The sequence below is a fragment of the Carcharodon carcharias genome, chromosome 12 (genome assembly GCF_017639515.1).
Source record: "Carcharodon carcharias isolate sCarCar2 chromosome 12, sCarCar2.pri, whole genome shotgun sequence".
NCBI lineage: Eukaryota > Metazoa > Chordata > Chondrichthyes > Lamniformes > Lamnidae > Carcharodon > Carcharodon carcharias.
Genome location: NC_054478.1, coordinates 112,208,970 through 112,280,518, shown reverse-complemented (window position 1 = coordinate 112,280,518; position 71,549 = coordinate 112,208,970). Strand labels below are relative to the sequence as shown.

The 71,549-nt window shown below is 45.7% G+C and overlaps 2 protein-coding genes across 5 annotated transcripts; both read left to right on the top strand.

Annotated features, from left to right (window-relative positions):
- The first annotated feature begins 11,649 nt into the window (after window positions 1-11,649).
- LOC121284902 (gamma-crystallin S-1-like) lies at window positions 11,650-21,043 on the top strand. 3 transcript variants are annotated; one of them, XM_041200783.1, is made up of 3 exons: window positions 11,650-11,658; window positions 17,918-18,160; window positions 20,768-21,043. In XM_041200783.1, the coding sequence occupies exons 1-3, from the start codon at window positions 11,650-11,652 to the stop codon at window positions 21,041-21,043; spliced, it is 528 nt and encodes a 175-aa protein (XP_041056717.1). The 3 variants fall into 3 exon arrangements, with proteins under 3 accessions (XP_041056717.1, XP_041056716.1, XP_041056718.1); XM_041200782.1 differs by lacking the exon at window positions 11,650-11,658 and adding an exon at window positions 17,824-17,832; XM_041200784.1 differs by lacking the exon at window positions 11,650-11,658 and adding an exon at window positions 17,824-17,832 and having other exon boundaries at window positions 17,918-18,164; window positions 20,775-21,043.
- A 38,934-nt stretch (window positions 21,044-59,977) lies between these two features.
- LOC121284918 (gamma-crystallin S-1-like) lies at window positions 59,978-69,842 on the top strand. 2 transcript variants are annotated; one of them, XM_041200823.1, is made up of 3 exons: window positions 59,978-59,989; window positions 67,057-67,299; window positions 69,567-69,842. In XM_041200823.1, the coding sequence occupies exons 1-3, from the start codon at window positions 59,978-59,980 to the stop codon at window positions 69,840-69,842; spliced, it is 531 nt and encodes a 176-aa protein (XP_041056757.1). The 2 variants fall into 2 exon arrangements, with proteins under 2 accessions (XP_041056757.1, XP_041056756.1); XM_041200822.1 differs by lacking the exon at window positions 59,978-59,989 and adding an exon at window positions 66,207-66,245 and having other exon boundaries at window positions 67,057-67,303; window positions 69,574-69,842.
- The last annotated feature ends 1,707 nt before the right edge of the window (window positions 69,843-71,549 follow it).

Sequence of the window (71,549 nt, the reverse complement as noted above, 5' to 3'; positions counted from 1 at the left end):
AAAGAACTCCAATAAATTGGTTAAGCATGATTTGCCTTTCACAAAACCCTGCTGACTGTCTGATTACCTTGAATTTTTCCAAATGCCCTACTGTAACATCCTTGATAATAACTCCTAACATTTTCCCTTTGATAGGTATTAAGCTAACTGGTCTGTAGTTTCCTACTTTCTCTCTCCTTCCCTTTTTAAGTAAAGGATTTACATTCACTATTTTCCAATCTAATGGAACCTTCCCTGAATCTAAGAAATTTTGGAAAATTAAAACCAATGCGCCAACTATCTCACTAGCCACTTCTTTCAAGACCTGAGGATGAAGTCCATCAGGACCTGGGGACTTGTCAGCAATTTATTCAGTACCATTTCCCTGATGATTGTAATTTTTCTGCATCACTCCCGCCCTTCCATTTCTAGATTTACAGCTATTTCTGGGATGTTACTTGTATCCTCTATAGTGAAGACTGATACATAATACTGGTTCAATTTATCTGCCATCTCTATTTTCTCTCATTAATTTCCCAGATTCACTTTCTATAGGACCAATGTTCACTTTGTTAATTCTTTTCCTTTTAAAATATTTATAAAAGCCCTTACTATCCATTTTTATATTTCTAGCTAGCTTTTGCTTGTACTCTAATTTTTCCCTCCCTATCAATCTTTTAGTCATCCTTTGCTGTTTTTCAGGTTCTGTCCAATCTTCTGGCTGCCACCCATCTTTGCACAATTATTTGCTTTTTCTTTAAGCCTGATACTATCTTTAACTTCTTTCGTTAACCATGGATGGTGGGTCTTGCCCTTCGATTTTTTCTTTCTTGTTGGAATGTATCTATTCTGTGTATTCTGAAATAACCCCTTAAATGTCTGCCACTGCATTTCTATTGACCTATCCCTTAACCTAATTTACCAGTTTAGTTTAGCAAGCTCTGCTTTCATGGCCTTTGAATTGCCTTATCTAAGTTTAAAATACCAGTCTTGGAGCTGCTCTTGTCTCTCTCAAACTGAATGTAAAATTCAATCATATTATGGCTGCTAATCCCTAGGGGTGCCTTCACTATGAGGTCATCAATTAATCTTATCTCATTGCACAATACCAGAGCTTGTATACCTTGCTCTCTGGTTGGCTCCAGAACATGCTGTTCTAAGAAACTATCCCGGAAATATTCTTTGAACTCTTCATCTAGACAGCCTTTGCCAATCTGATTTTTCCAGTCTCTATGTAGATTAAAATCCTCCATGATTATCACCGTAAATTTCTGACAGGCACCCATTATTTTTTTCCTTTATATCCTGTCCTAACTTGTGGTTACTGTTAGGGGGCCTGTACACCTCTCCCACACATGACTTCTTGCCTCTCTACTGTGCTAATACAATCATTAATTATGAGAGCTACCCTTCCACTTTTTCCCAGCTTCCTGTCCTTCCTAAATATCATGTACCCTTCAATATTCAGGTCCCAACCTATGCCATCCTGCAACCATGTCTCTGTAATAGCTATCAGATCGTACTTATTTATTTCTATTTGTACTATCAGTTCATCTGTTTTGCTTCAAATGTTACACACATTCAGGTACAGAGCCTTTAGTTTTGTCCTTTTATTATTTTTGTAATCTCTAGCCTTATCTGCTGGTTTACACTTAGATTGTACTCTCTAACCCTTCCTGTTATGTTTTGTTCATCATTTCCCACATTTGTGTCTATCCTTTGATTTACCACATCTTCTAAAATTTGATCCCTTGCCCCATTGTTTAGTTTAAAAGCTTCTCTACTTCCCTATTTATGTGGTTCACTAGAACACCAGCCTCAACATGGATCAGGTGTAGACCATCCCAAAGATACAGTCTTAGTTTCTCCAGTACTGGCGCCAGTGCCCCACAAACTGGAACCCACTTCTCCCACACCAGTCTTTGAGCCACACATTCATTTTCCTAATCTTATTTTTCCTATGCCAATTTGCACATGGCTCAGGTAATAATCCAGCGATGATTATCTTTGGGGTTCTGCTTCTTATTTTGGCGCCTAGCTCCTCATACTGACTATACAGAACCCCCTTCCTCGTCCTGCCTACGTCATTGGTACCTATATGGACTGCAACAACTGGATACTCCCCCTCCCACTGCAAGTTCCTCTCCAGCCCTGAGCAGATGTCCTGGACCCTGGCACCAAGCATGCAACATTGCCTTCTGGACTCTTGCTCTTTGCTGCAGAGAACAGTGTCAATCCCCCTCACTATACTGTCCCCTACTAACACTACATTCCCTTTTGCTCTGCTCACTTGAATGGCTTTCTGTACCATGGTGCCACGGTCAGTTTGCTTGTTGATCTTGCAGCCTCAACTCCCATCCAAACAAGCTGAAAGAACCTCAAACCTATCGGACTATTGCAATTGCAAAGGCTGAGTCTCCTGCACTCCTGCCCTTTGGGTCCCCTCACCTGCCTCAGCTGCAGTCATACCCTCATGTCCCTGACCACTTTCCAAATCAGAAGATCCTATCCTAAGTGGTGTGACCACCTCCTGATACAAAATGTCCAGGTAACTTTCCCCCTTCCTGATGTGTTGCCCAAGTACATCACCTGTCCTGCCACCCTTAATGTGTTTTAATTATCTACTTAATTATATTATTTGATTTTTTTCCTTTTATGTTTAATTCATTAATTTACCACAAGCTCTTGTACTATCTTAAAGCTTCAGGATAAAATAGACCTTAATCACTTACCAAATCCTCATCAAACAGGTAGCTTCTTCTGTGCAGTATACTAAGGACCAATTCCTACAGGTGAAAAAGTTAGAAAAAGCAGAGGAGCATCTCCTTCCCCAACTCCCTCAACTCACTAAACTCCCAACACCCCATTGAGGCTGCACTCCAATACTAGGTCATACTAAGGTGCCTGTATTTAAACATTCTGAACTAAAGACACTAGCTGAGCCCCAGGTACAGAAAAACCAGTTCAAGCTGGTTTCCTTAATTAATTAACCACAGCTACACCCCAATGGATAGCTTCTATCTCCCTGCTTAGGCCCCTGGATGGGATTTAGAATTTAAACAGTATTTCCCGTTAAATGTTAAAATCAAACAATGTTAGATTTTTAGAAAGAGATTTAAAATTCCCTCAACTCAGCAAACTAACAGCACTCTGATGAGGTTGTACTCCAGTCTCACTCCTTATCTAATCTGACGATTCTGCAAATCTGGTGTGAGTACTCTGGATGCATCAAGCCCCTTGCTCATTCACTGCCATAAGTTGAAGTCTAAGATTATTTCTAAGTAACTTTCCCAGTTACATTTAAATGAGAGAAGGAAATTATTGTTTCTTATGTAAATAGGATTACTTACCCTGTTGTGCTGGAAATGTTTCCAATTCCAGGTCCATTGTTTTATCTAACCCTTTAATAATCACCTACTCTATCTGGTCAAACACACGGGGCAGAATTTTACGGCCCCGTTTCGGCGGGGACGGGGCTGTAAATTGCGGTGGGCCGTTATAAATCCCATTGATGACAGGGGAACGTAAAATCCTGCTGTCGTAAAATTTTACCCATGATTTCAAGGAACTAATGAATGTTGGGTTGGAAGTTAATATTTCTTTGCCTTGAAGGGAACCACTCTATTATGCAAATCTCATCATCTACAGTGGTTATAAGTTCAGCTTTCCATTCCCTTCACTGCTCAGTATTCCTTTGATTTAAATGTGAACTTCATCTAATACATACATAAGTCATACACTAATCCACAAACTGCACATATCAAATTTATTATGTTATGACCAGATGAGAAGAGGTGAACTGGCTCCCCTCTATTCAACCTCTTCGGTTGGTCACAACAAAGGTTTAAGTTTCTTTTTCACAGGATATGCCTTTTCCAAATCAGAATGTATTTCATCTGTGATAAGGAACCGATCAAACAACATTTTCTTGAGTCAAAGAAAGAGCAAATTAACCACAAAGCCAAGAAAAATATTAAGAATGCGACATCAAGCATTCGGTACTCATGCACTTATTCGGGTACACACACCAGAAATAAGGGGAATTAAAGTCCAAAAAAGGTCAAAAATATACTATTATGTGTCTTTTGATTGTCCTTGAGGTGTGGATTTTTTAAATGCTGTGGCTGATTTGGTTGGCTGGTTTCTCAGATGTGGTCAGATGTAGAAGATGTTGTAATTATTCTGGTAGAGTTGCTTTCTTGGACTAGCAATGTGCTTATTCCGAAAGAGAGAGAAGGAGAGAGAGCAGCCTTCAACCTGTTTCCTCTGCTGAAGACTTTCTTGACAGAACCTGTGTCACTTGCAATCTCTCTCTGGTGGCTGGCAGCCACTTTTTCAATATCCAGTACTCTGTATTTTTAATGTCTCTTCCTAAGACAGTTACAGGTTTCATGGATTTCTGGGTTAAAGTGTCTTTCTCTTCACACTCTCCTGAGGGTGATTTGTGTGTTCCTCATCTTCATCTTGGAATGTGACCTTGTATTTTTAAACAGTTTGTTCTGTCTCTGTTCAAATTACAAAACTTCCAGTCAGTTGAAAATTGAAAAGTTATATTTTCAAAAATTTAAGGGACATAGCCTTGTCACAAAAAAATGAAATGATATTCACTCTCATTTCATTATAAAGTATAAAAACACAAAACAAAAAAAGCACACTCACTTCCATTCATTCTCTCAGCCTTGTTCTGGATTATCCCATCAGCCCTAACTGGGTCTCTTTAAGTATGGGACAGGGCATCTGCAATCACATTCGATTTCCCTGATATGTGGGTACTTTTTAGGAGATATGGTTGGAGAAACAAACTCCAATTGAGTAACCTTGCATTTTGAGTTTTGAATTTCTCCACAAAGGTCAAAGTGGTCTCTCTGTATCTATTTTGGACATAAGTCTCAAAATGTTAGAGAACCAGTAATAAGCCTAGAGTTTTTTTTTTCTACTAGTGGAATATCATTTCTTATATTGTTCAGCTTTTTGGATAAGTACCTGATTGGTCTCTCTATTCCTCATTCATCATCCTGGAGGAGAACAGCCACTAGCCCAAGTTCACTAGCATCAATGGTTACTTTAGATGCTTGATTAAATGCTCGGAGCTGACGGCACTGGTTCATTTATTAAAATGGCTTTCAGCTTCTTGAAAGCTGTCTGGCATCCCTCAGTCCATACTACTTTTGCTTTCTTCTGTAGGAGGTCTGTCAGCAGGGTAGCTACAGTACTCAAATTTGGGAAGAACTTGCGGTAGAACCCACACATTCCTAAAAATCTCATGATTTTCCTCTTCACTGTGAGAATGGGAAACTATATTACTGCTTGTAGCTTTGCAGTGCTGGGCAGTACTTATCCTTGACACACCACATGTCCCAGGTGGGTCAGCTGAGCCTTAGTGGACTTGCTCATAGCAACATTGACTATTTGGTTGCTGACTGAAATTTCTGGAAGAGGGATTCCAGTTGCTCTAAGTGAGTTTCCCAGGTGCCACTGTACACTAGGAGGTCATCGAGGTACACCATGCAACTAACTAAGCCTTTGAAAGGTGGCTGGGGCATTTCAGAGTCCAAATGGCATGACTTGACACTGGTATGACACATACAGGGTTATGAAGGTAGAGATTTCCTTTGCACGGCCAGTCGAGGGAACCTGCCAGCATCCCTTAAGTAAATCTATCTTTGTAATGTAGGCTGCATTCCCCATCCTATCAATGCAGTCTTCCAGGTGGGGGATCAGGTGGAGATTGACTCTGATCGCTGCATTAACCTTTTAGTAGTCAATGCAGAGCCTTGTGGAGCCATCTGGCTTGGGCACGAGCACAACGAGGGTAATCCAGCATGTAGTTAATCTCTTCCCTAATCTAGGCCAGTTTCTCAGGACCTAGACAGTTGGGATGTTGCCTCTCCCACATCCACATCACGTAGAGCTGCTTGGCCTAAATAGCCAAGTGGTTATGGCACTGGGTTTGTAACCCCAAGATCAAGAGTTCAAATCTCACAATGGCAAACTATGGAACAATGTGACTTCATCTGAAACAGATGGAAACAGGTTTGTACTTGAAAGGGTATCACGTAGAGCTAAAGTGGTGCAACCTGGCTTGTGTCTACAGATTCTTTTAAATGTGGTGTGCAGGTTTGTCAGGTCTCCTTGCTGTTCTGCATTTAAGTGGGGAAATATGGTGTCCAATTTTGCTAGAATTTCTGTGTTTGCTAGCTGTCTCGCTCCAATTCACCTGCACTGTTCCTCTCGTCCTCCATTTCTGTTGTTATTGGACAGATAGTTACCTGCTTTTCCCCTTCTCGGCTGTATTATTGTGTTATCATGTTGACATGACATAGCCTTTGCTTTTTCCTGTGGTCTGGGGGGGCCAATTAGGTAGTTTAGCTCCCCAAACTTCTTTGCTCCTATGTCTAGGCCACTGAACCGGGGTTTTTGGGGGTTCACCCAGTATTGGTAGGAGCACTAGCACGTCGTCTCCTGACCGAAAGGTTCGGGTCCTGACATGTTTGTCTGCCTGTCTTTTCATAACTGTCTGAGGGACATCTAAGTGTTCTTGAGCCATATTACAGGCTCTCATAAATCACTCACGAAACATGGTTACGTAGTCTAACATGGGGACTTCCTCCTTCTGTTCAGCTTCAGAGGACCTTAGGTGTCCGTAACCACTTCAAACGGAGTAAAACCAGTGGACTCATTGGGTGAGCCTGGTAGTGAACAGAAGGAAACCTAACCCTGTATTACAGTCATGGGGATACTTGTGGCAGTATGTCCAAATCATTGTTGTTAGAGTATGATGGTACCATTCTAGCCGCCCCACCCCCCTCCGTGCATTTGCAGGTGATACGCTGAAGACTTCAGCTGGGTCATGCTCAGGTTACCCATGACTTCATGGAATATTTTGGACATGAACTTTGAGCTCTGATCTGACTGGATCTTGGTGGGTAGTCCATACTGGGTAAAGAATTGTGTTAATTCACCCATTACTTTTGGCAGATATGGTTCACAGGGGAACCATCTCTGGGAAATGGGTAGCCACGTCTTTGATGGTGAGGGTATACTGGTAGTTCCCTTTTGTTTCTGGCAGGGGCCCGACATTGTTCACTAGCACCTTGCTGAATGGTTCCCCAAAAGCAGGCATGGTGCAGGTTTTATTGCAGGCTGGGGTTTTCCCACAACCTGGCAGATGTTGAAGGTTCTCAAAAACCTTCCTGCATCCCTGTGGAGTTGAGGCCAGTAAAAATGCTGGCTGATGTGGGCTTGGGTTTATCGTATACCAACATTCCCAGCCATTGGGATTTTGTGTGCTAGCCTTAATAATTCCCACTCAGGCGGCATTACTACCTGGTGGATCACTGTCCACTCCTCATTTGCAGGTCTGTGAGGGGATCTCCACTTCCTCATCAGCACCTCATTTTAATTGTAGTAGCGTTCAGGCATTGCCTCGGCCGCAGCTTCAGTTTGGGCAGAATGAAGGTTGCTGAGCTGCAACCAAAAAAGGCCTATTTATTACCTCCTTAGAGTTCTCTAGACTCCCGAAAAAGGTCTCAGATATCCAGACAGTAGGGTCATCTGTTTGCAGTGCCACTTCAGCCTCCTCTGATATAGTTTGTATGACCATAGACTGTGTTACCACACCATCAGGGAAAATGCTAGGCATTTTCTCCTGCAGGTGTTCCGTCTCCCTGACCTTGGTCGGCTTCTCTGAGACCACTGGAGATGTTATCACTTCTGACTCCAGCAGGTCATTGCCGAGGAGCAGGTTGACCCCATCCACATGTAAACTGGGGATGACCACGGTCCACGGTCACTGGTCCTGACACAAGTTCACACTCCAGGTACTCCAGGTAAAAGGGGATGGGCATGTACCCTCCTTCAATACCTTTTACCATCACCTTGGCACTTACTGCATTCTCTTGTGGAAAAGTCATGTTTTTTCTCAGCAGTGGAGTTTGGCTAACCCCTGTATCATTCAGCGTCAATATAGGCTTACTTGCCTTGCTCTGGGGAAATGTGGCCACTCTTCTGATACAAAATCCTTGTAACACTCAGGGATTTTTTAAAACTCACCCACACTCACATAATGCATCTATAGGGATTTACTGCTGCAGTCAGAGCCACTGCCTGGTCTGCTATGCTGTCTGTCTGCCAGCCACTTCCTGCTCAGGGCTTGTGTGCCTCAACAAATCTCATGGATTCTTCCCATAACCTCCAGCAATCAGCACAGAGGTGTCCTACCTTGAGGCAGTTAAACCACACAGGCTTCTTGGCCTCACACCTTCAATTTTAATTCCTCTGTCACTAATTTATCAGTTTCAGTGTCCTCAATTTCCACCTCTAAATGATCTGCCACCCATTTTAAAATGTACGTTTTATTAGCTTTCGGGCAGATCTCCACCTCTAAGTGGTAAGCTATACCTTCTAATTCTTCCAATGACAATGCCCTTAACTTCTCGCCAGTTATCTCATCCTGTTCTATGAAAGCATTGAATGTGGACATTTTAGCACTTTGGTGTAACAGACCCAAGAAAACCTTTTGCAGCTTTATAAATTGCCATTGAAGGAACAATTTACTTTCTCCACTCAAATTCTTTCATCAGTCTGAGGGAACAAATTCCAGACATGAGCCCCCAATTTTGTTATGACCAGGTGAGAAGGGGGTGAACTGGCTCCCTTCTATTCAGCCTCCTCAGTTGGTCACAACAAAGGTTTAAGTTTCTTTTTTACAAGGATATGCCTTTCCCGAATCAGAATGTATTTAACTTTTTAAGCTGTGAGTAATAAAGAGCCAATCAAACAATGTTTTTGTGAGTCAAAGAAGGAGCATATTTATTAGCCACTAAACCTGAGAAAAATAATTTCCCCCGTTCTATGAAAGCATTAACATTAAATGTGGACATTTTAGCATTTTAGTATAACAGTCCCAAGGTAAATGCGATGTCAAGCATTGGTCCATTATGCAAACATTCAGGCACACATACACACAGACGTGTCAGAAATAAAGGGAGTTAGAGTCCAATAAAAAATGTATTAGAATATATGGTTAAGTGTCCTTTGATTGTTCTTGAGGCATTGATTTTAAACGCTGCAGAAGATTTAGGTTAGCTGGCTTCGGTCAGATGTAGAAGATGTTGCAATTATTACGAGATCTCAGTTTGCTGATAAGTTTCTGATAGAGCTGGCTTCTCAAACCGGGCAATACTTTTATTCCAAAAGAGAGAGAGGGAAAAAGAGCAGCTTTCAGCCTGTTTCTTCTGCTGAAGACATTCTTGACACAGCCTGTGTCACTTGCAATCTCTCTTTAGCGGCTGGGCAGCCATTGTTTCAGTATCTAGTGCTTTGCATTTTTAATGTCTCTTCCTTAAACAGTTATGAGTTTTGACGGGTGCCTGGGTTATAGGAAATGTCTCTCCCTTCACATTCTCCTGAGGGCGATTTGTCTGTTTCCCATCATTACCTTAGAATGTGGCCTTGCATCTTTGAGCAGTTTGCTCTGTCTCAATCCAAATTGCAAAATTTCCAGTCAGTTGAAAGTTGAAAAATCATATTTTCAAAAAAAATGGCGACCATATCGGGGACAGTGATCACAATCCAATTAGATTTAGCATTACCATGGAAAAGGACAGAGATAAGGCAGGAGTAAAAGTCTTGAACTGGGGGAAGGCAAATTTTGCAGAAATGAGAAGGGACTTGGTGAGGTAGACTGGACAGCACTGCTGGAGGATAAAACAGTGGAAAACTGGTGGGAAGCACTAAAAAGCGAGATACTAATTGTACAAAGTAGACATGTCTCCTACAAAAATAATAGTGGTACTGCCAAATGCAGACTCCTCTGGTTGTCTAGAGGCATACAGGGGAAGATCAAACAGAAAAAGAAAGCGTACGATAGGCACAAAGAACTAAGCACTGCAAATAGCCTAGACGAATATAGGAAGTGCAGGGATGAAGTAAAAAAGGAAATAAGGAAATCAAAGAGAGGGCATGAAAAAAGATTAGCAAGTAAAGTTAAAGATAACCCAAAGATGTTTTACCAATACATTAATGCTAAAAGGTTAGTTAAGGAAAAAGTGGGACCTATCAGAGTGTGCAGATGCAGAAGCTGTGGGAGGGGTTTTGAATGAATATTTTATCTCCCTGTTTACAAAGGAAAGGGAGGATGTAGATATAGTAGTCCAGGAGGAACACTGAGAGATATTGAATGGGATAGTCATAGAGAGAGAGGAAGTTCTTGAAGGGTTGAAATCCTTGAAAGTTGATAAGTCACCAGGGCCAGATGGATTGTTTCCGAGGCTGCTGAAGGAAGTCAGGGAGGAAATAGCAGGATGATGATTTTCCAATCTTCACTAGATACAGGGGAGGTACCGGAGGAGTGGAGAAATGCGAATGTAGTTCCATTGCTTAAAAAGGGATCAAAGGAAATGCCAAACAATTATAGGCCGGTTAGTCTCACATTGGCAGAATCAATCCTGAGAGATAGGATTAATTGTCATGTGGAAAGGCAGGGACTAGTCAGGGATGGTCAACATGGATTTGTTAAAGAAAGGTCTTGCCTCACAAATTTGATTGAATTCTTTGAGGAAGTGACAAGAAGGGTTGATGAAGGTGGTGCAGTGGATGTTGTGTACATGAATTTTAGCAAGGTATTTGACAAGGTCCCACATGGCAGATTGGTCAGGAAAGTAAAAGCCCATGGGATTCAGGGTAATGTGGCAAACTGGTTGGCTTTGTAACAGGAAACAAAGGGCAATGGTTGATGGATGCCCTTGCGAATGGAAGGTTGTCTCAAGTGGTGTTCCACAGGGCTCGGTGTTGGGACCCTTGCAGTTTGTGTTATATATTAACGATTTGGACGTGAACGTGGGGGGCGCGATTGGGAAATTTGCAGATGACACAAAGATTGGCCGAGTAGTGGATAGTGTAGAGGATAGCCGTAATCTCCAAAACGATATAGATGGGTTGGTGGAGTGGGTGGTAAAGTGGCAGATGGATTTTAACATAGAGAAGTGTGAGGTCATACATTTAGGGAGGTCAAACAGTTACAGAGATTACACAATAAATGGGAATATACTAAGAGGGGTAGGTGAAGTGAGAGATCTTGGCGAACAAATACACAGATCCCTGAAGGCAGTAGGTCAAGTAGACAAGGTTGTAAAGGCGGCATTTGGAATGCTCTCCTTCATTGGCAGAGGTATAGAATATAAAAGTAAGGATATAATGTTGGAATTGTATAAATTCTTGGTGAGGCCACAACTGGAGTATTGTGTGCAGCTCTGGTCACCACATTACAGGAAGGATGTAATAGCTCTGGACAGAGTGCAGAGGAGGTTTACAAGAATGTTGCCAGGGTTAGAAAAATGTATCTATGAGGAGAGATTGGATAGGTTGGGTTATTTTCCTTGGAACCAAGAAGGCTGAGAGGTGACTTGATTAAGGTGTACAAAATTATGAGGGGAATAGATAGAGTGGACAAGATAAAATTGTTTCCCTTGATGGAGAATTCTAGAACCAGGGGACATAGATTCAAGATAAGTGGCAGAAGGCGTAGGGGGGACATGAGGAAGAACTTTTTTACGCAGAGGGTAGTGGGTTTCTGGAATTTGCTGCCCAAGTTGATGGTAGAGGCAGAAACTTTAAACTCTTTTAAAAAGTACCTGGATCTGCACTTAAAGTTCTGTAAGCTGCAGGGTTATGGGCCGGGTGCAGGAAGGTGGGATTAGAAAGGGCACCTGGGTGTCCTTGGACTGGCATGACAAGATGGGCTGAATGGCCTCCTTCTGTGCTGTAACTTTTCTATGGTTCTATAGTTTTGTGACTTTATGTTCCAGTTAATTTTAATGGCAGCAAGATTGCAGAAGCTCCATGAGTCTCCTTTCCAATTCAGCACACTTAGACTATTCTAAATTCAATGTGATCAAATACCATGTCAGTAAAACCACTGTTATTTTTCAGCCCATAATTAATTCTGCCGCATGTAAAGACTGACCCCTTGGTGTTAACTGTGTAGATGGTCTTCGCCAAATAAATGTATAATCAAAAATAATTCACTGCACCTCTAGTCAGTGAAGCACAAGTATAAGACCCCACCATTAAAAAGTGGTGAAATCCCTTTCAAATCTGTTTTCAAATATTTAGGATTGATTTTTGGGAAACCTGTCACACTTAATCCTCAACCTTAATATGAGGTGAGGGCGTTTTCCTCAGGGTTCTTAACATTTCAGTTTGATGATTTTTCATCAGATCCTGTCATCCACCTGAAATGTTAATGATGTTTCTCTCTCCAAAGATGCTGCCAGACTGGCTGAGTGTTTTCGGTTTTTCTGTTTTTGCTTTTATTTTCAGATTTCCAGCGTCTGCTGTATTTTGTTTTAGTTCTCAGCATTTGATTGTGGAATTATATACATTATAGACAGACTATTAGGTAAGATTGCCTGGTTGTAAGTAAATCGTAATGATGTTGCCTAAAACAAATAAAAGTAATCAGGTTTCCAGCATAGGTACAAAATAAAATGCTAATATTTAGTTTGGGTTGTCCGCAATTCTTTTTGATCCTGATATATAACACCAATAACCTGCATTTATATCGTGCTTTTAGCATGGTAACATTCCAAAGTACTTCACAGCAATGTTATCAAACAAAATTTGACATCAAGAAACATAAGATATATTCCAACAGATGACTAAAATCTTGGTCCAAGAAACAACTTTTACAGAACCTCTTAAAATGGGAGAGGAAAGTAGAGAGGAGGAATGGTTTAAGGAGGGAATTCCACAGCAGCTGAAGGCACAGCTCCCAATGGTGGAACGATTAAAATTGGATATGTGCAAGAAGCCAACATTGGAAGCTCACAGAGAGATCTCAGATAATTGTAGAGCTTCATGGCTTTACAGAGATATGTGGTGGTTGTATATTAATTGGATGTTTAATTGCATTCACGTGATGGAGAGTAATTGAGGACCCACCTTTGCTCATATTCATACGAGCAGACTGAAACTGTGATTGTTGGTTTGCAGCTGCATGATATGCAGTGTCTGTAAATAAAATAATAAGTGTATAAAAACTAGACTCCTATTCTGTGCTTCACCAAGTGGCTCTCTGAGTTGTAACATATGGAGGGGCAAAGACAGGATTTTACAGCCTCTCCATCTCACGGGATATTAGGGTCCTGCTGAACTGAATGGAGATTTAACTGGCTCGCCGCGTCCGCTGGAGGGTGTCATGCCACAGCAGGGCCGGAAAATCCTGGCCATGGAATAATTTAAAAACAAAGCTGCGAATTTTGAAACTGAGTTGTTGCTGGCCCTGGAGCCAATGCAGGTGATTGAACATAGGACTAATGGGTGAATGGGACTTGGTGCGAATTAGGAATCAGGAAGCAGGGCTTTAGATGAGTTGAAGTTTACCAAGCATGGAAGGTGTGATGCTGGCCGTAAGTGCATTGGAATAGTCAAGTTGTGTGAAACACCCATGGCAATGGAAGGATTGATGGTGAATTACAATCTAATAGTCTGCTGTTTCCGTAGCCAAACACATAGGCCAGGATTTTCCATTTGTGGGGGGGGGCCAGCGGGAGTGGGCGGGGGGGGGCACGGCCCTGATCACCGCCCACAATCAGGTCTGTTCCGCCATTTTATGCGGGCGGGCAAATTAAGACCTGCTCAGCGTATTTCCTGACTCCGGAGGATAGCGGGAGTGTCCGAGCGGTGGCGAGCGTGCACATACCGCCAGGACCAATGGCGACCCGACAGTCTGTTTAAAAGAAGGCCTGGCAGCCTTTTGTAAGCTGCTCACAATGGCTAGTTCCAGGCCGCAGCAGAGTGGTTGGGGTGAATAGGCCAGGCTGCTGGGTAGGGCAGGGAGCAGGGCAGGCTGCAGGGTAGGGCAGCAGGGGGCCAATGCGCCCCTTGTTTTTCTGATGACCATGTTGGTTTTGGGCATTTAACCCAGCAGGTAGCCTTACCTTCTGAGTCCCTCCCCGTCCTGACTGCATTGAATCATTGAGGGCATTTTTCTTTTGCTGGGTGGGCAAGGGGATAGTGCCCATGCTGAGGTCAGCCTGAGTGGGTCATGAGGAGATGAGTTTTCCCCCGTACCATGTGTTGATCTTAGTCCCACATGACTGGTTTGGGGGCAACCTGGAGGAGCTGCACCTAGGTGCATACTCAGAACTCGAGGACATGTCCTAGTCAGGTTGATGAGAATGGTGGAAGGGAAGCTTCAAGGTGGCGTGGCAACGAACCATTTGCTGCCCTCGTTGCTGCACGTGCTTGCGCCTCCTTGCTATAGGAGGAAATACCGTGTGGTTCCTAATGTGCTGTAGGCAGCATGTGTCCAAGGGGGCAGTGGGGGGGTGGGGAGCAGGCCTAGCATCTTTGTCTGAGTGATCAGCAGCAGCAGGGAGAAGAGGCACTGGAGGCTTGATATGTCCCATTCTGGTTGGGGTATGGCATGTGCGAACAGAGTCCGTGTGCAATTTGCCCTAATCAATGCTCTTCTCTTTTTCAGGAGAAGAATGCCCATAATGCAGCTGAGCACAGCTCTCCATATTAAGCCGCTTCGAGCAGGAGGCCCTTGAGCTGGAGAGGCGCCATGCAATCAGGTCTACTGGTGTCGGTGAGGCTGGGGTGGCATGGCCAGGTGTTTGAGGCCAATAGTGCAGTCTGCATTGCCCTCCCAACGGCCATAGCACTGATGATTGTTAAATTAGTTATTGTTGCAACATTGCTGGGCCATTGGTTATGGAAGGTTGAGCCGGGTGTGTGGGAGCATCTGGGGGAGATACATGAGGCTATGCTTGGCTTGGTCTCCATGGTGGAGGAGTTTACGCGGACTATCGCTGAAGCAATGAGCCACATGTCTGAGCGCCATGTGTCCTCCATGAAGAGAGTGGCGACCCTCGTGGAGAGGCTCCTCCAGGAGACCCGCCAGGGCTTCCTAGGGATGTGCCTTGACCAGCAAACCCTCACATTGGCAATGACCTCAGCTGGACACTGCCAGTGTGGGAGATGATCTGGGCATCAAGCTTCCCAGCTTGTTGCCCATCCATCCACGATGAGCAGGGAGGTCCGAAGCAACCTCACATCGGCGCAGCAGCTGCCTGTCATCTTTGTGGGCTCCTCTCAGGGTGCTCCAGATGAGGGCACCAGCTCCTCCACCTCTCTCCCAGTGACCATATCATCCGGCGAAGCTGCAATGACTGGGGAGATGCCAGCTGCGGAACAGGCATCTCCCTCCCAGGTGGGGCCAGCACAGGCTCCTCAGGCCAGAGCTCAACCGCCAAGGTCATCAAGGCCAACAGGACAGCAGAGTCAGCAGGCTGCCACTCTGAGCGATGGGGCAACACCAAGATGTAGCACCTGGAAACAAAATCATAAGGCACATTAGGCACACCATGGGCTTATCACTAGTGCTTTTGTGTTGGCCCAAGATTAGTTCCTTATGATTTCCTTTTGATTGTTTACACTATTGTTTAATATATGTGATAACTTCTAACTCACACATTAAATGCCAGATGTGTCATTATGACTGAGGTTGCCTCGTTTCTTCTGCATGTGTATGTTTCAGAAAAGTGTTGAGTGTTTTTTTGGACTTTCACCTTTATGTACAAGGCCCTTAGTTAGTGCTGATGACCCGGCAGATTTTGCACTTAGGTGTCGAGTATCGAGGCACCAGCCCAGGCTTGTCCTGGTGATTCATCTGTGGTGTGCTAGCTGAAGGTTCATTGGATTAAAGCCTCCCAGGTGTCCCTGCCTCCTTGGTGTAGTCCCAGGTTAGCATCTACCCCCTCAGCATTTCCTTGTGCTTCCTCATCCTCAGAATCAGTGCTGGACTCATTGTGTGCAGCCGCATCCATTGCATCAACATCTTCATTGTCCACTGTTTCCCCCCTTTCCAGCGCAAGATTGTGGAGAGCACAGCATACAACCATTATCACCAAGACACGATCTGGGAGGTACTGGAGTGCGCCCCCTGAGCGGTCCAGGCATTGGAAGCACATCTTGAGAAGACCAATGGTTCTCTCCACCACAGCCCTTGTGGAGGCATGGCTCCTATTGTAGCGCTGCTCAGCTTCTGTTCTTGGATGGCGGAGAGGCATCATGAGCCACCTTCTGAGGGGATAGACATTGTCACCCTGCAGCCATCCATCCAGCCGGGCTGGAGCACTGAAGAGGCCCACCTGGGAGTATCTGAGGATGTAGGCATCATGGGAGCTGCCTGGGTACCTTGCAGAGGCTTGTAGAATCAGCATCCTGTGATCACACACTATCTGCATGTTCATGGAGTGGAAGCCTTTCCTGTTGACGAAGGCACTGGGCTCACCTGCTGGCGCCTTGATGGCCACGTGTGCAGTCTAATGCACCCTGGATGCAGGGGAAGACAGCAATGGCCACAAAGCCTCTGGCTCGCTCTGCCTAGCTGGCCTTGTCCCAGCAGAAATGGATGAAGGTCTATGCCCGTCTGAACAGAGCATCTGTGACCTGCTTGACACAAGTGTGGACATCTGATTGGGAGATGCCGCAAAGATCACCCACCGAGCCCTGGAAGTGGCCAGAGGCATAGAAGTTGAGGGCAGCTGTGCTCTTCAGAGCCGCTGGCATGTGGTGTCCACCCACCTAGTTCGTGGAGATCTCAAGCCCAATCATCTGACAGATGTAGTTCACTGTCTCCCTTGACAGTCGGAGCCTCCTTCAGCACTGCACCTCAGACATATTGAGGTAACTGCTTCGCTGCCTGTATACCCTGGCAGCAGAATAGTGGTGTCTTCTGCGGCCCCTTCCACCTTGGACTTCCACCTTGGTCCTGCGCCCCTTGTGCCCGGGCCTGTACTCCCAAAGGTGGTTCCCCTGGAGGCTGAATGTGCACTCCTGGCCACCTCCTTCTTCTAGCCCTCCCTTCCTCCTCAGAGAAGCTGCCTCCAGTGGACATATCAGATCCCATACCCAGAAGGATTCCTGAAACCTGAAGGCCTGGAAAAGATTCCTAACTGCAGGATGCTGACCTGAAGAATAAGAGTACAGAAAAAGCTGCTGGAATTTGTCCTGAACTACTGCAGATCACACAGGCAAGTTTAAAAAACTTTCTCCAATAAATACTTCACAGTGCAGATTGACAACTCCACTGAGCCCTCTTAATCCGCCCATGGATGAGGTTAATAGAAAAGTCTCTTACCCGCCTGCCCATTGCCCCCATGCGCTGACCTGATGATCGCACAGGCGCTGATAAATCAACATCGATTAAAGACTTAAGGGCCTTAAGTGGCCCGTTAATTAATGGTGTGCGCGTGTCGGACTTCATCGCGCGCCTGCCCAGTGAAATATCGCTATGGCGCGTGGTGACGTAGCGAAGCTCGCACGACATAACTACGCGACATTTTACATGTGGACGTGCGGAGCCCACCCCTGCACATCAAACGGAAATTTCTGCCCGTAAAATAATTGTATAAACTTATGTTTAGTCAATGTCACAAGTATTCACTGCTTTTATACTTGTATGTAAAATATCTAATAAACAAAAGAATAATGTGAGGCTTTTATCAACTCAGCACAGTTCACAGTTCAATGTTTTGTGTGTATTTTACTTTGAGAGTGGCTATGGCCTCTCATTCTTTGTTTCTTTATTCCTACTAGACAATCAAAATGACATGAAAGCAAAACAAAAAGAGCCAATAGCAATCTACTGCTCTGAATAAAGGTGTTTCACTACAGTATCTGTGAAAGATTTTAATTCTTTTTTTTGCTGATGTGTACTTGAGATTGTTTGAAATAACAAAGGTAATCTCTGCAATGGTCTCACAAACATATAAATACTGAGCTTCCAGAGCAATAATATGTTCAGTCTCTTGCTTTTCCAACTGTGAGCTCAAAATGGGAAAGGTAAGGTTAGCGCTGACATTTTTTACATGTTATTAATAGTTCATTGGGAAATACAAATATTTCACTACATTTTCTTTCCCCACAGATCATTTTTTACGAGGACAGGAACTTCCAGGGTCGGCACTATGAGTGCAGTAGTGACTGTGCTGACCTGTCCCCTTACTTCAGCCGCTGTAACTCCATCCGTGTTGACAGTGACTGGTGGGTGTTGTATGAGAGACCCAATTACACGGGATACCAGTACGTTCTGAGCAGGGGAGAATATCCTGACTACCAGCGCTGGATGGGATTCAATGACAACATCAGGTCATGTCGCTCTTACCCACATGTGAGTAATAAATTCTTTGTCTTATAGGCATTAATGAACTCATCAATCGATTTATATTTGAAATGGACTGTATACCTATTTATTTAATAAGTCAAAATGTCCAATAATTGTTCATTCCCTCTTCATTTAATGGATTTCCTGAATCAATAATCCAAATTTTAAATTGAAATCTAAATTGTAAGCTGCAATTATCGGCCCACACTCATTCAGCAATAATCTCTGCACTGTCATGATTGATCATTGTAACTTTGATGGAAAATTGATGGAAACGCAGGAAACACTGATGGGGGCGGGAGGGGGTGGTGTGGTTGGTGGATGGATTTTTTGCCAATCTTCCACAGGAGGTACAGTGATCAATCAGGGCAATTTCTGAACAAACTCCCAGTGAAATATCACTTAGGAGAGGAAAGAATAACGACTGCCTAAACACCCTATAAAGCAAATACTAAGAAGGTGACAGAAAACTGGCTTAAATTAGTTCAGCTACAAACATATTTATAGATACAGCTGACACCACTTGTTGAGTACGCCATCAGGAAACATAGTATAGAAGAAGTCCCCCAACTTTCTTCCATTTCTCTCTTAGTTGATGTGAGAAACTGCAATACAAATAAAAGCTGAAAATACAAATTGCTTCAAAGCAGCCCACTTGATTGGTGCCCCTCCCACAAACATTCACTTCCTCCACCACTGGCGAACAGCAGTGTTTACCACCTACAAGATGCATGCAGAAACTCACCAAGGCTCCTTAGGCAGCACCTTCCAAACCTATGACTGCTACCATCTAGAAGGACAAGAGCAGCAGATACATGGGAACACCACAACCTGGAAGTTCCCCTCCACGTCACTCACCATCCTGACTTGGAAATATATCGCCGTTCCTTCACTGTCGCTGGGTCAAATCCTGGAACTCCTCTCCTAACAGCACTATGGGTGTACCTACACCACATGAACTGGAGCAGTTCAACAAGGCAGCTCACCACCACCTTCTCAAGAGCAATTCGGGGTGGGCAATAAATGCTGGCCTGGCCAGCGATTCCCACATTATGTAAATGAATATAAAAACAAAATTGAGAGTTGAGTTTTAATTGGAATTGTGGTTACAAAACAAATTATGATAAGTAACCATCTTCCCATCTTCCATGTCCAGTGGGACAAGAGATAACCCATGTGTTCAACTATAGTTGCATCCAACAAAAGAAACATTGGATTGTTATTTTATAAGGAAGATACCCTTCATGTGGTTGTATCATTAGCTGGGAGACTGTTTATGTTTGATGGGGTTTTGACACTTTATGATAGTGGAACAGATAAGTTGATAGAAAGCATTTCTGCTGGTTGGGGGGTTTAGGAAGCATAGTGTAAAAATTAGAGCTGAATCTTTTAGGAGTGAACTTAGGAAACACTTCTAAATGCAAAGAGTGATAGATGTTTGGATCCTATTCTGAAAATGACAGCTAGTGCTAAATCAATTGTTAGTATTGCTAATCAAAGGTATTAAATGGTATGGACTGAAAGCAGGTATATGGAGTTAGGTCACAGATCAGCCATGAGCTCAAATAATGATGGAACATGCTCAAGGAGCTAAATTACCCACTCCTCTACATATGATCCTTTGTTCCCATCAAACGCAAGTACTTAACTGAATCGCAAATCAGTATTCAAACCCTGAATCCTTTTGTTTCCATTCTCCAGGGCAGTCTGGAGTGGGACTTCAATCTAAAACCTTCCAGCTTGTAGCATTTAGTAGCAATAACTTTGATTGAATATCTGATCATATTGATAAAATGGTATAATAGTGATTGCTGAATATCTGATAACAAAACAAAAAATAAAAACAAAAAACTACAGATGCTGGAAATCCAAAACAAAAACAGAAATACCTAGAAAAACTCAGCAGGTCTGGCAGCATCAGCGGAGAAGAACAAAGTTGACATTTCGAGTCCTCATGACCCTTCAACAGAACTAAGTAAAAATAGGAGAGGGGTGAAATATAAGCTGGTTTAAAGTGGGGGGGAGGGGTGGGGGGAGAAGTTGGGGGGGGGTGGTTGTAGGGAAAGCTATGAAGATGAACAAGGCAAGAGAGAGATTCAAAAATCCTGACTGAGAGTAGAACAGAACTTCTTCAAGGTAGGCATTTCTTGAAGAGAAGTGGCAGTCAATGAAACACAGAGATAAAAACAAAAAACTGCGGATGCTGGAAATCCAAGACAAAAACAGAAATACCTAGAAAAACTCAGCAGGTCTGGCAGCATTGGCGGAGAAGAACAAAATTGACGTTTCGAGTCCTCATGACCCTTCAACAGAACTAAATAAAAATAGGAGAGGGGTGAAATATAAGCTGATTTAAGGTGGGGCGGGGGTGGGGTGGGGTGGTTGTAGGGAAAGCACAAAACAAAAAATCCTGGACATATACAACAGGTCAGAGAACATCTGGAAACAGAAAAGGCAGATTAATGTTTTGGGTGGAGAGTTTTCATCAAAGCTGCCAATGTGTTCCCTGATAGTATTACAAGCGTAACAGAACCCCCTTACAGTAATTTGCTTGAGTGTTGTGTAGGTATATTTATATCTGCATCCCAAATGTTTCATTTCTTTTTATTACAGTACCGAGGTGGAAACTACAGAATGAGGATTTACGAGAGACCTGACTTTGGAGGACAGATGATGGAATTCATGGATGACTCTCCATCTGTCTATGATCGTTTCCGTTACCGTGACATTCACTCCTGCCATGTGATGGACGGTTACTGGATCTTCTATGAACATCCCAACTACAAAGGCCGACAGTACTTTATGAGACCCGGTGAATACAGGAGGTACGGTGACTGGGGCGGCTCCAACTCAACTATCGGATCTTTCAGAAGGATGAGGGATTTCTGATTCCTTGCAGAAAATTAAATTTTGCCCAAGTCATAACATTCTTAAACATAATAAATGTGCTATCATTGGAACTGATTTCCTTTTTGTTGGATTGTGTTTCTATGCCTCGTCTACTACACACATTTTATGACCTTGAGGAGATAATAATTATAGAGAAATAAATTTTAACCATAGCATTGAAAATAAGAAAATACACAGCAACAGATATTCACTTCATTTATTCGTTCAGACCACTATGCTGATGGGTGGACTCTGCCATGTTTTGTGAAAAAATATGCTAAGTATTTCCAGCATCTTTTGTTTTTATTTCAGAATTTCTGGGGCACTTTGTCAAGCCATCATCAATACCCTAGCAATACTTATTCCATAAATTATCTGAGGTCTTCATCTAAAAGGATTACGTGTTGTGCTATTCCACCTCATTGGACACATTGCAACAGCCACTGGGAGAAAGGGAGTGCTTGTTTATGGACATCTTGCTAGGTCCCTCCTGACTGGTCTAAGATTGAGAGGATGTGAGACACAGTAGCTCCAACGGCTACAGGAGAGATTGCAAGGAGGGTGAGGGTGAGGGGCCTATGGGTACGGGACATCCTCTCTCCTCTAGATCTTCTTGACTAGGGCCTCTGAGGACCTGTGCACTCTCTCCCTGGGTTCTTCAGCCATCCTACAATGTGCTGCTATCCACAGCACTTTCTACATCTCTAATGGAGTTGAGTGCAGGGAGCCCACATATACATCTCAATGAAAATTCATCAGCACTTGAGTGGTAAATCTGCAGTTGTCTTGTGTGGCATCTCCAGGTCACTTTGAATTATGGTAATCAGCAATTAGAACCAAAATGGTGTGTTGAATCCAGACCTTTAGGTTATTGTGACTTAGTAGTACAGTATCAATTTAGTGCCAGCTTTCACATTTTGCCAAAATATCTCTCTTCATCAACCTGCTGGTTATGACCTGATTCAGTGATGGCAAATGTGTAAGTTCTATTTGATTCACAACATTACAAAGCAGCCACTTGATTGGCACACCATCCAACACCTTAAACATCACTCCCTCCACCATCGGCAGTGGCAGCAGTATATACCATTTACAAGATGCACTGCAGGAACTCCCCAGGCACCTTCCAAATCTGTGTCTTCTACCACCTAGAGGGATAAGGGCAGTAGACACATGGGGATAGCACCCCTGTAAATCACATATCATCCTGACTTGGAACTATTTCAATGATCATTCACTGTTGCTGTGTCAAAAAATTGGAATTCTCTCCCTAACTGCACTGTGGATGTATCTACAGCAGATGGACTGCAGTGCTTTGAAAAGGTGGCTCACCACCAACTTCTCAAAAGCAATTAGAGATGGACAATAAATACTGGCCTTGCCAACAGAACTCATCATTCCATAAAAGAATTAAAAAACCCTAAACAAAAATTTTCCCTGTGAGATATAACACCTGAGCACTGTCCACCAGTAGTGCAATCCCTAACCTTAAGATTACTTAACACAATAATAAGCAAGCTGCAGTTAAAACTGTGTAGGTGTGCTCTGTACTGGAATAGACTCTATCCATTAAGTAAACTTATCCAAGATGATTGGACAGCGGACAAAATTACCTGGAGTTTGTGGTTGTAGTCCAGTAAAATTAATTTCAATGAAGTCCAAGGACAGTCTGGCAGACGTACCAAACATTAAAAAAGCTGCTAAGTTGTGCTGTATGTAAAATAAACATTGACTAACAGTGAATAATATCAGATTTAGAGGACCACCAGGTTGATCCAATAATTTTAGAGAAAGTAGTTTCCAATGACACTTGACCATCCACAGGTAATGAGTGAAACATTTAGAAGAAGTTCTCTGCTTAACTGGATGGCACATAAATAACTGTGAAGTAGGATCAAGTTTCTTCATGCATGAGGACCGAGTGTTATTCATGGATTAGGAGACTCATACAATTGGGATGTGCCTTGTGTTGCGGAAGAGCTTTTCCTTTGACTTGCCACTTGAGGGTCTGGCAGTAGGACTCACATGTATACCGTATATGTGCCACATACACCTTGTGCAAAGGAGGAGAATCTCATGGCTTCACATGCCGTGCTGCCACCTTTAGCATATCGATCAGCTAAAGAGTGTCTGTGTGCTTGTGGGTATCCTCCTTTGCTATGAGCCTTGATTTCCCTGAGGTAGATAGGTACCCTCCTATTTTGAATGCCATTCAAAATTGGGAGAGCATGACTGCAAGTACCTGTGGTTTCTGATCCGTGGTGCAAAAGCTTTGCCAGTTGGTGAAGTGGCAACCACAGCACTATGTAGATGATTGAGGCACTGTTTAACTGGGAGCCAAAGTAGATCATGAACACAGTAGTGTTGGGTTATGGGACTTAGTACGAGTTACAACAGAGGCAGCAGAGTTTTGGATGATATTTTGTTTTGGCATCTGACAAGCCAGCATTGCAATAGTAGAGCCTAAAGGTAACAAAAGCATGGATGAGGCTTTCAACAGCAGAGGAGCTAAGGCAGGGCAGTGTCAGTCAATGTTACAAAGCTGGAAATAGGCAGGTTTAGTGATTGTGTGGATCTGGTGAGAAACTTATTTTGAGCTCAAATGATACCCAAACTGTAAACAGCCTCATACAGTTGTTAGGCAGAAGGGATGGAGATGGTGGTGAGGAAATGGAAACTGGGCAAGTTACAAAGATGATAATCTTGGTCTTCCCAGGTTTTTGTCAGATGAACTTTCCACTTTTCCAGTACAGGATGTTGGGCAACCAGTCAAACAATTTAGAGATAGTGGCAAGATTAATAGAGGTGGGAGTCAGGTAGAACAGTGTCTCTTTGGCATATAAATGCAAGGGATCCTGTGTCACCAAGAAGCAGCATGTAGGTGGGAAATTGGGTGGAGCCATGGTTAGATCCTTGGGGAGCATTAGAGGTCATGGTGGAGGTATGGGAAGAGGAGACATTGTGGGCCATTCCTGGCTATCTGTCTGCATATATAAGAATGGAACTAGGGAAAAGTAGTATGATAGTGCAGAGGTATTGGAGGAGGATGGTGCGGTCAACCATGTCAAAGGCTTTGGACGTGACAAGAAGGATGAGGAGGGATAGTTTATCTTTAACAGTCACATAAAATATCACCTGTCTCTTTAATAAGAACTGTTTCAATATTGCACTGTGGCAAGGCAAGAATCCGATTGGAAGGGTTCAAACATTGGGGTTCCAGGAAAGATGGACAGGGATTTGAGAGGAAACAACACATTTAAGGACTTTACAGAGGAAAGGAAGTTTGGAAATGGGGCAGTAGTTTGTAAGAACAGAGGGATCAAGGCTTTTCTTGAGCAAAGGGGCATTGATGGAAAATTTGAAGAAAATGGAAACCATACCCAAGGAGAGAAGACAATGAATAATATCAACGATCTTGGGAGACGAACAGTGAAGTTTGGTGATGAATGGTGTAAAAAAAATTGGGGTCTTGAATAAACAGATATTTTCTGCATCATATAACACCCCCTAAAAAACTTTCTAAAAAGGCAAAAGCAAAAAACTGCGGATGCTGGAAGTCCAAAACAAAAACAAAAATACTTGGAAAAACTCAGCAGGTCTGGCTGCATCTGTGCAGCGGAACACAGTTAACGTTTTGAGTGCGCATGACTCTTCAATAGAACTAAGGAAAAATAGAAAAGGGGTGAAATTTAAGCTGGTTTAAGGGGGTGGGGGGGTGGGGTGGGACAAGAAGAGCTGGATAGAGGGCCAGTGATAGGTGGAGATAACCAAAAGATGTCACAGACAAAAGGACAAAGAGGTGTTGAAGGTGGTGATATTATCTAAAGGAATGTGCTAATTAAGGGTAGAAATCAGGACGAGCAAGGTACAGATAGCCCTAGTGGGGGTGGGGTGAAGGAATCAAAAACGGCTAGAAGGTAGAGATAAAACAATGGATGGAAATACATTTAAAAATAATGGAAATAGGTGGGAAAAGAAAAATCTATATAAATTATTGGAAAAAACAAAAAGGAGGGGGAAAATCAGAAAGGGGGTGGGGATGGAGGAGAGGGTTCATGATCTAAGATTGTTGAACTCAATATTCAGTCCGGAAGGCTGTAAAGTGCCTAGTCGGAAGATGAGGTGTTATTCCTCCAGTTTGTGTTGAGCTTCACTGGAACAATGCAGCAAGCCAAGGACAGACATGTGGACATGACAGCAGGGTGGAATGTTGAAATGGCAAGCGACAGGGAGGTCTGGGTAATGCTTGCGGACAGACCAAAGGTGTTCTGCAAAGCGGTCAACCAGTCTGAGTTTGGTCTCTCCAATGTAGAGGAAATTGCATTGGGAGCAATGAATGCAGTAGACTAAGTTGAGGGAAGTGCATTTTCCCCCTCCTTTTTGTTTTTTCCAATAATTTATATAGATTTTTCTTTTCCCACCTATTTCCATTATTTTTAAATGTATTTCCATCCATTGTTTTATCTCTACCTTTTAGCCTTTTTCGATTCCTTCACCCCACCCCACCCCCAGTAGGGCTATCTGTACCTTGCTCGTCCTGCTTTCTACCCTTAATTAGTACATTCCTTTAGATAATATCACCACCTTCAACCTTGTCCTTTTGTCTGTGACATCTTTTGGTTGTCTTCACCTCTCACTGGCCCTCTATCCAGCTCCTCTTGTCCCACCCCTTCCCCTTAAACCAGCTTATATTTCACCCTTTTTGTTTCATTAGTTCTGTTGAAGAGTCATGCGGACTCAAAATGTTAACTGTGCTCCTCTCCACAGATGCTGCCAGACCTGCTGAGTTTTTCCAGGTATTTTTGTTTTCGTTTCTAAAAAGGCAATTATTTTTAAACAGTCTATGGAAACAGGCAAGGTCACTTATCTCAGACTGCTATGTTGACAATCCGAAGTTGTTCAGATGGCTTCTTATACACCTCCCTTATCTAGGCAATTGTTTAGAAAGGACCAGGATATGACCTTCAGTGTGACGTAAACTAAAAAGCTGACCTCAAGCAGGATGATGCACAAAGGATGTGGTAACCACCCTGATGTTTTGAGATAAAAGCAAAATACTGCGGATACTGGAAATCTGAACCAAAAACAAAAATACCTGTAAAAACTCAGCAGGTCTGACAGCATCTGCGGAGAGGAATACAGTTGATGTTTCGAGTCCGTATGACTCTTCGTCAGAACTAAGGAAATAGAGAAATGAGGTGAAATATAAACTGGTAGAGGGGGGGTGGGACAGGTAAAGATGGATAGGGGACCAGTGATAGGTAGAGGGAAAGAAGAGATTGCCAAAGATGTTCTAGATAAAAGGACAAAAGGGTGTTGACGGTGGTGATATTATCTAAGGAATGTGTTAATGGGGACATCAAGGGTAGCAAGCAGGACAAGCTAGTGGTAGATGGCCCTAGTGGGGGTGGGGTGGGTGGAAGGGATCGAAATGGGCTAAAAGGTGGAGATAAAACAATAGATCAAAATAAACTTAAAAATAGGTGGGAAAAGAAAAATATATATTTAAAAAAAATTATAAATTATTGGAAAAAGGTGAATCAGAAAGGGGGTGGGGTTGGAGGAGAGAATTCATGATCTGAAATTGTTGAACTCAATATTAAGTCCGGAAGGCTGTAAAGTGCCTAGTCAGAAGATGAGGTGCTTTTCCTCCGGTTTTGATGTTCTGAGTACCTGTTCTGTATCCATTAGCTAGAGTGGTGAGGGTGGATGATTGGCACTGGCCACTGGCTCCCTAAAAAAGGATATAAACTGTCATGAGTCAAATACTTGGGAGATACAGGTGTGGCTGCTGAGGTACTGCTGAGGTCCTGGTGAGGTTGCAGTACTCATTGGTAGCCGCCTTCTCAGAATGGACGAGGAGGAGGAGGAAGATAAGATCAACAAACTTTACACCAACCGAGTTCAGCAAACTGCTCTCAACTGTTATAGTTCATATTCGTTTTCTGACTAATTAGTTAAAGTATCATATTTAAACTGTTGTTTCTTAATAAACTTACTCATGACTGCCTATTTTGGTATCTGTGGGCTCGAACCCTGAAATCTTACAATTGGTGTCAAAAGTGGGATTCACAGTAGTCGAGGTAATATTGACTTGGAATTTGAGAAGCAACAGTCTTAGACTGTAGTTAAACATGTGGAGTAGTTATTAAGTGAAGTCAGGGATCAGGATGGCATATGCTGGGAAATGACTGATAGAGTTTGACTGCAAATACAAGCAAGCCTGGGGTGAGAGATTCAAATACATTTTTGATAATTGCGGGTGGCTTCTGAAAATGTTCAGAAAGGAAAGGTGAAGTTGAAAAAATTCCAGAATAAGTTGGTCTATGGTGCACGTGTGTTTGCCTTACACCTGAATAAAAAATAAAAGGAATTAAGGGAACAGGTCGCTAAGTTACAAAAAGGATTGACCCATTCGATCAGTTCTGCTGTGAATAGGAAACACACAACAGAGTACATCATACGAGGTAAAAAAATTAGACCACACACTGGAACTCATGAAGGCTGAAGTGGCTCCGGAGAAGACACGTGAATCTTTCTTTTCAGAAAGGGATCGAGGAGGTTCCAAAGCAGAGTTGGAAAACAATGATTTCAAATAGATCCTCCTGGCTGTAGGCTCCCGAGAATCAAAACAAGAGATGGACTGGGACGCTCACGAGGTCCTAGTTAACATCAAACAGCTCCCCACCGAAAGCCTGAGTGTATTCGCGGAGACATCTGACTCCTGCACCATCATCCTCTATGATCTTTACCTTGACCCTATGAAGGAGTGTTTTTACCCAGCTGAGAGTATACCATACATCTGAGTCAAGTCATCGCTGAAACAGGGTGTTGCTCGCAATCATCGAAGATTCAAAAAATTGGGTTTGAGGAAGAAACTAAAATGTTTAAAATTCAAATGATATGTTTTACTAACTTTAAACTGCTGTTTAACTTTTTTTTAACAAACTGTTCTGGTATACAATTGTGAAGGCTGTTTCATTCCCAAAGTATAAAGATAAGCCGACAGTATGGCAGCAATCTAATTTGACCTTATCAAAACATATGAGTTAAAATGAACTGCTAAAATTCAGATTGAAGACACTTTTTACTGACTATTTCTTTCAAATTTGGTTAAGGAGCAAACATCAAACATTCAAAATTGTTTTAAAGGAGGGGAAGGATAAACAAAAGAGATGGAAAAGATTTTTTTCCTTTTCTACAGTTGCCTGAGAGGCTGCAGCATTGTTTTTTAAGAAACTAGTGTCTCTTACAAAATGCTAAAAGTTTCAAAATAATTGTAATTTAATCTAAAACTTGAGGGAAGTTGAATAAAAGAATGTAATCAAGCAAGTTTAAAATTGAGGTTTTTTTGTGTTTGGGTAAGTTTTTTTTTAATTATGTAAAATGATGCAATTATGTGCCTAGTTTCTCTGTCCCTGCACCCCCAACAAGCAACTGAGTTAACTCTTTTTGCTGACAGCTGTTTCTTTTTTTTCAAGTTCATCATGCAACTTTCAGATTACTAAATGTATATTAACAAATTTAAGTTTCTAAATTTACAGATATGATTGGACATATTAACCTACTGGGCTCTTGTCCAGAGACACAATGGATATTTATTTTTTTTAAACGGGTGGTGATGATTTCCAGCTCCGACAAAACCCAATAGTTTTGAGAATTGAAGCACAGTGTAAAGACTTTACCTTTCAGAGACTTGGCCTTAACCATTCAGGCCATTCGTTACTTATTTGTTATATTTTGAGGCAAAGGCCGGAATTTTCCAGTACCAACCACCAAGAGCAGGTTCCCCGTGGCGGGGTCGGCGAGCCATTGAAATCCCCGTTCACGTCGCTGAGACCAAAAGATCCCGCTGGCGTGAAGAGCTGGGAAATTCCGGCCAAAGTATTTGAGCAGGGGTGATATGGAAATCTAAACTTGCAAATGCTGTTGTCTTTGCAGAACCACATTTAAAACCACCAAGCCTGTTTCTGAAATTGGGATTGATAAATAACTAGACATGAGTTGCTATTTCAAAGGGAGATTTACCTGACTTTTAAGGGGATAAAGAAGTGCTAATTTTCCAAAAAATGCTAATGGAAAAAGAGTCTCAGAGCAAATTTTTTACCTCGGCGGGCAACCTGCTCAAGCGTAAAATGATGCACGTTGACGTTAGGCGAGCATCCCGACGTAAATGCCCAGTCACGCGTTATTTCTGTCAGTGGGTGTATGCGGGAATTGGCAGTGTGCTTGCTGACAATTAAAAGGCCTGTTAAGGCCATTAAAGTCACAATTAACATAGATTTTTCACAGTACGCTTGGCCTAAATAGCCAAGTGGTTATGGTACTGGGTTTGGAACCCTAAGATCAAGAGTTCAAATCTCACAATGGCAAAACTATGAAACAATGTAACTTCATCTGAAACAGATGGAAGTGGATTTTGCCGGGCATCGGGGTGGTCCTTTCGGCTTATGCTGATGATGTGCTCCTTATGTTTAGTGACCCGGCTGATCTGCGGAGGATGCGCGAGTGCCAGGTGGTCTAATCTGCCGCTTCTTCTGCCAGGATCAACTGGGGTAAATGTTCTGGACTCCTGGTCGGTCAGTGGCAGATGGATCCCCTACCCGAGGAGCTCAGGCCTTTCACCTGGAGCAGGACCAGCCTCCTCTACCTGGGGGTCCATCTCTGCTCCGCTGAGGAATCCTGGTCGGCAAACTGGCAGGAACTGGAGACGAAAGTCACCGCTCACCTGCGGCGCTGGACAGGACTGCTCAGAGTGCTATCTTACCGAGATCGAGTTCTGGTCATAAACCAGCTGATCGCCGCCATGTTGTGGTATCAGCTGGTCACTTTGACCCCTCCATCGGACTTTGTCACAAGAATCCAGAGATTGTTAGTCGACTTCTTCTGGGACAAAAGATTGCACTGGGTCGCTGCCGAGGTTCTGAGTCTCACGCTTAGGGAGGATGGTCAGGCGCTAGTGTGCCTACGCACACAGGTGGCGACTTTCCGCCTTCAGACCCTGCAGTGATACCTCTACGTCGAGCCTCCTCCTAGATGGTGTGCCCTGACGACGTATTTCTTCCGTCAGGTGCACGGCCTGAATTATGACGTGCAGCTCCTGTTTACAGAACAGCTGGGCCTCGGTGGCTCCCTTCCAGGCGTAGCCCGTCTTTTACCAGGACCTGATCAAAGTCTGGAAAGTGGTCGCCTCACGACGCAGCTCTCCCCCGTCAGGAGTAGTGGCTATCGTCAGAGAGCCGCTGCTCAGGAATCCGCCACTCCGTCCTTTTCAGTGGTTGGCCGAGAGGAGGGCTGTGGCCGCAGGGGTGACCAGGATCGGAGATGTGCTGGGTGGCGGAGGACTGGGCTGGATGCTCCCGCAGGAGTTGGCGCGACGCGCGTCTGTGAGTGTCCAGGTCGCAGCCGATGCCATCCAGGTCCTGAGAACGGTCGTGCTCGGACCCGACGTTATTTTGGGTCTTGAGATGGCCCAGGTGCACGGTGGTCTTCCGTCTGAGCGTTCCCCTGTTCGGACAGAATTCCACATTGGCCCCAAGCCCCGAACCCTCCCTCGGGTGCTGGTGCCCCGCAATATGAGCTGCCTTGGGGACATGCCCTCTGTGCCTTTTGGCACGGCAAAGAGGGGCTTTTTGTACGGACTGCTGCTGCACACCTTCCATTTTCTCGCCCTTGTCCGTCGACCGGACACGCCCTGGCGTGCCTTGTTGCCGTCCAGCGGTGGAGGCCCCCGATGGGAGGCCCTCTACGGAGGTGTCCTCCCCCTTTCTATCAGGGACCTGGGTTGGAGGGTGTTGCATGCAGCAGTCCCTTATAATAAGAGGATGCATAGGTTCACGGACTCTCAGGACACGTGCCCTTTTTGCGGTCTTGTGGAGTCCGTGGACCATGTATACATAGGGTGTTGTAGGCTGCACTCCCTTTTTAGTTATTTGAAAAACCTTTTATTGATGTTTTGTTTGCACTTCAGCCCCACGCTCCTGATCTATGGGCACCCGGTGCGGAAGGGGGTCGGGAAGGAGGAGGACCTCCTCGTGAGCCTGCTCCTGGGCCTGGCCAAGTTGGCCATTAACAGGTCCAGGCAGCGGGCGATCGACAGGGGAGTCCCGCCTGATTGTTTGTCCCTCTTCCGTGGCTACGTTCGCTGCCGGATGTCCCTGGAGAAGGAGCACGCGGTGTCTGCTGGCACTCTCGAGGCCTTCCGTGCTCGGTGGGCACCGCGGGGACTGGGGTGTTTTGTTGACCCCTTTAATCACATTTTGATTTAAAGTTTGTAAGTTTCCTTTAAACTTTGTTCTTGGTTTTACAGCTGACCTGAATTAGGGGCTGTGCCTGATTTATCCCAATTTTGTTGATTTGGTTTCCATTTAAAAGATTATCAAGAGTTCAAATCTCACAATGGCAAACTATGAAACAACGTAACTTCCTCTGAAACAGAAGGAAACGGGTTTGTACTCGAAAGAGTTACACTAGATCGAAAGCTTGGCCTAAATAGCCAAGTGGTTATGGTACTGGGTTTGTTAAGCACAACGCGCGTCTGTGAGTGTCCAGGTCGCAGCCGATGCCATCCAAGACCTGAGAACGGTCATGCTCGGACCCGACTTTATTTTTCCCGCAGGAGTTGGCGCGACGCGCGTCTGTGAGTGTCCAGGTCTCAGCCGATGCCATCCAAGACCTGAGAACGGTCGTGCTCGGACCCGACGTTATTTTGGGTCTAGAGGTGGCCCAGGTGTGCGGTGGTCTTCCGCCTGAACGTTCCCCTGTTCGGACAGAATTCCACATTGGCCCCAAGCCCCGAACCCTCCCTCGGGTGCTGGTGCCCCGCAATATGAGCCGCCTCGGGGACATGCCTTCCGTGCCTTTTGGCACGGCAAAGAGGGGCTTTTTGTACGGACTGCTGCTGCACACCTTCCATTTTCTCGCCCTTGTCCGTCAAGCGGACACGCCCTGGCGTGCCTTGTTGCCGTCCGGCGGCGGAGGCCCCCGATGGGAGGCCCTCTACGGAGGTGTCCTCCCCCTTTCTATCGGGGACCTGGGTTGGAGGGTGTTGCATGCAGCAGTCCCCTATAATAAGAGGATGCATAGGTTCACGGACTCTCAGGACACATGCCCTTTTTGCGGTCTTGTGGAGTCCGTGGACCATGTATACATAGGGTGTTGTAGGCTGCACTCCCTTTTTAGTTATTTGCAAAACCTTTTATTGATGTTTTGTTTGCACCTCAGCCCCACGCTCCTGATCTATGGGCACCCGGTGCGGAAGGGGGTCGGGAAGGAGGAGGACCTCCTCGTGAACCTGCTCCAGGGCCTGGCCAATTTGGCCATTACCAAGTCGAGGCAGCGGGCGATCGACAGGGGAGTCCCGCCCGATTGTTTGTCCCTCTTCCGTGGCTACGTTCGCTGCCGGATGTCCCTGGAGAAGGAGCACGCGGTGTCTGCTGGCACTCTCGAGGACTTCCGTGCTCGGTGGGCACCGCGGGGACTGGGGTGTTTTGTTGACCCCTTTAATCACATTTTGATTTAAAGTTTGTAAGGTTCCTTTAAATTTTTGTCCTTGGTTTTACAGCTGACCTGAATTAGGGGCTGTGCCTGATTTATCCCAATTTTATTGATTTGGTTTTCATTTAAAAGATTATCAAGAGTTCAAATCTCACAATGGCAAACTATGAAACAACATAAACAAAGCCATTTTTTCCCAGAGGGCTGGTCTGTCGAGCACCTTCCTGTCTCTCGATCAGGAGAAGGCGTTCGACAGGGTGGATCATGGATACTTACTCGGAACTCTGCGAGTGTTCGGGTTCGGGACGCACTTTGTCGCCCGGATTCGACTTCTGTACACTGCCGCGGAGTGTCTAGTGAAGGTTAACGGGTCCCTGATGGTGCCCCTTCGCTTTGGGAGAGGGGTATGTCAGGGCTGCCCCCTGTCTGGCCAGTTGTATTCTATTTGCGTGGAGCCTTTCCTGCGCCTCTTGCGGAGGAGGTTGTCGGGATGGGTTCTGCGCGGGCCGGGCATCGGGGTGGTCCTTTCGGCTTACGCCGATGACGTGCTCCTTATGTTTAGTGACCCGGCTGACCTGCGGAGGATGCGCGAGTGCCAGGAGGTTTACTCTGCCGCTTCTTCTGCCAGGATCAACTGGGGTAAATGTTCTGGACTCCTGGTCGGTCAGTGGCAGATGGATCCCCTACCCGAGGAGCTCAGGCCTTTCACCTGGAGCAGGACCAGCCTCCTCTACCTGGGGGTCCATCTCTGCCCCGCTGAGGAATCCTGGCCGGCAAACTGGCAGGAACTGGAGACGAAAGTCACCGCTCACCTGCGGCGCTGGACAGGACTGCTCCGAGTGCTATCTTACCGAGGTCGAGTTCTGGTCATAAACCAGCTGATCGCCGCCATGTTGTGGTATCGGCTGGTCACTTTGACCCCTCCCCCGGACTTTGTCACAAGAATCCAGAGATTGTTAGTCGACTTCTTCTGGGACAAAAGATTGCACTGGGTCGCTGCAGAGGTTCTGAGTCTCCTGCTTAGGGAGGGTGGTCAAGCGCTAGTGTGCCTACGCACACAGGTGGCGACTTTCCGCCTTCAGACCCTGCAGCGATACCTTTACGTTGAGCCTCCTCCTAGATGGTGTGCCCTGACGATGGATTTCTTCCGTCAGGTGCACGGCCTGAATTATGACGTGCAGCTCCTGCTTATAGAACAGCTGGGCCTCGGTGGCTCCTTGCAGGCGTTGCCCATCTTTTACCAGGACCTGATCAAAGTCTGGAAAGTGGTCGCCTCGCGACGCAGCTCTCCCCCGTCAGGAGTAGCGGCTATCGTCAGAGAGCCGCTGCTCAGGAATCTGCCCCTCCGTCCTTTTCAGTGGTTGGCGGAGAGGAGGGCTGTGGCCGCAGGGGTGACTATGATCGGGGACGTGCTGGGTGGCGGAGGACTGGGCTGGATGCTCCCGCAGGAGTTGGCGCGACGCGCGTCTCTGAGTGTCCAGGTCGCAGCCGATGCCATCCAAGACCTGAGAACGGTCGTGCTCGGATCCGATGTTATTTTGGGTCTTGAGGTGGCCCAGGTGTGCGGTGGTCTTCCGTCTGAATGTTCCCCTGTTCAGACAGAATTCCACATTGGCCCCAAGCCCCAAACCCTCCCTCGGGTGCTGGTGCCCCGCAATATGAGCCGCCTCAGGGACATGCCTTCCGTGCCTTTTGGCACGGCAAAGAGGGGCTTTTTGTATGGACTGCTGCTGCACACCTTCCATTTTCTCGCCCTTGTCCGTCGACCGTCCGGCGGTGGAGGCCCCCGATGGGAGGCCCTCTACGGAGGTGTCCTCCCCCTTTCTATCGGGGACCTGGGTTGGAGGGTGTTGCATGCAGCAGTCCCCTATAATAAGAGGATGCATAGGTTCACGGACTCTCTGGACATGTGCCCTTTTTGCGGTCTTGTGGAGTCCGTGGACCATGTATACATAGGGTGTTGTAGGCTGCACTCCCTTTTTAGTTACTTGAAAAACCTTTTATTGATGTTTTGTTTGCGCTTCAGCCCCACGCTCCTGATCTAATGGCACCCGGTGCGGAAGGGGGTCGGGAAGGAGGAGGACCTCCTCGTGAACCTGCTCCTGGGCCTGGCCAAGTTGGCCATTAACAGGTGCAGGCAGCGGGTGATCGACGGGGGAGTCCCGCCCGATTGTTTGTCCCTCTTCCGCGGCTACGTTCGCTGCCGGATGTCCCTGGAGAGGGAGCACGCGGTGTCTGCTGACACTCTCGAGGCCTTCCGTGCTCGGTGGGCACCGCGGGGACTGGGGTGTTTTGTTGACCCCTTTAATCACATTTTGATTTAAAGTTTGTAAGGTTCCTTTAAATTTTTGTCCTTGGTTTTACAGCTGACCTGAATTAGGGGCTGTGCCTGATTTATCCCAATTTTGTTGATTTGATTTTCATTTAAAAGATTATCAAGAGTTCAAATCTCACAATGGCAAACTATGAAACAATGTAATTTTTTCCCTCAGGAGTTGGCGCGACGCGGGTCTGTGAGTGTCCAGGTCGCAGCCGATGCCATTCAAGACCTGAGAACGGTCGTGCTCGGATCCGACGTTATTTTGGGTCTTGAGGTGGCCCAGGTGTGCGGTGGTCTTCCGTCTGAATGTTCCCCTGTTCAGACAGAATTCCACATTGGCACCAAGCCCCAAACCCTCCCTCGGGTGCTGGTGCCCCGCAATATGAGCCGCCTCAGGGACATGCCTTCCGTGCCTTTTGGCACAGCAAAGAGGGGCTTTTTGTATGGACTGCTGCTGCACACCTTCCATTTTCTCGCCCTTGTCCGTCGACCGGACACGCCCTGGCGTGCCTTGTTGCCGTCCGGCGGCAGAGGCCCCCGATGGGAGGCCCTCTACGGAGGTGTCCTCCCCCTTTCTATCGGGGACCTGGGTTGGAGGGTGTTGCATGCAGCAGTCCCCTATAATAAGAGGATGCATAGGTTCACGGACTCTCTGGACACGTGCCCTTTTTGCGGTCTTGTGGAGTCCGTGGACCATGTATACATAGGGTGTTGTAGGCTGCACTCCCTTTTTAGTTACTTGAAAAACCTTTTATTGATGTTTTGTTTGCGCTTCAGCCCCACGCTCCGGATCTAATGGCACCCGGTGCGGAAGGGGGTCGGGAAGGAGGAGGACCTCCTCGTGAACCTGCTCCTGGGCCTGGCCAAGTTGGCCATTAACAGGTGCAGGCAGCGGGTGATCGACGGGGGAGTCCCGCCCGATTGTTTGTCCCTCTTCCGCGGCTACGTTCGCTGCTTGATGTCCCTGGAGAGGGAGCACGCGGTGTCTGCTGGCACTCTCGAGGCCTTCCGTGCTCGGTGGGCACCACGGGGACTGGGGTGTTTTGTTGACCCCTTTAATCACATTTTGATTTAAAGTTTGTAAGGATCCTTTAAACTTTTGTCCTTGGTTTTACAGCTGACCTGAATTAGGGGCTGTGCCTGATTTATCCCAATTTTGTTGATTTGATTTTCATTTAAAAGATTATCAAGAGTTCAAATCTCACAATGGCAAACTATGAAACAATGTAATTTTTTCCCTCAGGAGTTGGCGCGACGCGGGTCTGTGAGTGTCCAGGTTGCAGCCGATGCCATTCAAGACCTGAGAACGGTCGTGCTTGGATCCGACGTTATTTTGGGTCTTGAGGTGGCCCAGGTGTGCGGTGGTCTTCCGTCTGAATGTTCCCCTGTTCAGACAGAATTCCACATTGGCACCAAGCCCCAAACCCTCCCTCGGGTGCTGGTGCCCCGCAATATGAGCCGCCTCAGGTACATGCCTTCCGTGCCTTTTGGCACAGCAAAGAGGGGCTTTTTGTATGGACTGCTGCTGCACACCTTCCATTTTCTCGCCCTTGTCCGTCGACCGGACACGCCCTGGCGTGCCTTGTTGCCGTCCGGCGGCAGAGGCCCCCGATGGGAGGCCCTCTACGGAGGTGTCCTCCCCCTTTCTATCGGGGACCTGGGTTGGAGGGTGTTGCATGCAGCAGTCCCCTATAATAAGAGGATGCATAGGTTCACGGACTCTCTGGACACGTGCCCTTTTTGCGGTCTTGTGGAGTCCGTGGACCATGTATACATAGGGTGTTGTAGGCTGCACTCCCTTTTTAGTTACTTGAAAAACCTTTTATTGATGTTTTGTTTGCGCTTCAGCCCCACGCTCCTGATCTAATGGCACCCGGTGCGGAAGGGGGTCGGAAAGGAGGAGGACCTCCTCGTGAACCTGCTCCTGGGCCTGGCCAAGTTGGCCATTAACAGGTGCAGGCAGCGGGTGATCGACGGGGGAGTCCCGCCCGATTGTTTGTCCCTCTTCCGCGGCTACGTTCGCTGCTTGATGTCCCTGGAGAGGGAGCACACGGTGTCTGCTGGCACTCTCGAGGCCTTCCGTGCTCGGTGGGCACCGCGGGGACTGGGGTGTTTTGTTGACCCCTTTAATCACATTTTGATTTAAAGTTTGTAAGGATCCTTTAAACTTTTGTCCTTGGTTTTACAGCTGACCTGAATTAGGGGCTGTGCCTGATTTATCCCAATTTTGTTGATTTGATTTTCATTTAAAAGATTATCAAGAGTTCAAATCTCACAATGGCAAACTATGAAACAACGTAACTTCCTCTGAAACAGAAGGAAGCGGGTTTGTACTCGAAAGAGTTACACTAGATCAAAAGCTTGGCCTAAATAGCCAAGTGGTTATGGTATTGGGTTTGTTAACCCTAATATCAAGAGTACAAATCTCACGATGGCAAACTATGAAACAATGTAACTTAATCTGAATAGGAACAGATGGAAATGTGTTTGTACTCAAAAGAGTTACATCTTACCGGTGTCGAGTACTGGTCATAAACCAGCTGATCGCAGCCATGTTGTGGTATCGGCTGGTCACTTTGACCCCTCCCCCGGACTTTGTCACAAGAATCCAGAAATTGTTAGTCGACTTCTTCTGGGACAAAAGATTGCACTGGGTCGCTGCTGAGGTTCTGAGTCTCCCGCTTAGGGAGGGTGGTAAGGCGCTAGTGTGCCTATGCACACAGGTGGCGACTTTCTGCCTTCAGACCCTGCAGCGATACCTCTACGTCGAGCCTCCTCCTAGATGGTGTGCCCTGACGATGTATTTCTTCCGTCAAGTGCACGGCCTGAATTATGACGTGCAGCTCCTGCTTATAGAACAGCTGGGCCTCGGTGGCTCCTTGCAGGCATTGCCCGTCTTTTACCAGGACCTGATCAAAGTCTGGAAAGTGGTCGCCTTGCGAAGCAGCTCTCCCCCGTCAGGAGTAGCGGCTATCATCAGAGAGCCGCTGCTCAGGAATCCGCCCCTCCGTCCTTTTCAGTGGTTGGCGGAGAGGAGGGCTGTGGCCGCAGGGGTGACCAGGATCGGGGACATGCTGGGTGACAGAGGACTGGGCTGGATGCTCCCGCAGGAGTTGGCGCGACGCGCGTCTGTGAGTGTCCAGGTCGCAGCCGATGCCATCCAAGACCTGAGAACGGTCGTGCTCGGACCCGACGTTATTTTGGGTCTTGAGGTGGCCCAGGTGCGCGGTGGTCTTCCGTCTGAACGTTCCCCTGTTCGGACAGAATTCCACATTGGCCCCAAGCCCCGAACCCTCCCTCGGGTGCTGGTGCCCCGCAATATGAGCCGCCTCGGGGAGATGCCCTCCGTGCCTTTCGGCACGGCAAAGAGGGGCTTTTTGTATGGACTGCTGCTGCACACCTTCCATTTTCTCGCCCTTGTCCATCGATCGGACACGCCCTGGCGTGCCTTGTTGCTGTCCGGCGGCGGAGGCCCCCGATGGGAGGCCCTCTACGGAGGTGTCCTCCCCCTTTCTATCAGGGACCTGGGTTGGAGGGTGTTGCATGCAGCAGTCCCCTATAATAAGAGGATGCATAGGTTCACGGACTCTCAGGACACGTGCCCTCTTTGCGGTCTTGTGGAGTCCGTGGACCATGTATACATAGGATGTTGTAGGCTGCACTCCCGTTTTAGTTATTTGAAAAACCTTTTATTGATGTTTTGTTTGCATTTCAGCCCCACGCTCCTGATCTATGGGCACCCGGTGCGGAAGGGGGTCGGGAAGGAGGAGGATCTCCTCGTGAGCCTGCTCCTGGGCTTGGCCAAGTTGGCCATTAACAGGTCCAGGCAGCGGACGATCGACGGGGGAGTCCCGCCCGATTGTTTGTCCCTCTTCCGCGTCTACGTTCGCTGCCGGATGTCCCTGGAGAGGGAGCACGCGGTGTCTGCTGGCACTCTCGAGGCCTTCCGTGCTCGGTGGGCACCACGGGGACTGGGGTGTTTTGTTGACCCCTTTAATCACATTTTGATTTAAAGTTTGTAAGGTTCCTTTAAATTTTTGTCCTTGGTTTTACAGCTGACCTGAATTAGGGGCTGTGCCTGATTTATCCCAATTTTGTTGATTTGGTTTTCATTTAAAAGATTATCAAGCGTTCAAATCTCACAATGGCAAACTATGAAACAATGTAACTTCATCTGAATAGGAACAGATGGAAACGTGTTTGTACTCGAAAGAGTTACATCCTCTTTAGGCTTAAATAGCCAAGTGGTTATGGTATTGGGTTTGTACCCTCAAGATGAAGAGTTCAAATCTCACAATGGCAAACTATGAAACAATGTAACTTCATCTGAAACAGATGGAAATAGGTTTGTACTCAAAAGAGTTATGTTTTTCACAGGAGCTTGGCCTATATAGCCAAGTGGTTATGGTACTGGGCTTGTAACCCCAAGATCAAGAGTTCAAATCTCACAATTGCAAACTATGAAACAATGTAACTGTATCTGAAACAGATGGAAACGTGTTTGTACTCGAAAGAGTTACATTTTTCACAGGCGAAAAGGCGCCCTTGCACTTTTTAAGAAACCTCATCCACGGGTGGGGTGAGGTTTCCAAAAGCAAACAAAAATAAAATAAAAATTTTAAAATTTAATTAATAACATGTCCCTGCTCATATGACAGAGTCACAGGAGGGGATATATTTTATAACATTTCCAAATCTTTATTTTCTTTTGGAAAACTCTTCACCTCCCTGAGGCAGCTCTGTTCCTCAGGGAGATTCTCAAGCATGCACTCGCGCACGAAGTTTGCACTTGCTCAGCTTGCCCTCCTCCCCCCGCTCACACTGGCAGCACTGAGTGCTGCCGTTCGCATTTCACGCTGGGTGGGCCTTAATTGGCCCACCAGCATGAAATCGCCTTCCGACCTCGATCGCGGGCAGTGGTCAGCTTCCCGACCACCCCAGCCGCCTCCGCCAAGCCCACCTGACAAGAGCTAAATTCTGTTCTAGACAATTTCTCAGTATCAAAAAAATAAATAAATAAAGTACTTTTGCAAGAAATAAATTGAACATTAAGAAAACCTCTCAGCCCAACAACACCGCTATTTAAATATAGGATAATTTTAAAATAAAAAAAAGTCAGACACAATCTAGTGCAGGCTTGTCCAACTTTTTTGCTTGAAGGGTCACATTTCAAAAGGCCAATGTGCAATTTTTGGGAAGAAAGGAACAGGAATGGAAATTTATTTCATAGTTACTCCAAACAACACACATCTGCATCTTTGTGAACAAGATGTAGATGAATAGACTAATTAATCACCTTACCTTCACTGCCCGTTGAGCACAGGTTCAGGGAGACATCTACCCTTCTTTTTGTCTGCCACCAAAAGTCCATGCATGCCCATGTTTTTGATGTAGCACCATAGTGCATCCCAGACCTGATGCCCATATGTCAGGCCATGAAGAGCCCTTCCCCCCAACATGCTGTATCAGGGCCCCGGCCGAGGTCCGTCTCGCCTTAACCTCCCCGATTCAAAATTGCTCGAGGCCTGGCTAAGTCCAACAGCATAGTGGGCCAGATCAAACCACCTGATGAGCCAGCCCTTGAACAAGTTTGATCTAGTAGGTTACTTTTGAGAAAGTAAAATGTTGTTTAAGTGGAAGAAGAAACAAGGAAAAATTGTTAATGCCTGGAATCAAACAGAAATGTTTAATTTCTGTTTTAAAAATATTATGAGACTATTTTATTAGACTGTAAAGTTGCTTCAGAGCTCCTGAAAGAGACACAAATGTAATTAATGGGATACCCCACTTAGAATAAGAGATGCAGTTAGGGAAACTCACAATAATAATGGGAATTGGAATAACTCACCTTGGGTGTAGTTCAATGGAACATATAAATCTGCTATTGATGTATGTCCCAGTGAAAGGAAAATGCGGATGAGACGAATAAGGTGACAACTTTCTCTTGGAAATATTTGTGTCTTTGCCTGTGAGCTTCTTAAGAGAATCAAATTTGATAATCTGATCACCATCTGAGACATTGGGACTGTACAGGGGGAGATAAGCAAAGATCTTGAGAGAGAGACCCCACTTTTATCTTTTGAGAAGATGGCTGGAAAGTCAGGAAGAATTATCAAATGGTGCATCCTTTTAAAGACAGTGAAATCCCAGATGCTGAAGTTGATTGGCAAAATACATGGTATGATCCCTATAGATCTGATAAACTTTCCACAAATGCAAACCAAGAATTTGTGGGAGAGGACAGAGAGATTACCACCAAGAGTGATGTAGGAACACTTGCCAAATAGAAAATCTGGTTAAAAAAGAGAATCACTAGAGACCACATCCAACAGATAGGGAAACGTGTGAAGATGACTAAAGAAGGTACAATTCCAACAGAGGATTAAAGAAGGAATCGGGACACCGGTGTGAGTGTGTAGAAGTGATTTGTAACTTGTGAAGTAACTGACATGCGAGATTACATGATGAAGCTGCACTGAAGAACAGGTTCCAGACTTGCTCAACTACTTGACAAACAGCATAATATCAAATGGTTAATGTGGCATGAAGAGTAAAAAAACGTTTTTAAATGATCAAGGCACTGACATATACTCAATAAAGAAACTGACTTTAAGACAATTAATTTTACTCCCTCTGACAACTACCATCATAGAGTCAACTAAAGTAAATGTAAAAAGAATTTTGGATTTGGAGAAATGAAGACTAGGGAGAAATAACACTTAATGAGAATTATCCACAAGATGGATACAGATGAAGGGAGAGCTGGAAAATCTTTTAAATCTATGCATAATCTAGTGCTTTAATTATATGTACTAATATGCTAATAGCCCGGATATTAGCAGCATTCCTGCAAAACAATAAAGCTGGGATTTTCCGCCTTGCCGTGGCAGAAGCCGCTGTGAAGGTGCAGCGGGTCAGCCAAAAGTCCATTGACATTCGGCGGGACCAGACGATCCCAGCAATGGGTGAGGCCAGAGAATCCTGCCCTAAGATTATTTCTCTCTCAAAGGGGGGAACAATAAGATCTACGAGTGGGGAGTGCCAAACCATGCAATCAAATAATTCTATTTGCCTTAATATATTTTCTATGATAGGCAATCAAGAAATTAAGGAAACAGCTTGTATCTTAGAAATCTAAAAATTAGTTGTGAAAAGTCAATAAGGATATTTCCTTCTCAAAAGAGAAACTAAGAAATTGTGGTCTTGAATAAACAGATATGTTCTGCGTCATAAAACACCCACTAAAGAGCTTTCTAAGAAGGCAACAATTTTTAAACAGTCCGTGGAAATAGGCAAGGCCACTTAGTTCAGTCTGCCATTTTGACATTCCTAAATTGTTAAGATGGCATCTTGTACACCCCTTTATCTATGCAATTGTTTAGAAAGAACTATGATATGACACTCAGCATGATGTAAACTAAAAAGCTGATCTTAAGCAGGATGACGCACAAGTGGGGTAACCACCCTGCTGTTCTGAGCACCTGTCCAATATCCATTGGCCAGAATGGTGAGGGTGGATGATTGGTACTGGGTGGGCTGCTGGCTCCCCAAAAAAGGAAACATACTGTCACAAATAGTATGCTTGGGTGATACTGGTGAGGCTGCTAAGGTACTGCTGAGGTCCTGGTGAGATTGCACTACTCATTGGTAGCTTCAGAATGGACAAGGAGGAGGAGGAAGATGAGTTCAACACACACTGTGCCAAATGTCTGTGTGTCCTCCGGAATTAGTAAATTGCTCTCAACTCTTATGGGTTGGATACTTTTTCTGTTTAATTAGCTAATATATCATATTTAAACTGTTGTTTCTTAATCAACTTGGTTATGACTACTGGACTGCCTATTTAGATATCTATGGGCTCGAGCTCTGAAATCTTACAATGGTTTATAGGTTAGAGGGTCAAGGGATCGGAGGTGAGTCTTATAGGTATGAGAGGAGAAAGGAGAGAAACTAGAGAAAGACGAAAGATCTGAAATAAGGTGAGGGGATTATAGAGAAATTTTATCATATTGGGCGAGGGGAGGGAGGGAAGCAGTGGAGAATCTGCCAAGAGAATGAGATTGATTAAAAGAAACAACTTTAGAAACATTACAAATGACAAAAACATCTCAAGCAGCTTTTCAGCAATGTAGCCTTAGGAAAATACTTATTTCTGTTATTAGTCTACACAACTGTTTTCTAATTACAACATGTGAAGTGCCTTGAGAAGTCCTGAGGTCGTGAACGTTATGATATAGAAATACAAATCCTTTTATTAAAAACAAAAATAAAAACAAAAAAACTGCGGATGCTGGAAGTCCAAAACAAAAACAGAATTACCTGGAAAAACTCAGCAGGTCTGGCAGCATCGGCGGAGAAGAAGAGTTGACGTTTCGAGTCCTCATGACCCTTCGACAGAACTTGAGTTCAAGTCCAACAAAGAGTTGAAATATAAGCTGGTTTAAGGTGTGTGTGGGAGGGGGGGGGGGTGGGTCGGAGAGAGAGAGAGAAGTGGAGGGGTTTGGTGTGATTGTAGGGACAAACAATCAGTGATAGAAGCAGATCATCAAAAGATGTCACCAACAATAGAACAAAAGAACACTTAGGTGTTAAAGTTGGTGATATTATCTAAACAAATGTGCTAATAAAGAATGGATGGTAGGGCACTCAAGGTATAGCTCTAGTGGGGGTGGGGAGAGCATAAAAGATTTTAAAATAATTAAAAGTAATGGAAATAGGTGGGAAAAGAAAAATCTATATAATTTATTGGGAAAAAACAAAAGGAAGGGGGAAACAGAAAGGGGGTGGGAATGGAGGAGGGAGCTCAAGACCTAAAGTTGTTGAATTCAACATTCAGTCTGGAAGGCTGTAAAGTGCCTAGTCGGAAGATGAGGTGTTGTTTCTCCAGTTTGCGTTGGGCTTCACTGGAACAATGCAGCAAGCCAAGGACAGACATGTGGGCAAGAGAGCAGGGTGGATGTTAAAATGGCAAGCAACGGGGAGGTTTGGGTCATTCTTGCGGACAGACCGCAGGTGTTCTGCAAAGCGGTCACCCAGTTTACGTTTGGTCTCTCCAATGTAGAGGAGACCACATTGGGAGCAACGAATGCAGTAGACTAAGTTGGGGGAAATGCAAGTGAAATGCTGCTTCACTTGAAAGGAGTGTTTGGGCCCTTGGACGGTGAGTAGAGAGGAAGTGAAGGGGCAGGTGTTGCGTCTTTTCCACCTTCACGCCTTCTCCTCCCTCCCAGAAACATGATAGGGTCCCCCTTGTCCTCACTTATCACCCCACCAGCCTCCTCATTCAAAGGATCATCCTCCGCCATTTCCGCCAAATCCAGCATGATGCCACCACCAAACATATCTTCCCTTCACCCCCCCATCGGCATTCCATAGGGATCGCTCCCTCCGGGACACCCTGGTCCACTCCTCCATCAGCCCCTACTCCTCAACCCCCTCCTATGCCACCACCCCATGCCCACGCAAAAGATGCAACACCTGCCCCTTCACTTCCTCTCTCCTCACCGTCCAAGGGCCCAAACACTCCTTTCAAGTGAAGCAGCATTTCACTTGCATTTCCCCCAACTTAGTCTACTGCATTCGTTGCTCCCAATGTGGTTCCTCTACATAGGAGAGACCAAACGTAAACTGGGTGACCGCTTTGCAGAACACCTGCGGTCTGTCCGCAAGAATGACCCAAACCTCCCTGTCGCTTGCCATTTTAACATCCACCCTGCTCTCTTGCCCACATGTCTGTCCTTGGCTTGCTGCATTGTTCCAGTGAAGCCCAACACAAACTGGAGGAACAACACCTCATCTTCTGACTAGGCACTTTACAGCCTTCCGGACTGAATATTGAATTCAACAACTTTAGGTCTTGAGCTCCCTCCTCCATCCCCACCCCCTTTCTGTTTCCCCCTTCCTTTTGTTTTTTCCCAATAAATTATATAGATTTTTCTTTTCCCACCTATTTCCATTATTTTTAAATATTTTAAAATCTTTTATGCTCTCCCCACCCCCACTAGAGCTATACCTTGAGTGCCCTACCATCCATTCTTAATTAGTACATTTGTTTAGATAATATCACCAACTTTAACACCTAAGTGTTCTTTTGTTCTATTGTTGGTGACATCTTTTGATGATCTGCTTCTATCACTGCTTGTTTGTCCCTACAACCACACCAACCCCCTCCACTTCTCTCTCTCTCTCTCTCCCCCCCCCACACACACCTTAAACCAGCTTATATTTCAACTCTTTCTTGGACTCGAACTCAAGTTCTGTCGAAGGGTCATGAGGACTCGAAACATCAACTCTTTTCTTCTCCGCCGATGCTGCCAGACCTGCTGAATTTTTCCAGGTAATTCTGTTTTTGTTTCAAATCCTTTTATTGTTAGTCCCACTCCCAATCAGTAATAACAAAAGGTTAAGTGAATGGTTATAAATAATAGTGATTTATCAGAGTTTTTTCAGATCAAATGGGCATAACTGATATTCTGTGATTCAATCTCCAGTTAATATTGTTATTTAACAAATGCAAATACCCAGAACCAGGCGATAGCCTCCTCATCTGCTGAGTTTAAGGTGATTAGTCCACCACTTATTCTGTAGTGGGGACACCCTTCTGCGATGTGCAGCATTGTCTGTATTTCTATTCCAGCGTATAAACTGCAGCTCAATAATAAATGATAATCAAGTGTTTTTAGGAGGACAGTATTTTTTGTGATTGATGTGAAATAATTCTGATTTGTAAGATGGAGCTAAAAGTCAAGCATTCATAAGCCAAGGAAACAAAAGTCAACTCTAGGAGAAAGCTCTTATTCCTCTCTAATAATTGCTCTGACCCACCCTCAGAGCACCACATACAACTACAACCAATCTGACATTATTTTTCCAAAATACGCCTTTTGGATTCTGGATCAATTCAAATGATTACAGATTGCTTCAGTACATTGAATTTGACTCAAACTCATGCACTAGAAATTACGTGACCAAGTTGATAACTATTTCAAACTTTCATTTCAGCTGATTAACCCTCAGTGCCCTTAAAACTATGGTTAGTGTTTCCACTCCTGTACAGGTTCCAGCAATTCAAATTCTTCATCGTCAGATCAAATATTTATATTGCATCAGTACACAAACATATACAAAAAACATCCCTCTTCTAATTATTGGGGCGAATTTTCTCCCCATTGGGCAGGCTGTTCGGGAGCGGGCGCGGAGCCAATCGCCACATGCAATCAGCTCTGTGCCGCCATTTTACGTGGGTGGGCCAATTAAGGCTTGGCCAGCATAAAATGTGGTTCCCGAGGACAGCGGGAGTGGGCGGGCGGCGGCGGGACTGCAATGACTGCTGTGTCCAATGGCGACTCAGCGGCCTGTTTAAATAGCACTCCTGCAGCTTTGCACAGGCTGTGAATCATGGCAAACAGAAGGGCTCCTCACAGCATTGCTGGTGAGCAGGCCAGGCAGGAGAGCAGGTCAGTGGGGCACTGTGTCCCTCGCTTTTGTGACGAGTGCCTAACTGCCCTTCGGGAGGATGTGGCAGCACGACGGGAAGTCCTCGTTCCTAGGGACGGGAGGAGGAGGCTCCCCCCACATGACCAAACGTGCCTGGGAGGAGGTGGCAGATATAGTTAGCTCCCACGACGTGGTGCGATGCACCTGAGTCCAGTGCCACAAGCATTCCAACAACCTCTTACGCTCGGGAAGGATGAGTACCATGTTGGCATAGGTAACTTAACACGGCAGGTAGGCTTTCCCCCCAGCTCCCCCTGTCCCCTGCAACTCTGAGTGCAGTTACAGCACTGAATCATTCATGACATGTGTCCCTCGCTGAGTGGGCCAGCAGATATTGCCCATGTCTACTTCACTCTGAGAGGGTTGTGCTGAGATGTGTTCTGCACCCGCAGCTTGTGACAGACTGACACCCAGAGTCAAATAAGATAGTGGATCGTGAGAGAGAGAGAGAGAGAGAGGTAGAGAGAGAGAGAATTGTGCAAATGGGGCTAAGTTAGAGTATTGAGAAATGACTGAGGATATCCCAGGGCACTTTTACCATTCACAATGATTTGGAATTGGGACAGAAACTAAGATAGAGGGGAGTTGCAAACAATCAAAAAACATGCTGGTCAAGTGGAAGGTGAGTGTAATAAACAAAGGAACTATAAATTAACTGCTATTCATGCAAAGAATGCAGTGTGGAAAAGCAGCTGGATGCCATGTCATGCAAATACATCTAGGGTTATATTGCACAAGGAACTGAACACAAATCACACTCCCTAGAACGTTCAACTTTTTAGGAGCTGTGTGTTATTTGGAATCAGGACACTTGCCCACTAGAATTACCTTGACAGTGACTCCAATGGAAAGGAAAGTTTGCATATGGAGGTGTGGAGTTGGATATGTAATGGGCCATTGATCAGTTATCACCTATTTGCAGCATTTCCAAAGCTTAATGTTCCATTCATAAAGTCTGAAGCTTCCTCAGCTCCCCCCACTCCACCCACTACTCCCCACCCTGCTTAACTGCGCCCCCCCCCCCCCACCGCACTGGTCTCTGCTCTTCTGTGGATCTTTCCATTGAGAAATGGCACCATGCCATCAGCTGCCTCAGATTCTGTCCTCCCTTTACCCACACTAATCAATCTTCCTCTTTATTCATAGCTCCTACACTCTTAGCTCTGGCAGGTCTGACAGACTTGATTTTCACTCTAGGTGAATGGTTACTGAAGAAAGTGATGAAACAGTCCTGTTGTTCCAATAAAGGGTCCTGCCTATTTTAAATTCCTGTGCCTCATTCCTGATGAGAAGTGATGGAATATATTGCACAGCAAAGAGATTTCCCGCTGACAAATGATGTGTTGAAATCGGCTTCCAGCTGCTTCCCCCTGTCGTCTTGCCTTCTGGAAATATTGGGAGTACGCACCAGAGGGAATTTTAGTTGCCTTTATTGAGCCTGGAGGACCACTCATGCTCCACTGACTGAGGCTGAATGCCAGGCTGATATCTTCGCCTATCATTGCTTGATTATCAAACTTTAATTTCTCTCGAACTTGTCTCTTGAAATCTTCCTGTTGCTACCTCTAATATTATTATTCCCAAACCTCACACAAACTGGTTCTGCTTTCCCCCTGAGATACACAGACAGCATTGGTCTGACAGAGCTGTTGTTTCTTGCATTTTTAATCTCATTAAGCTACTACTGGCTCATCCATGCTCTAATGTTCCCTTCCCAAATCAGTTTCACTACATGTATCTATTTTTTTATTCATTCATGGGATGTGGGCTTCGCTGGCTGGGCCAGCATTTATTACTCAACCATAGTTACACTTGAGAGGGTGATGGTGAGCTGCCTTCTTGAACCGCTGCAGTCCATGTGGTGTAGGTACACCCACAGTGCTGTTAGGAAGGGAGTTCCAGGATTTTGACCCAGTGACATTGAAAGACCAGCGATATATTTCCAAGTCAGGATGATGAGTGACTTGGAGGGGAACTTGCAGGTGGTGGTGTTCCCATGTGTCTGCTGCACTTGTCCTTCCAGATAGCAGTGGTCATGGGTTTGGAAGATGCTACCTAAGGAGCCTTGGTGAATCCCTGCAGTGCATCTTGTTGCTGGTACACACTGCTGCTGCTGTGCGTCAGTGGTGGAGGGAGTGAATGTTTATGGATGTGATGCCAATCAAGCGGGCTGCTTTGTCCTGGATGGTGTCAAACTTCTTGAGTGTTGTGGGAGCTACACTCATCCAGGAAAGTGGAGAGTATTCCATCACACTCCTGACTTGTGCCTTGTAGATGGTGGACAGGCTGTGGCGAGTTAGGAAGTGAGTTACTCGCCACAGGATTCCGAGCCTCTGACCTGCTCTTGTAGCCATAGTATTTGTATAGATAGTCCAGATCAGTTTCTGATCAATGGTAATCCCCAGGATGTTGATAGTGGGGTATTCAGTGATGGTAATGCCATTGAATGTCAAGGGGTGCTGGTTAGATTCTCTCTTGTTGGGGATGGTCATTTCCTGGCACTTGTGTGGCGCAAATGTTACTTGCTACTTATTAGACCAATCCGGTATATTGTGCAGGTCTTGCTGCATTTGGGCATGGACTTCTATCACTAATCAGTGCACAAATAGTGTCATTGCCTAAAAAAAAGACATTGAATGATAGTGGTGAGATTGGGAAAGTCTCAGAGTTACATATACTCGTCTTGCAGCATTCTCTCAGGCACAGATGTCATAGATAACTTCATGAACCTGACCAACTCTGGGAAAAATCATCAACTCGAGACTTTTAAGGAAACTGAATTGCGGCTGGGATTTTCCGCCCCCGCTCACGGCGGGCAAGTTCGGTGGCAAGATCAGAGAATCTCGCGAGAAGGCCCTAGTCACGTTTCCCAACAACGTAAATCCAGGGTGAGACAGTCCTCTTCCCTCAATCAATGGTGGGCCACATCAAGCATCGGGAACTTAACTGTAATAAATTAGCATCTAATTATTGTGGTCACATGCTGGAATCACACCCCATGTCAGCTTCAAATCCCACATCGCTGTCCTTTCATGACAGCGTGATTTACAACTGCCTTTAAAAGGCATGCACCTGGTGATCTCAACTTTGAGGGGAACTTGGAGGTGAGTGCACACAGCTTAGCACAGCACTTGCGATGATCCCAGCGGCTCTGTGGATTCAGAGGGGGTACAGGCAAATCTTTGCAGTGGCTTCTAATGGCTGGCTTGTGGTGCCAGGGCAAAGGGGGAAGGGTGAGATGGCAACCTCAGGGCAAGGGCAAAAGTACAAAGAAGAGGGGGGGAAGGTAAACTCAGGGCAAGGGCGACAGTGCAAAGGAGGAAGGGAGGAAAGTAACCTCGGGGCATGGGCGACAGTATCGGGGTTTCATGGCAGCACCGACTGAAGTTTGAGCACAAATACATGCTGAGGTGGTGGGAGGTGAGGGTGGGGTTGGAAAAAGGCCGGTGTTAATGCACAACATGTCAAAGATAAGCACTCCACCACAGCTGGGAGTGTTTGGCTTGAGCTCAATTGATATGCTTGGAGTGGAGCAATTGTGCCCACTCAAGCAGCACTAATTCCTGACAGTGCTGATGATTGCTCCTCTACTGCTAACTCCTCGCGTACACATTTCAAACTCGAATGAGTGCCTTGGTGCTGCAGAACCATTGCACAACTTGGTAAGCCTGAAGATCCTGTTGGGAAAGGTGGCCATCGAACACTGACAGAGGGGTGCGCTCCTAGTCCCTTGCATTATATTTCAATTGACATTGAAAAGTCACCCTCATGCTCCAAGCAAACCAAGGAGCCTTGAAGTGTAGGTTAGGAAAATGCCTGTGCCTCAGTTGAGAATTCAGGATGCAGTCGAATGGCTAAAGCTGCTGCCACTCGGTCATGTGGTGTGGGGTGGTGCTGTGTGTGGGCATAGTGAGCCATTGTGCGCACTAAACAATAAGCATCCATGTGGTAGCCTGGACTCTCCAGCGTGCGTTAAGAGACTTTGAGAGGCATCTGCAAGTGATGACTTGACCAAGAGTGATCCTTAGGAGAAAATTGCTGACTCTCGCATCTCTCTCTTTGCTGTTGCAGTGAGGAGACCATCAGGAACATGGAGCCTGGTGATCTCGCTGTCTGCCTCATTGCTTATTGGCAGGAGAGAAGAAGGAGAAGAATGCGACAAAGGCACTTGGCTGGTCAAAGGGAGGAGCTGAACCTTAAGACCAAAGGGTGGCATGGTCTCCTCCGCACACAGAGGATGAACCCCACAGAGCCGTCACTCATAGGCGCATTGATAGACCCAGGGTCTACAGATGGCACATGTGCTACCTGCAGATGAGCGAGAACTAGTGTCGCTGAGACCTGCACATGTCAAAGGAACTGGTCAGGCGCATATGCCATCTTCTGCAGGATTTGGCACCATGGGGACTCGGAGGGCACCCACTGCCAGTGACAGTTATCGCTGCGCTCAATTTCTATGGAAGTGGCTCCTTCCAGGGCTCCACTGGGGACCTTTGTGGGATCTTGCAAGCCTCCACTCACGAACGTATTCAGGAGGTCATGGGCACCCTTTTTGCCAAGGCACATAACTTTGTTAACTTCAGACCAGGCAAGCCAGGAAGCAAGAGCACTGGGATTTGCTGAGATTTCCAGATTCCCACAGGTGCGGGGTGCCATCGACTTCACTTACGAGGCTCTTAAATCTCCCTGGCAATGAGCAGTCCAATACGTGAGCGGCAAAGGCTTCCACTCTCTCAATGTTCAGCTAGTCTGTGACCATACAAAAGGATCTTGCAGGTTTGTGCAAGATATCCCTGAAGTGTCCACGACTCGTACATCCTCAGCAGGTCTCAGTTCCCTGGCATTTTCCAGGGACCACACAGGCTGCAGGGTTGGCTCCTTAGGGACGAGGGCTATCTACAAAGGACGTCCACAAAGGACGTGGATGATGATGCCTGCGCATAGGCCTCAGACTCCCGGTGAGAGAAGGTACAGCAAGGCTCATGCCACAACCTGGAGTTTGGTTGAGCACACCATTGGCATCTTGAAAATGAGGTTCCAGTACCTGGACAGATCTGGTGGAGCACTCCAGAATACTACCCAGAGGGTGTTGCGCATCATTGTGGCTTGCTGCACACTACATAACCTGGTGATGCAAAGGGGGGAGGGCCTGGATGATGAAGAGCTGCACATCTACTCCGATGAGGAGGAAGTTGAAGGAGATGAGGGTGATGAGGTCCTGGAAGGTAAGGGTGCAGGTATGAGGCCATTGCACTGGTCAGACGAGGCAGCTGTACTCGTGAGGCCCTCATTGCCACTAGATTCCAGGAGGATGATGACGGGATGCTGTGAGGGACTTCTGAAATCTTCACATTGCATCTGGGAATGTCTGACACTTGTCTGGCTGAGGGCAGCGCACATACACTCTGTGAAGAGGCTCATATTATAGAGATAAAAACAAAAAACTGCGGATGCTGGAAATCCAAAACAAAAACAGAATTACCTGGAAAAACTTAGCAGGTCTGGCAGCATCAGCGGAGAAGAAAAGAGTGGACGTTTCGAGTCCTCATGACCCTTCAACAGAACTGAGTGAATCTAAGGAGAGGGGTGAAATATAAGCTGATTTAAGGTGGAGGGGGGGGATGGGGGTGGTGGTTGGGTGGGAGGAGAGAAGTGTGGGGGGACGGTGGTGTGGTTGTAGGGACAGTGATAGGAGCAGATAATCAAAAGATGTCACAGACAAAAGAACAAAAGAACACAGAGGTGTTGAAGGTGGTGACATTATCTAAACAAATGTGCTAATTAAGAATGGATGGTAGGGCACTCAAGGTACAGCTCTAGTGGGGGTGGGGTGGAAAGGCTAGCAGGGCATAAAAGATTTAAAAATAATGGAAATAGGTAGGAAAAGAAAAATCTATATAAATTATTGGAAAAAACAAAAGGAAGGGGGAAGAAACAGAAAGGGGGTGGGGATGGAGGAAGGAGTTCAAGATCTAAAGTTGTTGAATTCAATATTCAGTCCAGAAGGCTGTAAAGTGCCTAGTCGGAAGATGAGGTGCCGTTCATCCAGTTTGCATTGGGCTTCACTGGAACAATGCAGCAAGCCAAGGACAGACATGTGGGCAAGAGAGCAGGGTGGAGTGTTAAAATGGCAAGCGACTGGGAGGTTTGGGTCATTCTTGTAGACAGACCACAGGTGTTCTGCAAAGCAGTCGCCCAGTTTACGTTTGGTCTCTCCAATGTAGAGGAGACCACATTGGGAGCAACGAATGCAGTAGACTAAGTTGGGGGAAATGCAAGTGAAATGCTGCTTCACTTGAAAGGAGTGTTTGGGCCCTTGGACGGTGAGGAGAGAGGAAGTGAAGGGGCAGGTGTTGCATCTTTTGCGTGGGCATGGGGAGGTGCCATAGGTGGGGGTTGAGGAGTAGGCGTTGATGGAGGAGTAGACCATGATGTCCTGGTGGGAACGATCCCTACGGAATGCCGATGGGGGGGTGAAGGGAAGATATGTTTGGTGGTGGCATCATGCTGGAGTTGGCGGAAATGGCGGAGGATGATCCTTTGAATGCGGAGGCTGGTGGGGTGATAAGTGAGGACAAGGGGGACCCTATCATGTTTCTGGGAGGGAGGAGAAGGCGTGAGGGCGGATGAGCGGGAGATGGGCCGGACACGGTGGGTGGAAAACCTCGGTTAACGAAGAAGGAGGGCATGTCAGAGGAACTGTTTTTGAAGGTAGCATCATCAGAACAGATGCGACGGAGGCAAAGGAACTGAGAGAATGGGATGAAGTCCTTACAGGAAGCGGGATGTGAGGAGCTGTAGTTGAGGTAGCTGTGGGAGTCAATAGGCTTGTAATGGATATTGGTGGACCGTCTATCACCAGAAATTGAGACAGAGAGGTCAAGGAAGGGAAGGGAAGTGTCAGAGATGGACCATGTGAAAATGATGGAGGGGTGGAGATTGGAAGCAAAATTAATAAAATTTTCCAAGTCCCGACGAGATCATGAAGCAGCACCGAAGTAATCATCGATGTACCGGAGAAAGAGTTGTGGAAGGGGGCCGGAGTAGGACTGGAACAAGGAATGTTCCACATACCCCATAAAGAGACAGGCATAGCTGGGGCCCATGCGGGTACCCATAGCCACACCTTTTATTTGGAGGAAGTGAGAGGAGTTGAAGGAGAAATTGTTCAGTGTGAGAACAAGTTCAGCCAGACGGAGGAGAGTAGTGGTGGATGGGGATTGTTCAGGCCTCTGTTAGAGGAAGAAGCTAAGGGCCCTCAGATCATCCTGGTGGGAGATGGAGGTGTAGAGGGATTGGACGTCCATAGTGAAGAGGAAGCGGTTGGGGCCAGGGAACTGGAAATTGTTGATGTGACGTAAGGTGTCAGAGGAATCACGGATGTAGGTGGGAAGGGACTGGACAAGGGGAGAGAGAAGGGAGTCAAGATAACGAGAAATGAATTCCATGCGGCAGGAGCAAGCTGACACGATCGGTCTACCGGGGCAGTTCTGTTTGTGGATTTTGGGTAGGAGGTAGAAGCGGGCTATCCGAAGTTGGGCGACTATCAGGTTGGAAGCTGTGGGAGGAAGATCTCCAGAGGAGATGAGGTGAAGGGTCATGAGGACTCGAAACGTCAACTCTTTTCTTCTCCGCCGATGCTGCCAGACCTGCTGAGTTTTTCCAGGTAATTCTGTTTTTGTTTCATATTATAGAGATGCTGCTGAGATACAGCAGGCACATGGACTTTAAGACATTGAAGTCCTTTGGCAGGCTTGACACCTGTTCCCTTCAGCAGCCGCCTTCACCTGTCAGGAGTGGTGATGAGATGGTGGGGGGGACGGGTAGCCCTGTCTCTAAGACGCTGGGAGCACACAGAGAACATCACGGAACTCAGTGATGCTTGGATACGAGATCCTTGCAGCAAACACAAGCAACATAGAGGTGCAGGGATCACTAATCTGGAGAATGACTTTGAAATCGGGCAATCTCTGTGCCCAAAGGATTACACTTTGCACAGGGGAGAGGCCCTGGACCGCGACAGTAACCTGCATTTTGTGCAGGAACCAAGGTTTCACATCTGATTGACATGAATACTGCTCAGCATCACAAGGAGCCATAGACAAGGAGACCTTCTTGGGAAAGTATTTACAATGGTCAACATTCGGTACAAGTGATTAACACCCATGCCTATGCTGTGTAACTGAAACTACTTGACATCCTTAAACATGCTGCTACGTCTTAGGGCTCCCCCGATATCCACGGCGGAAGTGGAGATGGCCTGCTGACTGCTACTGTGATGACCTTGACAGGTGTCCCCTGGACAGCTGAGACCTGGCCTGCTTTTGGGGTCCTGTTGTGTGGCAGCGCCACCCTTCTCAGCCTGTGGAGCTGGAGCTGCTGGGGTCACAGGAAGATGGGATTCGGTTGGGCCGGACACTCCCAGAGTCACCCTGATGAATGGCCCCAGAGTGTGCACTGGTTGATCCCCCTCCTTCTGGGTGCCCAAGGACCCCTGGCTGACTCCTTGAGAGGAAGGGGCAGATGCCCACTGATGGATGCTTGAAAGTGCCCCAGCGATGGAGTGCAGCTCTTGCAGCAGTGCGGGACAAATGGCCTGGGCCAAGGTCTCCATGGTAGCTGCTACCTAGTGTTGATCTCGGTGCATTGGCATGCTGGCGCTATCATCTCAGGCTGAAGGTGGATGAGCTCCTTAATCACGCCTTGCAATCTGAGGAGTGCATCCCTTCCTGTTGTTCCCAAGCTTGCCTTTGCAGTTCCAGCAACCACCGGGGGAAGACCGTGTCCAGAGGCTCCTCATCTGACTCAGACTCAGCAAATTTCTGGCCTCCAACAGTCCTTCGAGTGCTGCCGTCTGGTGTGGATCAGACAATGCGATGTACTCACCAGATTGGGACCCCAAGGCTACTCTGGAACTAGGTCCCACCGAGGTGCATTCCTCTGGCTGGTGGAGGATGTGGGTGAGCACTGTGATGGGTCTTCAATGAGGGTGTCATCAGATTCCTCTTCTGAGATGTCTTCGGTGCTTGAGTTGAGGACCAGGCTCGTGGACCCCCTCGGCTGCTTCCCAGATGTGCCTGTGAAAGCAAAGAGAGATAATTAATGCATGGCAAGGGACTGCAGAAATGGGGAACTGACTCACAGCGCTGTTGTCTGGTGGATGTTGCACGGCTGGACCCTCACTTGGTTGAGTACTGCTGACCAGCACAGGAATGGTTCATATCATCGTTGGCCAGCTGGATGACTCTATTTTCAACTTCGGTGAGGACACCTGGGGGAGAATTTTCTCCCCTTCGGATGAGCGGTTCAAAGCAGGCGTGGGTGGACACATAACTGATCACTGCCCATGATCGGCTGCGCACCACCATTTTGTGTGGGTAGGCCAATTAAGACTCGCCCAGTGTGACGTGCACCCGGAAGTGCTTAGTGCTACTATGCGGATGGGGAAGGAGGGAGAATTAGGGCCTGAGCAAGAGTGCAGAAATCTCCCTGAGGCACAGAGCTGCCTCAGGTATATTACTTTGATTTTGAAAAGTTGAATAAAAGAATTTTTAAAAGTTTTCAGATATGTCCCCTCATGTGACAGGGTCGCATGGGCTGAGACATGTTAATGAATTTTAATAAAAATTTTTATTAAACTTATAAACCCTTCTTGAAACCTCATCCCACCCATGGATGAGGTTCCATAAAAAATGCAAACCTTAAGGTTGGACGGGCAGCCCAGACAAGTACCTCAATTAGTTTAATTAAGGGCGACTCTGCTGCGTGCCCGCTGAACTGAGGATCAGAATGATGCACGGTGACGCCAGGACACACGCCCGACGTCACCACGTTTCAATTTACACGTCGGCGAGCGGGGCCTGCCCCACATACCGACGAGAAGATTCAAGCCCTGATGTTGGGCATTCCTCCACCCGTCTGCGACCTCTCCCTTTTGTTGTATGCCAGCTTGTCTGGCATAGATTCAGATGGAGAGAATGTAAGTAGGACACCTGCCAAGCCAGATGAGAAGGATGCCTGGCATGTGTGAGTGGTGATTGCTGCATGGACGGGATGAGGACATGATCTGAAGGGCAGATGAAGGTGTGTGTGAGAGTGTGAATGGTGATGTCCCTTGAACTGGCAGTGAGTGGAATCCATGTGAATGTGTGATGGGTTTGTAACTGTGTGAGTTGAGAATGATGGGAAGAGTGACTTACCCTGGCAGAACGGAGGAAGACATTCATCTTCTTTTGGCACTGGGTGGCTGTTCACTTTTGCAGGGCATTGGCGCTGACCACCGCTGCAACCGCTTCCCATGCTGGATTTGTCACCTTGCTTGCTAGTCTACCCAGAGCAGGGTAGGGGGCTTCACGGTGGGTCTCCACAGTGTCCAGTAAGTGCGCGAGGGAGGTATTGCTAAATTTGGGAGCAGCATGTTTCCTCCCTATGGCAGCCATGACTTTCTAGCAGATTTCGATCCCTTAGGGAGAGCTAGCTCTGTGCAGGGGCACCCTTTTAAATATGGCACCCGTTTTACTGAAGGCCTGAGGTCATGGTGGGGCGTGTGAATCAGAGGCCACCCTGCCAGTGATCCGACGTGAAGCCCGTGCTTCTGCATTTTTGAAACACAGTGCCACATGATACAGCAGAAAAATCCACCATTGCCATTGACAAGTCAAACGCCCTTTCTGCACCCAAATTGGACTTTGCCGATTTCTAGGACGATTCCAATCTAATAAACCTTAATTGTTTTGGGCAGTGGTGCTGTTTAGTCTATATGGAATAGTAAAATTTAAATTATATTTTGGTCTGTTATAAAATGCAATGCCTGAAAGGGCGGTGGAGCAGGTTCAATATCAACCTTCAAAAGGGAATTAAATCAAGGAGCATAAGAACAGAGAAGGCCATTTAGCCCCTCCTGCCCATTCCACCATTCAGTGAGATGATGCCTGCTCTGTGACCTAACTCCAATTGCCTTTGCCTATTTTTCCCTTAATTCAGTGGTGTCCAGTAGAAAAATAGTGAGGGTCAATTGTGATATTGGAACAATTTGATTGGGCCACATGAGAGCAGGGAGGTGGGGTAGAATTGTTAGAGCAGGGAGGAATGGCTTTTCCCGCAATCATTTTGCAGACCTCAGAACTCATTTCCTTTGGCCATGCCCTTCAAAACAAGGCAAGAAACAAATCATGTAGGCACATGTCACGGGAACTAGGAGCCGATCCCAGGCTTGTCCCTCCAGAGTCTCCACTTCACATTGGACAACAGCTGCCTCAGAGGAGGAGGAACCCATGACCTCAATTGCTCATGGCATTGTGACCAACAGTTTGAGCACCCCTGGTTTAGACAGATAATTCATTGTCATAATAGGGTGCAAAAAAAATGACCGAGGGATACGTAGTTAGAAGGGCCATAGGAAAGATATCTACGGCCACATAGGTAATACCAATGCCTTCATATCTTGGTTAACACAAATCTATCAGTCTCAGATTTAAAATTCACAATTGATCTAGCTACAATTCCTGTTTGCGGAAGAGACCTCCAAACTTCTACTAACCTCTGTATGAAGTAGTATTTCCTAATTTCACTGCTGAAATGTTTGGTTGTAATTTTTAGACTTTGTTCTGTGGTGCTAGCCTTCCCAAAAAGCAGAAATATGTTGTCTTTAACAATCCACTCTATTCTCCTCAATATCTGGGGGATTTCCATCAAATCACCACAATCTTTAAATGCAAGGAAATAAAATGCCAGTCTGTGAAATCTTTCCTTTCAATTTAACCCTTAGAGTCTGTTATCATTCTGGTAAATCTACTCAGCATTGCCTCCAAGGCCAATATGTTCTTCCTATTGTGTGCTGCCCAGATGTAATCTAACCAAGGCTTTATATAGCTGAAGCTTGACTTCTACCCCCTTGTATTCTAATCCTCCATATAAGGCCATCATTCTAACATTTTAATGTTTTATAGACCTGGATTTCCAATTCTCTACAGACCTCCACTAGATTTTAAATTTTGAGAAATTTAGAAATTACCCAGTTCTATCCTTTTAAATCTCAAATTGCCTGCGTCAAAATGCATTTGCCACAGTTATTCTCATTCGCTTAATTAATTAACATCTTTTTTTAATTAATTTCATGCTTCCATCTACATCGCTTATAATACCGTCTATCTTTTTGTTGCTGGTAAATTTGTAAATGTGGCTTTCTAATACATCATCAAAGTTGTTAGTAAATACAGTGAATTCCTGAGAGCCAACACAGATCCTTACAGGCTACCACTAGTCACACCCTGGCAATCTGTGTACCTGCCCATTAGCCCTCCTCTGTGTCTCCTGATGCTCAATGAACTTCCCTAACATGGCCAATATTTGCATTCATTAGCATGAACTTCAACTTTAGCTAGCAGTCTCTTATGAGATACTTTATCAAATGCCTTCTGGAAGTCCATATTAATAAAATCCAAAAATCTTGGAGACAGCGAGTCAAGGGTTATGGGATTAAGCAGGAAAGTGGAGTTGAGGTCACAATCAGAATAGCTATGAGGGGCCAAATGGCCAACACCTGCTCCCATTTCTTATGATCTTTTGTTCTTACATTCTCCTGTCCACTACTTCATTTACCTTTTCAAAAGTTTCATCAGATTTGTCAGGCATGACCTATCCTTTACAAATTCATGCTGGCTTTCTCTGATCAGTTGAAGATTTCAAGCTTTTCAGTCACCCTATCCTTAATTATAGACTTTAGTAATTTCCTGTCAACAGATGTTAGGCTAACTGGGCTGAAGTTTTACCTAGTTTCCCTTTGTCAGCTTTCTTAAATAGCTGAGTAACATGGGCAATGTTCTACTCTAAAGTAATGGTTTCCAAATAAAAAGAACTTTGGAAGAGAATGGATAGTGCATCATTTTAAAAAAAATATTTATACCTAATGTCATAGAGATGTGCAACATCTTCTGCCTCATTAACAAAGCACCTACAACAATCACCTGAGGTATTTAACTGTTGAAGATGAACCAATAAAGGCTAATTGCTTTGACAATGAGGCCCTAATTGAAGTTAACTTCCAGACTGCGCTAATTGAGTGTCAGTTAGAATGCACGATTGTGTTCGAATTACTGGTAGCTGGAGAAGAGACGTCACAGGACAAGCCACCTCCTTTGTGTGTTTTAAGCACATGCTTTCTCGGCAGAACTATACAAGCAGTTAAGAATCTAAATGCACCTTTCTCTCTCTGCACAAGTTGCAAATTTGGAACCCTGTCTGTTATTACATACAAATATACGAACTGGGAACAGGAATAGGCCACTCGGCCCCTCGAGCCTGCTTCGCAAGTCATGGCTGATCTGATCTGGAATCTCAACTCCACATTCCTGCCTACTCCCACTAACCTTTCACCCCCTGGTTTATCAACAATCTATCTACCTCTGCCTTAAGAATATTTAAAGTCACTGCTTCTGTTGTCTTTTGAGGAAGACAGTTCCAAAGACTCACAACTCCTTGAGAGAAAAAAAATCACTTCATCTCTGTCTTATAATTAATTGTCTATCCATGTACAGCAGACACAGATTTTAAAGGAAGACCTCAACTCCACAGCTGTGTCTCCAGAAGACAGAAAAATCATCCACCAACAGTTTTAAACCATCATGACGCTGAAAGCATCAAGACCACCAGATTCAGCCTGAAGCCAGCTGAGACATCAAATTACGGACTGTGAATTTCTTTTATCTTTTATGGGCTCTAATTTGACCAATCCATCTTTCGCGTATGTGTGTGTGTGTTGTGTGTGTGTGTGTGTCGTTATTTTATTTTATTATTTTATTTCAATTGATTTAAGTATCATAAAGCTAACCTCTTTCTTTGGTTAGCCCAAGAAAACCTGTCCTATTGGTTCTTTTATGATCACAGCGCATAAACAGTTAAGTACTCTCAGAATTGGTATTTATATCTTTTCAAACAAAAACCTGTTGTGGTCAAAGGAGTATAGGGCAAAGAGGAAAACCATATGACCCCTCTTCACCTGGGATGAAGGTGTTACTGGAAAAGCCAGCAGTTATTGTCAGTCCCCAAATGCAATGGCCTCACTTACTATTCTTAGTTTCCTTGGGTTATCTGGCATGCTGACCTCTTCCTCTATTGCAGATACTGACACATCACTATTCAACATGTCCATCATTTTCATATTATCATTGACAACTAACTGATAACAGTTTTTAAGGCTCCTAACATTGCTCCTAACCCCCATCTTTTTCAAACATAGTTGTAATTTAAAACATTTTTATTCTTGCTATCCCTTACAAGTATATTTTTCACACGTATCTTTCATAGCTCTTACTGTTTTGCCACCTTTGCTGTTCTTGGTATCTTTCCCAGTCACCAGCATCCTTGCTTTGATTCCATTTTTGCACGCAATTTCTTTTATTTTCACATTGTTTCCTATCTCCTTAGTTGTCCATGGCTTTCTTTTCCTGATGTACGCATGAAAAGGGAAATTTTCAATTCTATGGGGAATGAACGGGAGCCTAATTGGAAAGCTCTTTCAAAGAATGGGGCAGATGTGATAGGATAAATAGCCTTTTTCTGCACTATATGATTCAATGGGCCAGATCTGCTGTTATTGGGAGAGACAATACACTGAACTTAAGTTGCTGATGTGTGTTGGGACCCTGAAAAATCCTGCCACACGTACACTCACTGTAATTGCCTGGGAGGTTTAAACTTCTAGTGGGTAGATTTGCACTGCCCCACACCCTTTGCAAATGTCTCTTACACTGCTCTCAGTTTCAGAGACTTGGGCGAGATACATACTACTTACCCAGACACTTGCCATTGAATTATTAGACTGTTTAATGTCTGATGTAACTCAGTAATTAACAGCATAACTCAACCATCCCTGCAAACACCCACTGCACACCATACCCCAACAATCCTCCCGAACGTACTATCCACCCCAACTGACCTGACTACTGACTCCCAGAATGCCCCCGACCTGACTACCACCTGCCAACCTGACTACTAAAGCCCCCTGACCCAACTATCCACACCTTGACCCAACTACCTAACCCCGAACCACTCACCCTAAACAACTAACCGCGCCCCCCACCTCAGCCACCCACCAACAGGGGTGTTGACGGTGGTGATATTATCTAAGGAATGTGCTAATGGGGACATTAAGGGTAGCAAGCAGGACAAGCTAGTGGCAGAAGGCCCTAGTGGGGGTGGGGTGTGGGGATGGGATCGAAATGGGCTAAAAGGTGAAGATAAAACAATAGATCTAAATAAATTCAACACCCCTTTGTCCTTTTGTCTATGACACCTTTGGCAATTTCTTCTTTGCCTTCACCTATCACTGGCCCTCTATCTAGCTCTACCTGTCCCACCCCCCTCTACCAGCTTATATTTCACCCCATTTCTCTATTTCCTTAGTTCTGATGAAGGGTCACATGGACTCGAAACGTCAACTGTATTCCTCTCCACAGATGCTGTCAGACCTGCTGAGGTTTTCCAGATATTTTTGTTTTTGTTCTAGATTTCCAGCATTCGCAGTATTTTGCCTTTATCTTAGTGTTTAATTGACTGCCACCTCTCTTCAAGGAATGTCTACCTTGAAGAAGTATTACTCTTCTCTCCGACAGGATTTTTGCCTGTCTCTTTTGCCCTGTTCGCCTTCATTGCTTTCCATTTCTCTCCTGGTGTTTGACAAGGTGTTTACTAAAACTTGCTTTCACAGCCATATCTCATTCCTCAGTGACTGTCTCCGTCTCTGACTTACCCCACGTGGATTCCAATTGAAGTTCTATCCCTCGTGTTTCAAACCCACCCAGGATTACAGGTATCTCCGGGACATACAATGCTTCTCGGACTGCTGTTCTCATCACATCCTGAGATTCACATTCAGTGCCATGCGCTGCCGTATGAACCCACTCGATCTCTCCCTCCAGTAGCACTGATGCACCCAATCTCTAAGCTGTCCTTGCCCCCAGTTTCATTTTATTCTTCGTCTCATCTGTTGCCTTAACAAGAAACTTTGTCTCTTTCTTTCAGATGCAAAGGAACACAAGCTTCAACAACTCATTGACACCAATGCCCATCCAGGACCCTCCACTCCTGCCCATCCCTCGGTCCCCACCCCATCTTCCATTCCCAGCCCCGGCCATGAATTCATCATACCCTCTGACCTTCCCCTCTCTGATGCTGAACGTTTAGTGCTCGGCAAAGGATTCAGTTTCATACCCTTATGCCCTCACCTCAATGAATTTCGGGCTCGACATGATGCTGAACTCTTCTTCCACTGCCTTCCCCTCCGTGATCACTTCTTTGGGCAGGAGTCCTCTCCCGGTTCAATGGATCCTTTTACCTGCCTCCAATATTCTCCCTCCACCTGGACCCCTCCCTCTGGATTTTTACCTGCTCTTGATCTTTTCATTGAGAACTGTCGGCGTGACATCAGTCATCTCAATTTCTCTGCTGCTTTGACCCACTCTAACCTGTCTTTTTCTGTACTTGCCACAATCGGTTCTCTAAGGTCCTACCCTGACTTTGTCATCAAACCCGCTGACGAGGGTGGTGCTGTTGTTGTCTGACGCACTAACCTCTACCTCGCAGAGGATGAGCATCAACTTGCAGACACTTCCTCCTACCTCCCCCTGGACCAAGACCCCACCACTGAATATCAAGCCATTGTTTCCAGGACTGACACTGACCTCATCTCCACTGGAGATCTTCCCTCCACAGCTTCCAACCTCATAGTCTCCCAACCTCAGATGGCCCGCTTCTACCTCCTACCCAAAATCCACAAACAGGACTATCCCAGGAGACCGATCATGCTAGCCTGTTCCTGCCCCACGGAACTCATTTCTTGCTATCTTGACTCTATTCTCTCTCCCTTTGTCCAGTCCCTTCCCACCTACATCCGCGATTCCTCTGATGGCCTACATCATATCAACAATGTCCAGTTCCCTGGCCCCAACCGCCTCCTCTTTACCATGGACATCCAATCCCTCTACACCTCCATCTCCCACCAGGATGGTCTGAGGGCCCTTAGCTTCTTCCTCAAACAGAGGCCCGAACAATCCCTATCCACCACTACTCTCCTCTGTCTGGCTGAACTTGTTCTCACACTGAACAATTTCTCTTTAAACTCGTCTCACTTCCTCCAACTAAAAGGCTATGCGAACCCGCATGGGCCCTAGTAATGCCTGTCTCTTTATGGGGTATGTGGAACATTCTTTGTTCCAGTCCTGCTCCGGCCCTCTCCCACAACTCTTTCCCTGGTACATCGATTACTGCTTTGGTGCTGCTTCATACTCTCGTCTGGACTGGAAAAATTTATTGATGTTGCTTCCAATTTCCACCCCTCAACCATTTTCATATGGTCCATCTCTGACACTTCCCTTCCCTTCCTTGACCTTTCTGTCTCAATTTCTGGTGATAGACTGTCCACCAATATTCATTACAAGCCCATTGACTCCCACAGCTACCTCAACTACAGCTCCTCACACCCCGCTTCCCGTAAAGATTCCATCCCATTCTCTCAGTTCCTTTACCTCCATTGCATCTGTTCTGATGATGCCACTTTCAAAAACAGTTCCTCTGACATGTCTTCCTTCTTCCATAACCGAGGTTTTCCACCCACAGAGATTGACAGGGCCCTCAACTGTGTCCAGCCCATCTCCCATGCACCCGCCCTCACACCGTCCTCTCCCTCCCAGAAACATGATAGGGTCCCCCTTGTCCTCACTTATCACCCCATCAGCCTCCGCTTTCAAAGGATCATCCTCCGCCATTTCCACCAACTCCAACATGATGCCACCACCAAAAACCATCTTCCCTTCACCCTCCCAGTGGCTTCCTGCAGGGATTGTTCCCTCCAGGACACCCTGGTCCACTCCTCCATCACCCCCTACACCTCAACCCCCTCCCATGGCACCTTCCCACACAACAGAAGGTGCAGCACCTGCCCCTTTACTTCCCCCCTCCTCAGCATCCAAGGGCCCAAACACTCCTTTCAAGTGAAACAGCACTTCACTTGCATTTCCCCCAACTTAGTCTATTGCATTCGCAATGCGGTCTCCCCTACATTGGAGAGACCAAACGCAGACTGGGTGACCGCTTTGCGGAACACCTTCAGTCTGTCCACAAGAATGACCCAGACCTCCCTGTTGCTTGCCATTTCAACACACCACCCTGCTCTCAAGCCCACATATCCATCCTTGGCCTGCTGTAATGTTCCAGTGAAGCTCAACGCAAACTGGAGGAATAGCACCTCATCTTCTGACTAGGCACTTTACAGCCTTCTGGACTGAATATTGAGTTCAACAATTTCAGATCATGAACTCTCTCCTCCATCCCCACCCCCTTTCCGATCCCCCTTATTCCAATAATTTATAATTTTTAAAAAATATATATTTTTCTTTTCCCACCTATTTTTAAATTTAATTCGATCTATTGTGTCATCTCCACCTTTTAGCCCATTTCGATCCCTTCTCCCCTTCCCCCCACCCCACAACAATGAGGGCCATCTGCCACTAGCTTGTCCTGCTTGCTACCCTTAATGTCCCCATTAGCACATTCCTTAGATAATATCACCACCGTCAACACCCCTTTGTCCTTTTGTCTATGACATCTTTGGCAATCTCTCCTTGGCCTTCACCTATCACTGGCCCCCTATCGAGTTCTACCTGTCCCACTGTCCCCCCTTTACCAGTTTATATTTCACTCCATTTCTCCATTTCCTTAGTTCTGATGAAGGGTCATATGGACTCGAAACATCAACTGTGTTCCTCTCCGCAGATGCTGTCAGACCTGCTGAGTTTTTCCAGGTATTTTTGTTTTTGTGCAACAAAGTGATATTGATTAAAACTTAAAACCGTGTTTAGCCAGTATTAATAAATACCCTCTCAACATTGCGGTAATAATGTCACCAAATAGACATGCAGTCATAAAAGCATAATGTCTTTGGACCACAATCTGGAATCTAAGCACACTGGCAGGTGCATATCAGCCATAATGCAGAATTCTGTAAAGTTAGGCTGCAACGCTGTTAGTTAGGCCACATCTGGAGTACTGTATACAGTTCTGGTTGCCATACTATAGGAAATATGTGATTGCACTAGAGAGGGTGCAGAGAAGATTCACCAGGATGTTGCCTGGGCTGGAGTGCTTCAGCTATGAAGAGACTAGATAGGTTGGGGTTGTTTTCCTTGGAGGAGAGAAGGCTGAGGGGGAACCTTGTACTGAGGTGTACAAAATTATGAAGGGCATTGATAGGGTAGATAGGAAGAAAATTTTCCCCTTAGTGGAGGGGTCAGTAACCAGGGGACATAGATTTAAGATGAGGGGCAGGTGGTTTAGAGGGGATTTGAGGAGAAATGTTTTCACTCAGGGGGTGGTTGGAATCTGGAACACACTCTTGAGGAGGCAGGAACCCTTACAACATTTAAGAAGTATTTAGATGAGCACTTGAAACGCCATAGCATACAAGGCCACGGGCCAAGTGCTATAAAATGGAATTAGAGTAGATTGGGGCTTGATGACCAGTGCCCACATGATGGACCAAAGGGCCTCTTTCTCTGCTGTAACACTCCATGGGCTGAATTATCCCCCCATTGTGGGGGAAGTTAATGGTGCTTCCGATTGGCGACCCCGATTGGAGGTGCGGCACCATTTTATGTGGGTGAGCCAAGTAAGGCCTGCCCAGCGTGACGTCCACACAGAAGCGCTATGCGTTCCTGTGCGGGCAAGGGGGAGGCATGTGTGCTCTTTCATGCATGTGCACGAAGGAACGCACTCATCTCCTTGAGGCTAAGTGCAGCCTCAGGGAGATCATCTGTAAATGTAAAAAAGACAAAAATAGAAAAATAAAATTTCCCTTACATGTCCCCTCATGTGACAATGTCACATGAGTTGGGACATGTCCATAATCTTAACATAATCTTCATTAAAAATTTTTAAAGCCTACATGAAAACTCATCCCGTCAGTGGATGAGATTTCATGTTTCTTCTCGTTCCCGCTGGGGCTCCTGGCCTGCCCACCAACCTTAAGACTGGATGGGCAGGTCCTTTAATTACTTAATTTCCTCTGTCAATGGTGTCAATTGGCCATTGACAGGTCAGCGGGCACACAGCTGATTTGGCTGCGTTCCCGCCTTCCTGAAAATTTAAATCGGGCGCAGTGACATCGGGAGTTTCCCCCAACGTCACCGCGCATCATTTTACGCATCAGGGAGCAGGCCCTGCCCCCACTCGATACAACTTTTGGAAACATACCTGGTTGAATGTGTAATGACAACTGTTTGAGAAATTGAGAGCAAGTGGTGTATAGGGAACAGAATGCGTTCCAATGAATGTTACTGTCATTCACTCAACAATTAAAATGACACGAAGGCAGAATGCAATCAATCACAAATAGGTGCCTTAAAACAGTTTTGCCTTTTAACGGTTTTCTTTACAATGAGTGTATGTGTCATGGATTTTGCTGTTTTAGTGCTGATTTCAAACCATGGCAAATATTAGAATAACAAAGTATCTGCCAGAGAGGCCTCTTTGTCTAGTGTATAAATACCAAGCTGTGTGAAGCAGTGAAACATTCAGTCAGTTACTTAGCTTCCTCTCAGCTCAAAATGGGAAAGGCAAGAATCAGAGTTTATATACTGTATTAGAATTCATCATTAAATATTTCCTAGTTGGATAAATTACTAATGAATAAATTGATCCCTTTCCACAGATCATCTTTTACGAGGACAGAGACTTCCGGGGTCGGCACTACGAGTGCAGTAGTGACTGTGCTGACCTGTCCCCTTACCTCAGCCGTTGTAACTCCATCCGTGTTGAGAGTGACTGGTGGGTGCTGTATGAGAGACCCAATTACATGGGATACCAGTATGTTCTGAGCAGGGGAGAATATCCTGACTACCAGCGCTGGATGGGATTCAATGACTGCATCAGGTCATGTCGCTCCTACCCATATGTAAGTTACTTCTGGTGGTTTATATATGCTATGGAAATGAAGACTTAGGAAATGATCAGTGTGCTCAACATTTGAGTTTGTGCGCATCAGCTCTGAAGAGCCAATGGCTGTTTTCACAGGTCTGATTTTAACTTTCTCCAGTGATAGTTAACAGGTAGTGGATTACCTGCCTGTCACACACCCAGCCTGATTTACCAATCCACTAACATGCATTTCTGTCACTGCCAGAAGTTAGTATTAGCCATTGTAATTTTGTACCTGCTGTTAAATTATACAGTTTGGTCTTAAATCAATAGTTGTGCAAATTAGGAAGTTAGTCATAGGTGTCAAGTGATGATAACCTGTTACAAGATTCAAGATTATCTGGGATATAATTGGATACATTTATTTGGAATTAATTGGAAAGGTAAAATAATGTTTAAGTTTAACTTCTGAGAACCTTTCTCAGTAAAAATTAAGGGGTTAACTTTGACATGATAATATTTTTGATGGGCTGGCAATTGTGGCTCACACAGCCAGCCGGAATGGTTGAAGCTCTGAAGAAGTCATACGGACTTGAAACGTTAACTCTATTTTTCTCCCCACAGTTGATGGAATACCTGCTGAGTTTTTCTAGCATTTTCTGCTTTTGTTTCAGCTGGAAAGGTGCTCATTTTTCAGTCTCCCCGTCAGATGCTCGCAGCTTGCAAGGCAGTGGACTGGAGCAAGAAGGAAGCCTGACAAATTACCTTTTTATTAATCCCTTTTCTTTTCCTATGGCGCCATGGCAGTTCAGTGAAATTAGTTCCATTTCTGGGAAAGTTTAATACGCTCTCGGCTCGTGCGCACTAACTCTGTAGTTTGTTCCAATCTTACCTCTACCATTTCAATGAGAAATTAACTTTTACTCCATTTCCCTGACCTCTCAGTGGGAAAACTGCACTCTGTGATCTGGCACCGATACAGAAAGGTCCGATAGCACCTGCTTCACATCCTGGGCCAGAATTTTACGTTTGGCGTGTGGGTGCATGCCCGACACGCCCAAGCATAATTTGACATGTGATGTTTCATTCAACGAGCACCCGCCAGAGCCGGCTGCATGTCCGCTGATAATTGAAAGTCCTATTGAGGCCATTAATGAGCTAATTAATTTGAAATTTATGCTGCCCGTACAACCTAACGGTTGGCAGGCAGGCAAAAAGGCCAAGCGGCCTTTACATTTTTTAGGAAACCTCATTCACGAGTGGGATGAGGTTTCCTAAAGCTAATACAAATTAAATTAAAAAATTATTTTGAAATTAAAATCATGTCATATCTCATGTGACACAATCACATGTTTCATTAAATTTTTATCGTCTTTATTAATTTTTTTTAAAAAGCGCTTCAATCTGCCTGAAGAATGGAGCTGCCTCAGGGAGATTGATGTGCTCTTTCACGTGCATGTGCAAACTGTGCGTGAGGCCCAGGTCTCCCTCCTCCCACCACCCGCACAGGTAGCGCTTAGCACTGCCACTCGCGATCCGCACAGAGCAGGCCTTAATTGGCCTGCCTGCTTGAAATTGGGGTGTGGAGCCAAGCGTGGGAGGCAGTTGGCCTCCTGACTACCTCCGCCAAGCCCACCCGATGAGAGAAAAACTCTGGCCCTGGTCTCTGCTGTGTGACTCTGAACACATTGTGGGGCAGTGAGCTGAGTCGGAACAGGGTGTCCTAGGAAAATTAGGGGTCAACTTTTACACGATATTGACTATTACTGGAGTATGGTATTCTGAACTGAAAGTCAAATTGATGCATTAACAGTGTAGAAAGTAATAAGGTCATCTACAGATTAGCTATGACATGACTGGCTACAATTGGCTGACAGACATACTTGTACTCACCCCATTCATCCTACTGTAATTGTTTAATACATTATAGAAAAGAGAAAGCTGCCCCTGCACAGAAAAAAACAGAGAAGGAGTCTCATCCGAATAGGAACCAGAAGTACATTTAGATTTTTGCTGATATTGATAAACCTCTCACTGTGTCCACCAATTAATAGCAGCCCCTTGTGCACTCTTACACACACTTCACTGATTCACTGTATAAAATTACATAGGAGTTGGTAACATGTCTCAAATATAATCAACCTATTGAAATGATGTTAATAAATTATCTCAGCTTTGCTCTCATCGTTGCTGTCATCATCTGGGCTCCGTTATATTCCTTCCTTTACCATGTTCCTCTTTTTCTACATATACCAAATGTACATTTGCAGTTTCATCGCTAATATCATCTTATTGCTTTTACAGTACCGAGGTGGAAACTACAAAATGAGGATTTACGAGAAACCTGACTTTGGAGGACAGATGATGGAATTCATGGATGACTGTCCATCTGTCTATGATTGTTTCCGTCACCGTGACATTCACTCCTGCCACGTGATGGACGGTTACTGGATCTTCTATGAACATCCCAACTACAGAGGCCGACAGTACTTCATGAGACCCGGTGAATATAGGAGATACAGTGACTGGGGCAGTTATAACCCAACTATCGGATCTTTCAGGCGAATGAGGGATTTCTAGATTGTTACAGTAAAGCTTGACCTTATCATCTGTCAACATAATAAAAGGCCTTCTGTTAAACTGTCATCTTGTTGAAATCAATTAGCAATCTGATGGTCACATGCACAATATTTCACCACAATGATCTCAGTTATGTGATTACCATTAAAGTGATAAAATAGAGAAGCAGCAAATGTGTGGACCAAGATACTGCCAGAAAAGCTGGGAAGGGGCCAATCTCCTGCTGACCTTATTGAAGTTTGTGTAGTCAACAGGAGATTATCTAATTTTCCTGGGAACTGCAGGCACCTTTTCCCTGGCCATAACATCCTCAGATAACAAATACTCCCAACTTTCCTGAAGCTGCTCTGCTTCAGCTTACTAACCTATTCAACCTCCAGTGTTCCACCAGTGCATCTGCAGACTGGAAAAAATGGCAACTTGCAGAACATAATCCCCACCCGCAGCACCTCCCACACTGAGGTTTCATGAGCTCAGGGGTGATGTAGGCAGGTTTGAAGGAAAGAGGGACAGAATCTGAGGAGACGAGAATGTCAGCTAATATGTGGATCAGGTAGGAAAGTTGATTGCTCAGTAATTTAGTGGGAATAGTGTTGGACAGGATGAGCTTGGAGTGGGCATAAGGTGTGATCGAAGAGAATCTGGTGAAGGATCAGGATTAGGCCAGGGGAGATCTTCAGAGGAAGTTTGGCTCAGGGGCAGAGGCAGCCACACAGGCAAAACACCAGGAGAATCAGATTCATTAAAAAAAACACATTCACATTACATGACAAAAATAACTGTCACAGTTTGATTGGGAAAATCCCGATTCCTTCTGTTTGTCAATTTGTCTATTACAGATGATTGTAACAAGCATTATATAATGAAAGATCATCCTTTATTTAGTACTAATACCAATCTACCTCTTATCGTCATTGCTTAGCTGATGACTCCGTACATGTTGAACACCACTTCGGAAGAGGCACTGAGGGTAGCAAGGGCACAGAATTTACTCTGGGTGGGGAATTCAATGCCTTTCATCAAGAGTGGCTCAGTAGCACCATTACTGACCGAGCTGCCCAAGTCCTGAAGGACATAGTTGCTAGACTGGGTCTGCAGCAGGTGCTGAGAGAACCAGCAAGAGGGAAAATTCTACTTTGCCTTACCCTCAGCAATCTACTTGTTATAGTTGCATCTGTCCATGGCAATATTGAACGGAGTGACCACTGCACAGTCCTTGTGGAGAAGAAGTCCCATCTTCACACTGAGGATATCCTCCATCGTGTTTTCTGGCACTACCACCATGCTAAATGCTATTTAGATCACATCTAGCAGCTCAAAACTGGACATCCATGAGGTGCTTTGGGACCTCAGCAGCAGCTGAATTGCATTTCACCGCAATCTGTAACCTCATGTTCTGACATAACCCTTACTCTACCATTACCATCAACCAAATAACAAACCTGGGCTCAATGATGTGCCAGAGAGCATGCCAGGAGAAGAGTCAGACATAGCTACTCGCTAAAGCTAAAACACAGGCTACAAACATGCCAAATAGCGGAAGCAGCATGCAATAGGCAGAGCTAAGCAATCCTGCATTCAGCGCATTTGATCAAGATTCTGCAGTCCTGCCACATGCAGTCATGAATGGTGGCAAACAATTAGACAACTAACTGGAGAAGGAGGTGGCTCCCTACTCTGAATGATGGGGGAGCCCAGAATGTGAAT

Excerpts from the sequence above, each read along its gene's own strand:
- LOC121284902 (XM_041200783.1), top strand. Across the intron at positions 18,161-20,767 it reads CATGTCGCTCTTACCCACAT|TACCGAGGTGGAAACTACAG; the intron begins GTGAGTAATAAA and ends TTTTTATTACAG.
- LOC121284918 (XM_041200822.1), top strand. The coding sequence starts at position 66,207 with ATGTCCCCTCATGTGACAATGTCACATGAGTTGGGACAT. Across the intron at positions 66,246-67,056 it reads TGTCACATGAGTTGGGACAT|ATCATCTTTTACGAGGACAG; the intron begins GTCCATAATCTT and ends CCCTTTCCACAG. Across the intron at positions 67,304-69,573 it reads TCGCTCCTACCCATATGTAA|GTGGAAACTACAAAATGAGG; the intron begins GTTACTTCTGGT and ends TACAGTACCGAG.